Source organism: Pelophylax lessonae (genome assembly GCF_965119305.1).
Source record: "Pelophylax lessonae genome assembly, chromosome: 12".
Lineage (NCBI taxonomy): Eukaryota > Metazoa > Chordata > Amphibia > Anura > Ranidae > Pelophylax > Pelophylax lessonae.
In genome coordinates, this window is record NC_138779.1 from 214,824,879 (window position 1) to 214,884,878 (window position 60,000).

Here is a 60,000-nt window from a genome sequence, read left to right on the forward strand (position 1 = left end):
ACATTTCTTCTTGTGCACCGTAAGCATGCCGAAGCTGAAAATCCAATTAATTTCCTGTTTTAGGGTGGCAACACTCACTCACTGCACTGTATCCATGGAGGGGCAGTATTGTCACCCTAGGGCAGGAAGTGTGTTAAGATTGCAGAATGCCTCCCTCTTTCCTCATCTCCATAGCACAGGAGGTGATGGTCTGCAAGGTTGATAACCCTACTTGCAATAATTCTGAAGGCAATTGGTGTGTGAAGATATGCCACTTAGCGCCCTCGCTGGCCACTGAGGGTAGGACTCCCGCCAGATATAAAATGCGCACATTAATGAATTTCTGTATTCATTAATACATCACTAAACCTATTTTTGTTATTGCACGCAGTTTAAGTACCTGAATTTGACTCTTGCAGGCCCTGTACGGCAGAGCTCAGGCTCCTAGATAGAGTGGCTACATTCCTACATAAACTGGTTCCAAGACAGGGTGGCTAGGTTGCTACATACGCTGGGGCCAAGACAGGGTGGCTACCTTCCTACATACAGTGGGGCCAAGACAAGGTGGCTACGTTCCTACATACAGTGGGGCCAAGACAAGGTGGCTACGTTCCTACATACAGTGGGGCCAGGGCAGGGTGGCTACCTTCCTACATACAGTGGGGCCAAGGCAAGGTGGCGACGTTCCTACATACAGTGTGGTCAAGGCAGGGTGGCTATGTTCCTACAGTGGGGCCAAGGCAGGGTGGCTATGCTCCTACATATACTAGGATCAAGGCAGGGTGGCTACATTCCTACATACAGAGGGGCCAAGGCAAGGTGGCTACGCTTCTACATACAGTAAGACCAAGGCAGGGTGGCTACATTCCTACATCCAGTAGGACCAAAGCTTGCGGCTATGTTTTTACATACTGTAGGACTAAGCAGGGTGGCTATGTTCCTACATACAGTGGGACTAAGGCAGGGTGGCTATGTTTCTGTATACAGTGGACAAAGGCAGGGTGGCTACGTTCCTACATACAGTGGAGTCAAGGCAAAGTGCCTACATTCATACATACATTGAGGCAAGGTGGCTACATTCCAATATAAAGTGGGGCCAAGGCAGTGTGGCTACATACAAAGGGACCAAGGCAAGGTGGCTACATTCCTACATACGGTGGGACCAGGGCAGGGTGGCTACATTCCTACATACAGTGGTGCCCAGGCAGGGTGGCTATGTTCCTACATACACTGGGACCAAGACAGGGTGGCTATATTTTTACATACAGTGGGATCAAGGCAGGGTGGCTATATTTCTACATACAGTGGGATCTAGGCAGGGTGGCTACATTCCTATATACAGTGGGACCAAGACCGGGTGGCTACCTTTACCACTTACAGTGGGAACAAGGCAGAGTGACTATGTTTCTACATACAGTGGGACCAAGGCAGGTTGGGTATGTTCCTACATACAATGGGACCAAGGCAGGGTGGCTGTGTTTCTACATAAGTGGGACTAAGCATGGTGGCTATGTTCCTACATACAGTGGGGCAAAGGCAGGGTGGCTACATTCCTACATACAGTGGGAACAAGGCAGGGTGGCTACAATCCTACATACAGTGGAGCTAAGGCAAGGTACCTACATTCCTGCATACAGTGGGGCAAAGGCAGGGTGGCTACATTTCTACATAGAGTGGAAACAAGGCAGGGTGGCTATGTTCCTAAATACAGTGGAACCAAGGCAGGGTTGCTACACTCCTACATACAGTGGAGTCAAGGCAAGGTGCCCATGTTCCTACATACAGTGGGACCAAGGCAGGGTGGCTACATTCCTACATACAGTGGGATCAAGGCAGAGCAGCTACGTTCTTACATACAGTGGGACCAAGGCAGGGTGGCTACATTCCTCCATACAGTGGGACTAAGGCAGGGTGGCTACGTTTCTACCTACAGTGGGACCAAGGCAAGGTGCCTACATTCCTACATATAGTGGGAACAAGGCAGGATGGCTATGTTCCTACATACAGTGAAGCCAAGACAAGGTGTCTACATTCCAATTTACAGTGGGGCCAAGGCAGGATGGCTAAATTCCTACATACAGTGGGCACAAGGTAGGGTCGCTTTGTTCCTACATACAGTGGGACCAAGGCAGGGTGGCTACTGTAACGCTCCTGCGTTTTCTGAAACAAGATGGATTTGCAGCTGCAGAAAAACTCCACTCAGTAGTCATGTAGAGATACGTTGAAATACCAATTCCAACTCCCAAGACTCATCACTGTGGTCTGTCTGATTCAGCATACAAATATACACACTCAATAAGATGTTCCTGGAGTGATAGATGTATATAGCAGTATAGTGGTGATGAGTTGAAGAGACAGGTATGAACAGTGACAAATAGGTGAACAGCACTTGAGAGAAATGTTAATGAGAGTATAGATGGTAACAGGTAGGATGCAGATAGGTTAGCAATCATGTATGGTAGTAGGTGGTAGGACAGCAGATGACATACAGGAGAGACTAACCCAGTGCAAGGATAGATGTTAGTAGGCTCAAGAGCTAGCAATCTAAAACAACAGTGCAGATGATAGTTACAGTCCTTAATATGCAGAGCTAGATAGTGTAAGCTTAGTAGGAAGGTTATGGAGGATTCCCCTGCGGGGTACTTATCACTAATAGCAAGCAGTAGTAGAGAGGTTCGGTATGAGCGAGTGATCCGGTAGCGGGATACAGGGATCAGCAGCGAGGTTCCGACAGCGAGGTACGCTTGTAAGCATATGAGCGTCAAGGCAGGAGGAAGAGTGAAGGGTGAAGGCAGCATGCCGGGAGTGATCGGGTGGCGAGACACAGGATCAGATATGGAACAAGTTCAGGTAGCGAGATACAGGAGCGAGTAACATCTGGTATGCCGACTTCAGACAGGGACGATCCAACCATGACGGTTGAACGAACATGTGAGTGAGAACGCCGGCGGTTGAAATAGCCGCTCTGCGGCGCTCAGTGATGACAGCATCGGTCTTAAAGGTGTATGCGCACCTACCAGAAGAGAATGGTGGGACGCATACACTGAATAGGAAAGTGGAATAAGGGTACCAGAGGTACCAGAACATTACAGCTACACTCCTACATACAGTGGAGCCAAAGCAAGACGCCTATGTTCATACATACAGTGGGACCAAGGCAGGATGGCTACGCCCCCTGCATACAGTGGGAGTAAGGCAGGGTGGCTAAATTCCTGCATACAGTGGGACCAAGGCAGGATGGCTATGTTCCTACATACAGGTCGGATCAAGACAGGATGGCTACGCCCCTACATACAGTGTGAGTATAGCAGGGTGGCTAAATTCCTACATACAGTGGAACCAAGGCAGGGTGGCTACATTCTTACATACAGTGGGACCAAGCCAGGGTGGCTACGTTCCTACATACAGTGGGACCAAGGCAGGGTGGCTACACTACTACATACAGTGGGATCAAGGCAAGGTGCCAACATTCCTACATACAGTGGGGCAAGGGCAGGGTGGCTACATCCCTACATACAGTGGGAACAAGGCAGAGTGGCTGCATTCTTACATACAGTGGGACTAAGGCAGGGTGGCTACATTTCTACATACAGAGGGGCTAGGACAGAGTGGCTACGTTTCTACATACAGTGGAACCATGGCAAGGTGGCAATGTTCCGACCTACAAACAGTGGGAGTGGCCATGTTCCTACATACAGTGGGACCATGGAGAATAAGCACAGCCACCATCTAACACAAAGTCAGATCACAGCAGGAGAAAAAAAAAGGAATTTGGAGATTTGGAGGCAGCTGAGAGCCATAGAAGGGACTTTTTTTGAGTTGGGAAAACATCCTTGATTAGGTTTTTTTTTTTCTAACCAGAGTTTAGTGCCACTTTAATTCAAATCTTCTAACTAATTAAGTCCCCATTCACACTGATGCAGTGCAGGATTTGCAGCAATTTCTGTGCATTTCCCACACTGCATCACAATCACACTGAGTTTCTGAGAACCACAGCAGGTGTCAATGTTAAGTTAACGACACCCCAAAAACAGTTCGCAAAACGCAGTGCAATTGGCTGAATGTGTGATTGTTCACACCCATGCGATTTGATACCAGTGCAAAAAAAAAGAAGCTACCTGCACCTTACCTGCGGGTTCGGTGCAATTTGCAAAATGAGTGCCTCAAATGAATGCACTGCAAAGAATCGCATGTGATTTGAACAGGAATGTAGTGCGAATCCTGTCTGGGTTACATGCGGTTTTCCGCACCGCAATAGTGTGAACCGGCGCTAAAGCAGGAAGGTGCCATACCATACAAGATAGATTACACTGATCAATAAGCAATATTTATACCATTGCTTTTGTTTGTGACCAAAACTAAAAGACATATGAATTTTGATGTTAGTAAGAAAAATAAAGTTGCGCTAAATAAATCGATACAATCATAAAAATGTGAAATTCAATAAAATATTATAGAAAAAAAAGTCCATAACTCATCGATGGGAAACACCAGTGAAGTGAAAAAATATCTTCAAAGGTAATCCTCCCGCAAATATGTGATATTCATCACCCAAAGTGAGGTTCCTTCCACCAAATTAATATGGTCTCTTACCATAACAAGGAAACCTGTAAAGGTCAGCAACACCTGTGGTGTAACCCCACCAGAGCCTTTAAAGGGTTGAGGAGACTCAGATAGTGATCCTAAGGTTTATGTCCGCACGTCCATCTCCGCACTTTTACAGATGTCATTCCCCGTAAAGAAATTATAATAATCGCCATAGTGTAAAACCTCTTCTCTGGAGGCGTGGGTTCGTATCCCACTTCTGACACCAAACTGTTAGCTCAATCTTGTCAGGAGGCAATTACAAGATGATCCACGGCCCCTCAGTCCCAACTCCCCCTGTATAGTGAATTCTCCGTCTGCTGGCCAGGAGATGCGATGACACATAGCAACTTAAGCATAGCATAGACACATCTGATTTTATTTCAAGTTTCGCTCACATTTAAAGGAAGTTTGAGCGGCAAAAACTGCTTTAAATCGGTTACAATTCATGAGTCAACTTAACAATAGAACATATCTCCACACAAAACAATACATGAAAAGGCCCTTGTGTTCCCTATACATCTCTGTCAATGTGAGGTGTCTTGTGTCTGAAATTGTGTTTTGTGGGAGAGCCGATCCGTCTGTGTTCAGCTGTCTTGATGTGTTAATGTAAGCAATTGTCAATTGTGTTCAGGTGTTGTCTGTCGTCTACATGCAAAAATTCCAACTGCCACGTCCAGGGTGTATGAATGAGGTGTGTTTAATATAATTGCAAGTGGGCACATTCCATTGTAGAGTGGGCACGAGCTGAAATGTATTATGAAATATAATATTTCAGTAAGGCGCATTGATACACTCTTTCAATATTGCAGAGAATATAAAAATTGCACTTACAGCAGATGTAGAAAGATGCGCATTTAAAATAGTGATAGATGCCGGCCGGCACTTCAAACACACCCGTCCTTCCAGGACACTGTGCGTGGTGATGTCAGCACGGTCCCGATCATTACCACTGTACACGGTGATGTCAGCACGGTCCCGATTATTACCACTGTACGCGGTGACATCAGCATGGTCCCGATTATTACCACTGTACGCGGTGACGTCAGCACGGTCCCGATCATTACCACTGTGCACGGTGATGTCAGCACGGTCCCGATTACTACCACTGCACGCAGTGACGTCAGCACGGTCCCGATTATTACCACTGTACGCAGTGACGTCAGCACGGTCCCAATTATTAACACTGTACGCGGTGACGTCAGCACGGTCCCGATTATTAACAGTGTACGCGGTGACGTGACCGCATACATTGTGTCCCAGAAGGACAGGTGTGTTTGAAGTGCCGGCCGGCATCTATCACTATTTCAAATGCGCATCTTTCTACATCTGCTGTAAGTGCAATTTTTATATTCTCTACAATAAACATTGAGGCTTTACACTATGGCGATTATTATCATTTCTTTATGGGGAATGACATCTCTATAAGTCCGGAGATGGACGCGTGGACATTGACCTCAGGATCACTATCCGTGTCTCCTCAGCCCATTACAGGCCCTGGTGGGGTTACACCACAGGTGTTGCTGACCTTTTCAGGTCTCCTTGATATGATAAAAGGCCATCTTAACACCATTAAGACTGCTGGCCGCAGAATTACTGGCGCAGGCTGCCTCTCCTGCGCGAACCGACGTAGCCCTACGTCCAGTGCTTTAAGTGGGCCGGTATGCACTGGTACTCAGTACCGCCACTTCCAAATATGGCTCTTGAGCATACCGCCACCTCTCCGTGCACCTTAGCGTACCAGTACGCTCATTTTGGACATCTGCTCCCTCAATTGCCCCCCCCCCCCCCAAGAATATTTCCCACTCCAGAGCCAGACCAGTCACCACCAGTGAGTCCCCCTGCTCCGGAGTCCTAGCCCAGGCCAGGGGGGATGCTCTGTGGGGACCCTGATGTGGGGTGGGGGGGGCAAAACAATTTATAGGCTATAATAGAGTACCAGCACCTCTTTTGGGCCACTTAAAGCACTGCCTATGTCGATTGCTTGCATGGTGATCGAGGGTGAGCAAGCGCTGCCGGAGGCGCGCTCCCGTCCCCACTAGGCAGCAGGGATGCCGATGCATGGGTCAGGTGGCTCCGATTGCCGCCGGGCACCCGCAAACGCTCCCCGTTGAGAGAGAAGGACTCTCAGCTGTTGTAAACACAGCCGACCGTTCTTCTCTCTGGAATGATCACAGAGCGCCTGTGATCCTTCTATATAGGATCACATGTCTCTATGGTCATTTCACAAGCCCATCCCCTTACAGTTAGAAAACACCCCCTAGGCTCACACGTAACCCTTTGATCACCCCCAGGTTAACCCCTTTCCTGCCAGTGTCATTATTACAGTAACAGTGCATATTTTTAGCACTGATTACTGTAGTAATGTCACTGGTCCCCTCAAAAGTGTCAAAATGTCAGTTAGGGGTCTGATCTGTCTGCCGCAATGACGCAGTCCCACTAAAAATGGCAGATCGCCGTCATTACTAGTAAAAAAAATAAATAAAAATGACATAAATCTTTCCCGTAGTTAGTAGACGCGATAACTTTTGCATAAACCAATCAAAAAAAACGCTTATTGCAATTTTTTATTTTTTTTTACCAACATGTAGCAGAATACAAATTGGCCTAAAAAGATGAAAATTTTTGATTTAATTTTTTATTTTTTTTGGGGGGGGGGGGGGTGTTATAAAACAAAATGTGAAAAATATTGTTTTTTTTTTGTTTTTTTTGTTTTTTAGAAATGTTGCTATTTTTTTTTTTGCTTATAGCGCAAAAAGTAAAATCGCACAGGTGATCAAATACCACCAAAAGAAAGCTCTGCTTGTGGGGAAAAAAATACATCAATTTTTTTTTTTTTGGTACAGTGTTGCACGATCGTGCAAATTTCCGTTAAAGTACAGCAGTGACGAATCGCAAAAAAATGGCCTGGTTATTAAATACACTAGCCAAAAAAATAATTTGAACTCATTTTCAAAAAACGAAAAATCTGCCGTGAGAGCAGACGATCGTGCCATCATGTAATGACTGAATTTCACACGATAAATCGTTCAATTGACGTTTTTCGTTCAGTTTGTCCCATACGCCGGGTGCAAACAGTTCGGCCGAGAGACACACTAACCTTTCAATTTATCGTTCGTTCGGCAGAATTTTACAAACTTTTCCTTCGATTTTTCGGCTCTGAAAAGTTTAGAAAGAATTTCTATTTGTTCCCATTAACTTGACGAAAAACGACCAATCGGACCAAATGACATATTTTCTAACGATTTTTCGGCTAGTGTATGGCCAGCATAAGGGGGCAGAAGTGGTTAATTGTTGTGGAAGAAACTTCACTTTGGGTGATGATTATCACATATTTGCGGGAGGATTACGTTTGAAGATATTTTTTCACTTCACTGGTGTTTCCTATCGATGAGTTTTGAACTTTTTTTTCACTATAATATATTTTATTGAATTTCACATTTTTATGAGTGTATCCATTTATTTAGCGCAACTTTGTTTTTCACTTTATTTGTGTTGTCACACGTATTGTTGCAGCTTATTTCTGTAAGTTCAGTTCATTTTTCCATTTTATGAATGTTGATATGCATGCAGGATGTACAAGTCTAACAACAAACCACCTGACCTTCCCTGTAGGTGATGTATGATGCGTGATGTATGGTTTCCTTCCCCTACGAAACCCACGTTACAAAGTAACTTTCCGACAAAAGAGATTGAAAACAAAGATGTAGAGATGTGTCAAATCTTTCCATACCTCCATCACCCTGCTACAGAACCCGGATCCTCAGCCCAGACCTCTAAAATAAAGTAGAAGACTTGTTAAGAAAACCAAAAATAGTCATTTCTATTCATAGAGCCGCAGGGGCGTAACTACAGGGGTTGCAGGGGTTGCAGTTGCAACCTGGCCACATGCTCCAGGAGGCCTGTGCGGCTCCCCTGTACACCTGGATAGGAGGGGCAGTGGGGGCATCATGTAGAGAAATCACTGTCCTCCTTTTTCCTCCTGTAGCTGCAGGAGGAAAATGAAGGGGATCGGTTCCTCTGAATGTTGCCCCCGCCACTCCTCCTATCCAGTTCACTTGTGTTCTGCTGTCTCTGGGCCCCTGTGGGCTCCCCTGGTCCCCCCCCCACTGTGCTGCCCCCCCCCCCCCACTGTGCTCCCTCCCCTCTCCTGCCGGCTGCTGCAGGGGATGTGTCACAATAGAGAACCAGGAAGGGGTCGGTAAATATGTAATTTACCAGCTCCTTCCTTTTCTGAATGGACAGAGTCATAGTCAGTGACAGTCTAAAAAAATAAAATAAAATGATAAGAAAAATAATACAATTAAAATACCAAAAAATAAAAACTACTGACACCAGTGGGTGAACTTCCAGGATTTCAAAGGTCAGACTTGCGACCGGGCCCTGGCATTCCATCACTGTGGGGAGGCCCCAAGATGGCAGGAAGGGGGCCCACTGCAGAACTTGTGAAAGGGTCCCGTGGCGGGACCGTAATAAAGGGCCCCGCAATGAGAGTAAAGGGCCCCAGGATCAGTGGGAAGAGCCCCAGGCTTGAAGGGAAAGGCCCCGGCGTGGGGTCCGCGGAGGTTCTTCATGGTTTCTTGCACCGGGGCCCTGAAGGTTCTAGTTACGCCTCTGTAGCACTGCTGAATGATGCATGACCTCATTGGGACTCTATATGATCTCCTAAAGCTGAGCTCAGGGGACATGAAAAAAATACCCTGGCAGCGGGGTTCCCCACCCCCTATCCAACGCTGCATGGGTTCAAGAGGAACCAAAGACAAAAATGTAAAAAATTGCAAGCAGACTCTATGTTGCAGAAGAGACCACAAAAACGCACTCCAGATCCGTTCCGGATGCATTTTTTGTATTTTGAGTTTTTGATTCATTTTCAGATGCTTTTTATTCAATTATTTGCCAACCCACTTTTTGTTCACAAGTTTAAATTAGTATTTTTTGCTAGAAAATTACGTAGAACCCCCAAACATTATACATTTTTTTTTTTTTTAGCAGAGACCCTAGGGTAGGATGGCCAGACATCCCCGGATTGAGGACACTGTCCCCGGTCCAAGTCTGTCCCCGCTTTTGTCCCCGGATTCAGGGCTGGAATAATGTAGACAGGTCATCCCATGCTGGTGGAGAAACAGCCTGGTGGCTTGGATGCAGACGCCCCCTGCTGGACGCTCTCACTGCCGCTCCTGCTGCTGTTCAGTGGAGGAGAGGCAGAGCCAAAAATGTACTGTGTGGAGATCTGAGAATGGGAGATGAGTAGATGGGGCGGGGTGGGGTCTGTTTGTGCATAGGTGAGGGTAGTGGGGAAGCAGGGGTCAGAGCTGCATGGAGAGATGGAGAGTTTAGCTGTTGTGGGGGAAGGGCTAAGAGGTGGCTGCAGAGATAATCTGTAAGAGAAGGGTGCAGAGGTGAGCTTTGGATGTGGGGGCAGAAGTGTCCTCTGTGCATAGCAAACCTCTGAACCCTGTACTCTATGTCTAACACCCTCCTGTATACCCTCCTGTATATTATGTAGTCCAGTGCCCAGTGCTCTGTGTATTATGCAGTCCTGTGCCCAGCGCTCTGTGTATTATGTAGTCCTGTGCCCAGCGCTCTTTGTATTATGTAGTCCTGTGCCTAGTGCTCTATGTATTATGTAGGCCTGTGCCCAGCGCTCTGTATATTATGTAGTCCAGTGCCCAGTGCTCTGTGTATTATGCAGTCCTGTGCCCAGCGCTCTGTGTATTATGTAGTCCTGTGCCCAGCGCTCTTTGTGTTATGTAGTCCTGTGCCCAGCGCTCTTTGTATTATGTAGTCCTGTGCCCAGCGCTCTATGTATTATGTAGGCCTGTGCCCAGCGCTCTGTATATTATGTAGTCCTGTGCCCAGCGCTCTATGTATTATGTAGGCCTGTGCCCAGCGCTCTGTGTATTATGTAGTCCTGTGTCCAGCACTCTGTGTATTATGCAGTCCTGTGTCCAGCGCTCTGTGTATTATGTAGTCCTGTGCCCAGCGCTCTTTGTGTTATGTAGTCCTGTGCCCAGCGCTCTTTGTATTATGTAGTCCTGTGCCCAGCGCTCTATGTATTATGTAGGCCTGTGCCCAGCGCTCTGTATATTATGTAGTCCTGTGCCCAGCGCTCTATGTATTATGTAGGCCTGTGCCCAGTGCTCTGTGTATTATGTAGTCCTGTGTCCAGCGCTCTGTGTATTATGCAGTCCTGTGTCCAGCGCTCTGTGTATTATGCAGTCCTGTGTCCAGCGCTCTGTGTATTATGCAGTCCTGTACCCAGCGCTCTGTGTATTATGTAGTCCAGTGCCCAGTGCTGTGAATTAAGCAGTCCTGTGCCAGCACTCTGTGTATTATGCAGTCCTGTGCCCAGCGATCTGTCCTGACCTCAACCTGGTAGAACTCCTTTGGGATGAATTAAAGCGGAGACTGCAAGCCAGGTCAGGCAGGCCAGTCAAGTTCCTCCATCTCGCTCATCCATGTCTTTATAACCCTTGCTGGTGCGCAGTTGTGCTTTGTGCTCTGGGGGGGGTTTATTCTAGGAGGGGAGATTGGGGGGTAATTTGTGGTGGGAGGGGGGATTTGGAGTGGGGGGAGAGGATGTGAACTTGGTGGGGGGGATTTTAGGGTTATGGAATGTTGGGCTGGGAGGGGTATTTTTTTTTTTGGGAGGGAGACTTTTGTGCTGGGGGGATTTGGGCGATTGGGGGCCAAAGATCTGTGCTGGGTGGGTGGGATTTCAGCAAGGGGTGGAGTTGTACTAGGAGGAGGAATTTATGCTTAGAGGGTTACCATACAGATTGGTGGGGGGGTTGCTGACATATAATGCTCATACATTTTGGCGGGGGGGGGGGCTCAGTTTGGCGTTTTCACCATGGGCTTCCGGATGATCTTGCCCTGGCACTGCAGCCCTGTACCATTTTTCAGTATTTTAAAGGCCAGGAAAAATATTTTCTGTCTATTTCAAGGCCGGCACACCGCATATCTAGTCCTTATCTGGCTGATTGTTGGGTAGACTTGTAATTTATTTATTTATTTATTCTTATTTTGTCTTATTTATTTATTTATTTTTATCACCTCTACAGAACCACTAGAAATCAGTCTCAAGGAAACTGACCTTATCTGTACAACAAAAGTTCAAACCAAAAATGTGTCTCTTGTCTGGGAACTTGAGAATGGCACGTTGGGAGACAGTGATCCTGGCTGGCTCGCCAATTCTGACAATTCATATTGGATCAGTAATACCTTTCCCAACAGCACATCCCTGTGTCAACCTCCTCAGAACATGACCTTCACTTGCCTGCTCCAATACAAGGGAAAAACTATAGCGAAGAAAAGGATGGATGTCACCTGTCCAGGTATACTGACCTATTTCATCTTTACCTTCATGTTGTCAATGAAAATTAATGTCTGAATTAATGCATGGCATTGATATTTTAAAATGTGTGTACACAAACTCCTATTTCCTTATGGTCTGTTAACCTGTTCCCACCAATTTAACATATACACTATATTACTAAAAGTATTGGGACACCTGCCTTTACACACGCATGAACTTTAATGGGATCCCAGTCTTAGTCCGTAGGGTTCAATATTGAGTTGGCCCACCCTTTGCAGCTATAATAGCTTCAACTCTTCTGGGAAGGCTGTCCACAAGGTTTAGGAGTGTGTCTATGGGAATGTTTGACCATTCTTCCAGAAGCTCATTTACAACTGTGTTGCATTCCTCCAGCAAATGTTTTATAAATAGACCCCTTAGAGATGGTTCACACTACTCCGACCAAGTTGCCTGATGAGTTGCGCTCCATGCTGTGCACTGGAACCGTTCTAATCAGAGCGACTCAAGTCTCAAGAAAAAGGTTCCTGCACTACTTTTGGGCGAAGTCGGAGCGACTTGCATTGACTTCTGTTATGAGAAGTCGTTTGCAAGCCGCGATGAAGTCGTGCTGCACGGGCGACTTCAAAGTCGCCCAAAGACTTTGAGTCGTGGTAGTGTGAACCGGCTCTTAGTGTCTATGTTGTAGAGATGGAAGAGTGGGAAGGTTTGAGTAGTTTAGCAAAAGATAATGGGGTAGGGCTGACACCACTTAATGCACAATAATGTTGTTGGGTGGGGGGGGGGGGTGAACTTAATGATGTAGAGAGCAGAACTGTATCAGCACCACCCCTCAAAGGGTAGCTCTTCAAGGTCCTGCACTCACAGTATCTCCTCACCAGCACCATTCATCCTGGAGGACTGAGGATCTCCTGAAGCGGAGATAATTTTTCATCTTGTGTTTGCTTTAAAAAATTGTCTTCATCCTTGGGTAGGTTAGGGAAGGAATGAATCCTCTATTAGGTTAAACTGCCATCTTTTGCTGTATTGGGGAAATTTCAATTCACTTCCTGTTCTGATGGCATGACAGGAAGTCCGGGAAAATCTTCTTACAGTGAGTAAAAATCTTGCACTTGTCAGTCGCCCTCAAGAACAGATAGGACATCCACTTCTGTTGCGGTGACAACAACATTATTCTCTGTGCCATTAACAGTTGTCACGCAGGTCATATAAGGAGGGTGGGCCTTTTCACAGAGGTCACCAACAAAAATAATAAACTGACAGGGGTCCAAACTAGGGATCGACCGATATAGTTTTTTTTAATGCCGATACCGATATTTTGGTCATCGGATGTTGGTATCGGCCGATATCTGCCGATATTTTCGGACATGTAAAAAACATTTTATTTTTCTAAAGGTACTCCTTGTGGAGGGATCTGGGGGTCTAAAAGACCCCAAACCCCTCCTCATCACCGAAAAGCATTCAAAACGCCAAGTTTGACTGTTTTGAATGCTGTCAGTTTTTTTAATTCAGTTCCCGAGTACCCGGAAGTGATGTCATGACATCACTTCCGGGCTTTTTACATGGAGACCCGGGTCTTCTCTTGGGCGGCAGTGGCGGTGGAGGTAGAATGCCGCAGGGGGGGGGGGGGACATCTAAGAAAAATTTGACTATTAGGCGTAGGCGGATCCATGTTGCTCAGCGGGGATCGATCCGCAATCCCCGCTGAGCCGACGGATGACAGCTCCGTCTCCGCTTGCAGAGCGGAGAGGGAGGTGTCTCAGCCCCCGCTGCCCTCTATGGGGGATCGGATGAGAGCGGACCGCTTGTCCGCTCTCATCAGATCCGATCCGATCCGATTACTGAACGGATGGAAAAATAGGGTTTCCATCCGTCCAGATTTCACGCACAGGATCGTATGCGGATGGCAGCGGGTGTCAGTGGAGGTGTCTCCGCTGACACCCGCTGCCCCATAGAGCTGCATGGAGGATCCGATCAGATCCGCCTAAAAAACTGACAGGCGGATCTGATCGGATCGCTCGTGTGAAAGAGCCCTTATACTTTTATAATATCTAATTTACTCTTTACTCTTTAATCTAATTACTATTATACATTTGCCATCTGCTGGTGGAACCTGGTATTGCAACTCTTCAACCTAAACGTAATGCTATAAAAAAAAAAATATATATGATCCCCCACAGGGAAGACTTTAGCCATCTGAGCAATGAAAAAGGCACACTTTAATTTTATCTTTTATTATCATGATTTAATGTTTTCTAAAAAAAAAAAAAAATGCATGAATGATAGATAGACAAATAATATATTTACAAGTGTCTTACAGAAGTACCTTTTGCGAGCGCTAGATGGCGGTTGCTGAACACTTACTTCCAGACATTACATTGTGCATGTAGGGCAGCCTTTTTCAACCAGTGTGCCCAGGCACCCTGGGGTGCCTTGATGTTTCTTCAGGGATGCCTTGGCAAAATGGCTAAAAATTGCCCAAAAATGTTTTTTTTTTTAAAAGTTTTAATTGTGCAAAGTTACAACCTTCTAACTGCCGGCGTCCTAACAACCATTGGCATAATCAGTTGATAAGGAAGATCCCATTCACCTGCCTAGCATCCTTGTTTGACTCTCCCCTGCCCCTCACATTAGCTGAATGTTAGAGGAAAAACTGAGGGAGAAGAGAAACATTGGAATACTAGTCAGTACCAGTTTAGAAAAGTGTATTTGATTTGGAAGAACAAAACCCCTCTAAGGTTGGGTGTCCTTCTTGGACTTGTGGATGTTGCTGCATTATGTAAGACTACTAGAATAGTTTTTACATTTTATAATGGGGCGCATCAAGACTGTCCATCATTTTTAAAGGGTGCCTTGACTGGAAAAAGATTGAGAAACACTGTAGGACATAAAATACAATATTTGTTACAAATTTTCATTTTCTTTATTTGTGTGTGGCATTTCATTATTAACCATCCATTTTACACATTTTAGGTGAAACCTATGGCATGAACCATACAGGTAAGGCAAAGCTGTTCTATACTATAAGTTCAGTCTATGTACATTTATTGAAATGATCCACCTATAAATAATAAATATTGCCTTTGGGTGGATTGGACTTTTAACCATTTTTAATTATTTATTTATATTATTATTTTTTACCCAGGTCTGCGGGAAGCCCATCAGCCTGTACTTCTATATAGTCTTATCCTGGGAAGTTCCCTTCTTGTACTCCTCCTCGTCCTTCTTATGGTTTGGATTAGGAACAAATGGATCTACAGGACAAACCCAGACAGCTCACTTTATACAAACATTTCTGATTTAAAAGGGACGTATTGCTTGTAGAGGACATACTAGGATAAACGCGCACAGGGGCAGACTGGCAACTTTCAGCTCAGGGGGCAAGTACAAACCAGAGGCCCATGGTGCAGCGACTCGGCCCCCCTCCCACTCTCCCTCTTCCCATCCTCTTTCTGACCCCCAATCCAGGCTGAAGCCCTGCTCCAGGTACTCTCTAATTACCCCCAGGCTGAATCCGGGTTCCCAACCTGGCCAGGGGGGAGGGCAGTGGGGGGGGGGGGGCTGGGACAGCTCAGTTGGGTCTGGCCAAGGGAGGAGAGTCTCCAGTGGGGCATGGAACTGGCCTCTGCTCAGGCACAGTTTACACCATCCATGCTGGGGGGGGGGGGGGGGTAGGTAGGCACTCTGTCCTTGTCTTCAACCCGCACTCAGTAGGTCAGTGGCAGGGACTTTCTACTTCTCTTCACCAGGAATCCTTTAGGTATGCCTGTGGCAGAAGTGGTGCAGCCTTTTTACAAGACATCAGAGCTGCCCTGGGGGTAATTGCCCCCTGGCCCAGTCCTCCCCTAAACGCACAAGAAAAAAATTACACAATCACTGAGACGCCTACCAAAGAGGATTTAAGGATTTATAAATACTGTGAATAATGGCTACATTTTATAAACTCTCTGTGTATACTGTATCTGTATGTAAAATGGCAGGAAGTGTATAAGAAGTCAATGTGTCATTGTGAAATTGATCACTGAACAAAGAAAAGGACTTGTACATTTCAGCCGACCTTTGTGTCATGTTTTATTTTTCTAAGTGCTCAAAAAGGATTAAAGATGAAATCTGATTTGTTGGGATATTGCAGTTTGTTTCACGTTTCCGTCATTTTGTTCTTTGTACTGAAAATGTAAATTATGATTAATTGGTGGAGAAATCCTATTAAATATAGGAAGTGATAAAAAAAAAAACTGAGCAATTGTAGTGTTGATGAAGGAAGGATATAAAAAAGAGGAAGGAAAGAAGAAAGGAATGACAAAGGAAGAAATAAAAAGAAAGGGACAAAGAAGGAAGAATAGAGAAAGGAAGGAAAGAAAAGGGATTGAAAGGGAGGAAGGAAGGAAGGATAGAAGGAATGAAGGAATGAAGGAAGGAAGGGAGGAAGGAAGGAAGGAATTAAGGATCGAAGGAAGGAAGGAATGAAGGAAGGGAGGAAGGAAGGAATGAAGGATAGAAGGAATGAAGAAAGGGAGGAAGGAAGGAAGGAAGGAAGGACATATTGAATCCTCATAGTAGGGGATTTTTTAAGGCAATCCAAACACATTTTTATAAAAATAGAAATTTTATTCATGAAATATATCTTAGAAAAAGACAAACAACAATCAAAGAATAAAAACACGGAATGTATACTGGTAAAGTATTGACATGAGAGTTTAAAACACTCTTGGACATACATCTCAAGGATAAAAACATTCGGGGTATGAGAAATGATTCACACCTACACAGGTTGAACTGGATGGACTATTGTCTTTATTCAACATCAACTACTATGTAACTATTTAACTATGAGTAATTCAAAGAAATGGCGTTCCCGAGCTCGGCTGAAAAACAGCTGGGGGAAAAAAGGAAGGAAGGAAAAAAAGAAGAAAAAAGAAGAAAGGTAAGTAGAAGGTATCATGGACCAGTTTTATGTAGTGTGTAGAAAGAAGGGACGAAAAAAAAAAAAAAAAGCAGGAAGGAGGGAAGAAAAGAAGAGAGGAAAATAGAAGGAAGGCAAATAGAAATGGGAAAGGAAGGAAGGAAGGCAAAAAAAAAATGAGAAACAAGGAAAAGAAGGGAGAAAGGAAAGAAGGAAGGAAGGAAATAGGGGAAAAAAGAAGAAAGGTAAGAAAGAAGCTATCATAGACCAGTTTTATGTAGTGTTTTGAAAGAAGGGACAAAAAAAAACAGAAAAGAAAAGAAGAGTGGGAAATGAAAGGAAGGAAGGCAAATAGAAATGGACATATTGAATCCTCATAGTAGGGGATTTTTAAGGTAATCAAAACACATTTATATAAAAATAGCAATTTTATTCATGAAATATATCTTAGAAAAAGACAAACAACAATCAAAGAATAAAAAACATGCAACGTATACTCGTAAAGTATTGACGTGAGTAATTCAAATATTTTTGTTGCAAATGAACTTAAGTGGCAGAATGGCGTTCCCGAGCTCGGCTTAAAAACAGCTAGAGTGTCACAGCAGGGGAAAAAAAGAAGAAAGGTAAGAAAAAAGGTATCATAGACCAGTTTTATGTAGTGTGTAGAAAGAAGGGACAAAAAAAAAAAAAAAGCAGGAAGGAAGAAAAGAAGAGAGGAAAATAGAAGGAGGGCAAAGAGAAACAAGGAAATGAAGGGAGAAAGGAAAGAAGGAAGGAAGGAAATAGGGGGGAAAAGAAGAAAGGTAAGAAAGAAGGTATCATAGACCAGTTTTATGTAGTGTGTAGAAAGAAGGGACAAAAAAAAAAAAGCAGGAAATAAGAAAAGAAGAGAGGAAAATAGAAGGAAGGCAAATAGAAATGGGAAAGAAGGAAGGAAGGCAAAAAAAAAAAAGAGAAACAAGGAAAAGAAGGGAGAAAGGAAAAAAGAAGAAAGGTAAAAAAAGAAGCTATCATAGACCAGTTTTATGTAGTGTGTAGAAAGAAGGGACAAAAAAAAAAAACAGGAAAGAAGAGGAAGGAAGGAAGAAAGAGCGGAAAATGTAAGGAAGGAAGGCAAATAGAAATGGGAAAGAAGGAAAGGAAGGAAGGAATGAATGCAAAAAATAAAAATGAGAAACAAGAAAAATAAAGAAGGAAGGAATGAATGAAGGAAAGAGGAATAAAGGGGGGGGAAGAAAGGTAAGAAAGAAGGTATCATAGACCAGTTTTATGTAGTGTGTAGAAAGAAGGGACAAAAAAAGACAGGAAAGAAGAGGAAGGAAGAAAAGAAGAGAAGAAAATTAAAGGAAGGAAGGCAAACAGAAATGGGGAAAAAAGGAAAGGAAGGAAGAAAGGAATGGGAAACAAGGAAAGGGAGGGAAAAAAGGAAGGAAGGAAGGAAGTAAGGCAAATAGAAATGGGAAGAAAGGAAGGAAGGAAGGAAGGAAGGAAATAGGGAAAAAAAGAAGAAAGGTAAGAAAGAAGATATCATAGACCAGTTTTTAAGCAATGTATATAAAGAAGGGATAAAATAGCAGGAAAGAAGTGGACAGCAGGAAGGAATAGAGGAAGGGAGGAAGAAAGGGAAGAAGGAAGGAAGGAAAGAAAGAAGGATAAAAGGAACGAAAGAAGGAAGGATGGAGGTCAAATAAAAATGGGAAAATAGGAAAGGAAGGAAGACGGAGGAACAGAAAGAATAAAGGAAGGATGGAAAAAAGAGAGAAGAAGTAAGGGAGAAAGGGAAGAAAAAAGGCACAGGAAGGAAGAAGGGAAAAGAGAAGAAAGGGAAGAAGAAAGATATCAGAGACCGGTTTTACAATTTTAGAAAAATGTTGTGAGTATGGAAGGAGAGAATTTATGAAGGAAGATAGGAAAGAAGGAAGGAGTAAGAGCAAAAGAGAAGGGAACTGAAGAATGAAGGAAGCAAAAAAGTGAGGGTATGGAAGCAAGGAAGGAAATATAAAGAGATAGGAAATACAAGAGAAGGAGGGAGAAGTGAAGGAAAGAAGGCACAGAGAGGAGAAATGGAAAGGGAAAGAAAAGCGAGGGGAGGGAAAGGAAGGGACAAGGAAGCAAAGAGAGAAAAAATGGGACATTTATATAACCAAAAAAAAAAAAAACAGTCTGGGCATTATTAACTGTTTATTTTCCCTTAAGATTTTCTGTTCAAAATGAATAAAGCTTCACCCTATTTACAGTCCTCACTACACTTTATTAAATCAACTCTATTTGGGATCAAATTATCTGGAGCGCATACACATTCAAACACCAATATAACCCTTCCTGACATTATCTGTCCCTCCTCTCCACCTCCTCCAATTCGAGAATGTCTTGTATTCTTAGAAAAAAAAAAAGGCTTTCTCTGAATAGTGGAGGTGCTGGGAGATCGACCCCCTGTTCTCAGTAAACAGATGGCGAGTCACTCCAGCAGAACCCAGAAGAGACCACTGCTGACTGTTAGTAGCACAGATCACTACAGTGAATTTCTGCATCCCAAGCACCCCTCCGGATGTGAGATATGAAGAATTAAATATAACCAATGTAAGTTTAAAAAATAGAAAGTTCCCACAGGTCAGTTTTAACACACCAAAAGGAACCAAATAACTGAAGTTTATTATTAGGGTCTAAATACACTTTAAATAAAATTCTATCCCAGCAATGTGCCCACTGCAATGCATTTCCCTGGTTAAAATTTTGATGGACTCGTCTTTTTATTTTTTGGACTTTAGCAAGATATGTCACAGGGTTGGTGCGGGACAATATGATATCCTCCACATATATTCGATCTCATATTCTTTGTTTTTTCATATGCTGTCCCGGATACATCAAGGTTATTCCTAGTGGCTTTTGCAAGATTCTCCATAATTAGGTCAAAGACCAGAGGATGGGAGCTCTACTACTTGGTGCCATTGTTTATATTACAAGGTGTGGATGAATGGCCTGTATATGCTCTAGCACTAGGAAGAATATATAAGGCTTGAAGATTATATCAGTGGAAGCCTGTGAGGTCAAATATGAAAAGAACCTCTCGCAGATATCTGTGAGAGATCCTTCTCAGATTGGCCTCACAGGCTTTCCACCCATTGTAGTAAGGTCAACCAGTTTCCATCCATTGTGGTAAGGTCAACCAGTTTCCATCCATTGCATTGCGGTAAGGTCCACCAGTTTCCACCCATTACAGTAAGGTCCATCACTTTCCATCTATTGCTGTATGGTCAACTTGTTTCTACCTATTGCAGTAAAGTCCACCAGTTTCCACCCATTGCGGTAAGGTCAACCAGTTTCCACCCATTGCAGTAAGGTCCACCACTTTCCATCCATTGTGGTAGGGTCAACCAATTTCCATCCATTGCAATAAGGTCCACCACTTTCCACCCATTGCAGTAAAGTCCACCACTTTCCATCCATTGTGGTAAGGTCAACCAATTTCCATCCATTGCAATAAGGTCCACCACTTTCCACCATTGCAGTAAGGTCCACCACTTTCCATCTATTGCTGTATAGTTAACTAGTTTCTACCCATTGCAGTAAAGTCCACCAGTTTCCACCCATTGCGGTAAGGTCAACCAGTTTCCACCCATTGCAGTAAGGTCTACCACTTTCCATCCATTGTGGTAAGGTCAACCAATTTCCATCCATTGCAATAAGGTCCACCACTTTCCACCCATTGCAGTAAAGTCCACCACTTTCCATCCATTGTGGTAAGGTTAACCAATTTCCATCCATTGCAATAAGGTCCACCACTTCTCCATCCATTGCAATAAGGTCCACCACTTCTCCACCCATTGCAGTAAAATCCACCAGTTATCTCCCATTGCAGTAAGGTCCACCACTTTCCACCTTTCGCAGTAAGGTCTACCACTTTCCATCTATTGCTGTATGGTCAACTAGTTTCTACCCATTTCTGATTGGCTGGGAGGAGAATCAGTGTGATAATAGAGAATATTCATTCGCTATTGTCACACAACTGGGTGGGCTCAGGGGGCAGTGCCTCAAAAAAAAAAAAAAAAACCCCATTGGAATCCATGTGTCCGGCGCCCTGCATGTACTGTAGATGAGGGGGCCTGACGTACATTAGGGGGCCGGGGTAAGGGTTACAATACTTTTAATGCTTTTATTCCTGTTCCCAGGATGGGGAAATTTGCCCTATCTATTTGTACTGGTGACCAATGTGACTAAAAGTGAAAGAGATAGGTAATCACTTTCAGTCTTGGTGACAATGGTCATCGGTACAAATAGATAGGGCAAATTTCCCCATCCTGAGAACAGGAATAAAAGCATTAAAGGTATTGTAACCCTTACTCACCACATTCAAAACAAGAAAAAAAGTTATGACTATACATACACTTTAAAGCGACTCCTGCCCCCCTAAATGTGAACATCAAAAAAAAATGGGTGGCGGTAAAAGTCAAAGTTAAAGCTGAACTCTAAACACAAAAAAAAAAAAAATCATTAGAAGATATTCCTTTATTACCAAGTATATACAGTATATCCATTTTCCGTGCACAACATGTCTTTACAAAGCCAGATATAAGCTTGTAAATGTAGCAGTGATATCATCACTGTGCTGTACATTACATCTGCAGAGAGCAGATCTGTGGGAGGGACTCACGGGTTCCACCCACAACAGGCAGAAAACTACAGGAGAGGGCAGAGACAAGAACAGTCACCCTGAACAGAGAGAGAGCAGAGCTGTGGGAGGGGCCAAGCAGGCTCCACCCACTATAGAAAACAACAGGAGGGGGCAGAGACAAGACCAGTCACCCTGCACAATGAGAGAGAGCAGAGCTGTGGGAGGGGCCAGAAGGCTCCACCCACTAAAGAAAACTACAGGAGGGGTAGGAGACAAGACCAGTCACCCTGTACAATGAGAGAGAGAGCAGAACTGTGGGAGGGGCCCAGCAGGCTCCACCCACTAAAGAAAATGACAAGAGGGAGCAGAGACAAGACCAGTGCACAACGAGAGGGAGCAAAGCCATGGGAGGGGCCCAGCAGGCTCCACCCACTAAAGATAATGACAGGAAGGGGCAGAGACAAGACCAGTCTTCCTGCACAAAGAGAGGGAGCAGAGCCATGGGAGGGGCCCAGCAGGCTCCACCCACTAAAGAAAATGACAGGAGGGAGCGGAGACAAGACCAGTCATCCTGCACAAAGAGAGGGAGCAGAGCTGTGGGAGGGGCCCAGCAGGCTCCACTCACTAAGGAAAATGGCAGGAAGGGGCGGAGACAAGACAAGTCCTCCTGCACAAAGGGAGAGAGCAGAGCTGTGGGAGGGACCCATCAGACCCCACCCACTAAAGAAAATGACAGATGGGGCGGAGACAAAACCATTCATCCTGCACAGGGAGAGACAGCAGAGCTGTAGGAGGGGCCCAGCAGGCTCCACCCACTAAAGAAAACTACAGGAGGGGGCAGAGGCAAGACCAGTCACCCTGCACAAGGAGAGAGAGCAATGCTGTGGGAGGGGCCCAGGAGACCCCACCCACTAAAGAAAATGACAGATGGGGCGGAGACAAGACCATTCATCCTGCACAGGGAGAGACAGCAGAGCTGTAGGAGGGGCCCAGCAGGCTCCACCCACTAAAGAAAACTACAGGAGGGGGAAGAGGCAAGACCAGTCACCCTGCACAAGGAGAGAGAGCAATGCTGTGGGAGGGGCCCAGGAGACCCTACCCACTAAAGAAAATGACAGGAGGGGGAGGAGACAAGACCGGTCACTCTGCACAAAGAGAGAGAGCAGCAGTGAGAGGTCTTTATTACAGGAAGTCTCACACTGGATTACTGCACAGATCTGGAAGAAATACACAAAGATCACACATGACCAATGGATGTGGACAATATTTACTTATTCCCGAGTTCATTTTAAGCTTTAACCACTTCGATACCGGGCACTTTCACCCCCTTCCTACCCAGGCCATTTTTTAGCTTTCAGCACTCTCACACTTTGAATGACAATTGCGCGGTCATCCAACACTGTACAAAAGTTACATTTTTATTACTATTTTCACTCAAACTGATTTTTCTTTTGGTGGTTTTTAATCACAGCTGGGTTTTTTTTTTTTTTTTTTCTAAAGAAAACGAAAAAAGACTAAATTTAAAAAAAACAAAAAATGCAGTTACGTCGTTTCGCGGGACAGAACCGACCTGCCGCAGCATATGTACTGCTTGTGGTCACCAAGTGGTTAAAAATGACCTTTCCTTTTCAATCTGCAGCTCTGTAATTTTCTGTACAATGCAATATGGCCATCTGGGGGCGCTCTGTACACAGATGGTATACAGACCGTGCCCAGGTATGGCATTTCCTGCTTGTGTGATTGGCTCACTGATTTTTCCCAAAAGTCTGCACTAAGATACATTTAGATTTTGGGCATCCCTTGCAACACAAATGTCATTTTTTGATTAGATACTCCTAAAGGAAAATCACGTCTAATGCGACACAGACCCTGACACTTTCCACATTAGAGCCCAGCAGATGCAGCAGCTGATTGATCATTTTAAAATCACTCCCACTCACATTTACTGTGCACATGGACACAGAGAAACAAACAGCTATTTCTTCAGAATAACAAAAGTTAGGAATGTGCAACAAAGTTTGTTACAATCTCTGCAATGTACAGAGATCACCCAGAGGGGAGGGATTTTTGTTTAGTTTTTTTTTTTTTTCTCAACAAAAGTGGAGTGACTCTTTAAGGGGACTTTTTGGGCAAAATTTGGGGGTAAAGTGACTTTTTGTTATCAGCTGAATTGGCAAAATAAGTTCTGATTGGTGAGATAGTGGAAGAAAACGATCGCTCTCTTCGCTATTCTTAGAACTCGGTTACACCGCCTACTAACTAGTACTAAAGTCACACTGACTTCCTCTGCTGTTCTGCAGAAGCGAAAAAACTTTTATATTTCTCCACAGCAAAATACTACTTGTAAGACTGCTCTGACCTACCCAGGTAAGACAATGTTTTAATATACCTCCTCTCCATCCCTGGAATGTTTTTCTTTTTCAATGATTTTTATTGAAAGTTTTCAGCATACAAACGTGTAGTAAGAAAAAATGCAATAGTTGAAAATTGTACATAACAGTATAACAACCTCAGTGGTCAGATAGTACGGTCCGAAATAGACAATCATAAGGATACAGTAGAAAACTTGTTATTTCCAAGGAGGGAGACCTTGCAAAGTGAGGGCTCAAGGGCTCCCACACAAGTGGATATATAGAGACGTCCCTCCGCAATGCGTCAGAACTCTAGTAACAAACAATATCAGCTATCGCTAATTGGCAAACATACCGGTTACTGCTAGATAGCTGGGCTGAAACCGACCTAGAAGAGTAAGCCACAGCTGGTGACCACTGAGAAAACCTCAGCTAAATAAAAAAAAAAAAGTTGCTGAAAAACTAATATAACGGATAGAGAGAATGGAGAAGAAAGAGAGAGACGGAAAGAAGAGGTAAGAGAAAGAAGAAGAAGTGGACCCAACCCCGCTCACCGGACCCCCGACCCAAGCGGACCGCTCACTCGTTCCCAGTAAGATAATTAATCCAGGGTTCCCACACTTTGTCGAATATGTGCATCTTATCATCTAGTTGAGCCGACAGCCTCTCGTTCAGCATTATCCAGGATCCCTGGAATGTTTTTAATGTATACATTGTTGCTTTGCTGTAGAAGAAGAATCACATTGTTCAAATTGGGGTCTGTTTATCACCCATGATTTCGAGATTTCAAGAGTTATCAACCAAGATTCACTCAATATTTCATTACAGCACATGTGAATCTTGGGTAAACACGATAATAAATAGAACCCTAAAAAAAAGAAAAAAAAAGAGGGTGCAAATAGGCTGCACCGGACATTTGAAATGCAATTGGTTAAGCAGAAAGATAGGGAAAGTTTTTTTAGTTTTTGCAGCCCATATATCACCCTATATAGAAGGATATAGAAGGAGAGAAATTACATAAACACTGTGATTTATCATACATAAACACTGTGATTTATCTAATTTATCATAATATATATATATATATATATATATATATATATATATATATATACATATTTCTTTTTCTTTCTTTTTTTCCATTTTACATAATATTTTATATATATATACACTGCTAAAAAAAAACTAAAGCAACACTTTAAAAACACACCAGATCTCAATGGGGAAGAATATTGTGCTGGATATCTATACTGGTATGGACTGGGTAATGTGTTAGGATCTATACTGGTATTGACTGGGTAAAGTGTTAGGATCTATACTGGTATGGACTGGGTAAAGTGTTAGGATCTATACTCTTAGGGACTGGGTAATGTGTTAGAATCTATACTGGTATGGACTGGGCAAAGTTTTAGGATCTATACTGATATGGACTGGGTAATGTGTTAGGATCTATACTGGTAGGGACTGGGTAATGTGTTAGGATCTATACTGGTATGGACTGGGTAATGTGTTTGGATCTATACTGGTATGGACTGGGCAATGTTTTAGGATCTATATTGATATGGATTTGGGAACGTGTTAGGATCTATACTGGTATGGACTGGATAAAGTGTTAGGATCTATACAGGTATGGACTGGGTAATATGCAGGGCCGGATTAAGAGCATCATGGGCTTGGTGCTGAGGATTTTGAAGGGCCTTAAGGGCCGTGCCTTGGCACGCACCCAGAGGAGGAAGGGTGCAGCCATGCATGCCTAATTCCACATGGGATGCTGTCTCTGAAGCCCATAAACACATCCATGCATCGGCAACTGTCCCTCCTTGTCCGGCCTTCGTGCTGTGTGGGGAGGTTCTGAGGGAGCTGCCTGGGGAAACGAGCATAGAAGCCAGACTTCGGTGTTTACAAGTGACAGAAGAGCGGTAACAGTGAATATGGCCAACCTGGGGCCTATATAAAGGTAGGGGCCTGGAGCTGCAGCTCCAATAGCCCCTACGTTAATCTGGCCCTGGTAATATGTTAGGATCTATACTGGTATGGACTGGGTAATGTGTTAGGATCTATACTGTTATGGAATGGGTAATGTTTTAGGATCTATACTGATATGGACGGGCCAGACGAAGCTACGCTACCTTATAGCGAAACGCATTGACGTCATCAACGGCTGTGTCTTTTCTCAGAGAGCTTCCGATGGAAAGCGAACCTTGAGCGAGGTCCCAGCAATGGCTTTTAAGCAAGGAATCCATCAAGGCCAATGAGACAAGCATTTCCCCAAGGAGTCCCGGCAATTGATTCTGCACTAAGGAAATCGTCATCTTTATAAAGAAGAGGAAGAAGGGATGAGCAGTCTAATGCCCCGTACACACGTTCCGATAATCGTACGATAAAACTCGCTTTCGAACCTGATCGCACGGTAATCTGCAATTAGTATACAGCTTTCAACAGCCGATCACGGCAGTTCTTCCAACAAAATCCGAAGGGACAAACAGGAAAACTTCTGTCGTACGATAGCCCCGCGAACGACAATCGTTTCATCAGTACACTATGCGTCCGCTAAAAATCGATCGACAAAGACCGCGCATGATCAGAAACACTAAAATAGCACGGAAAAAGCCTGGCTGCCATTGTTTTGTTTTGCATCATCTGATATGTAGCTAAGCAACCAGGAAGCTTTTCCCGAATCGTACGACAAACATCATACGGTTTGTACGCATTGTTGAATTTGATGTTAGTATCATGCAACAAAATGCGAACGATAAGTCGTCCGATTATCTGAATGTGTGTACGGGGCATAACAGTGACTGTAAGGTAATAGAGCGCCGTGCAAGCAGATGAACTATTGGTTCCTACTCCTGAAATTGTCATTAATGACTTTTATATACTGCACTGTAAGGCATCTCTAAATCTCCATCTGTTTTTACCTGCTTTCCCTGTCTGCAATTCAAGTTTAGCAACACTGTTGCATCAACATATTTATAGTGCAGATACAGCACCCCTTGCCGTGATACATTGTTTCAAAGTGACCAATACCAGGGATATCCCAGAACAACTACTGGAGACTGCTTCTAATCCCCTACACAGTGTTCTGCCTTATCCCTATTAATCTTCGTGAAAACGTACTAAAACTTGGCAACAATTGATTACATGCATTTTACTCGGTTCCCAGCTGTTTAGTATTTACAATTAACATTTGCTATTTTGTAACACTTATATAAACAAACTAACTTATAACAGCGCTCAACACAAATAATAAATAATGATAGTGACTATTGAGTGTATCATATAAAGTGCAGCTGCTGTGCATCCAAACCAATTGTTGGAGAAATGTGTGAAATTTGATTAAAACAGCGCTAGCAACAAATATTATAACAACAAATGGTAAAATCAATATATAAATCAATATATAAAAAAATCAATATATAAAAAATTATATATAAAACAATAAATGCTTTATATCATATATAGGTGTCCTTTTATGAATGGGTGAATTTTTTTCTCCGTTGGCTTCTCTACAGTTCTCCGGGGAAAATGATCACATCTGGCACCCATTTTATGAATTGGAGAACTTCAGTTCGCCCAGGGTGATCAGAGGAGAACAGTTTTCTCAGAGATCTCTGTAGAAGTCAATGGGGCGTCTGTAATCTCGTGAGACAAAGCGAGATTACCGTAGTATGAAAATCCCTGGCGCGCTTTAACAAGCAGAGATAAATTATCACTGCTGAGTACATGAGGTAAATAAATAATAGTCCCTTTACATAAATATATATATATATATATACACTGAATCAGAGGCGTAACTAGAACCTTCAGGGCCCCGATGCAAGAAACCATGAAGGGCCCCCCAGACCCCTGGCCGGGGCCCTTCCCTTCAAGCCCGGGGCTCTTCCCACTAATCCTGGGGCTCTTTAATCTCAGTGCATGGCCTTTTATTATGGTCCCGCATCAGGATCCTTTCACAAGTTCTGCAGTGGGCCCCCTTCCTGCAATCTTGGGGCCTCCCCACAGTGGTGAAATGCCAGGGCCCGGTCGCAAGTGTGACCTTTGAGATCCTAGAAGTTCACCCACTGGTTTGCTACCGGGCCCCCTGGAGCATGGGGCCCGGTAGCGATTGCAACCCCTGCAACCCCTGTAGTTACGCCCCTGCACTGAATACACACACACATACATTGTGTATATATATATATACACATTAAATATATATCTACATGTATGTGTGTATATATATATACATGTATATATATACATAAATATGGCAGGGGGACATGATTACTGTGTTGGGGAGTCTGAACGAGGAAGAATTAAGTCCATAATCTTCCTTTTTCCCCCTCAGTTCTCCCCCGATTCTGTCTTCACTCCCCACTTCACAAGCTCCAGGCTGGTGAACCCGGGAGTGTGAATTCTGACCCAGATCGCCAGTGAAGTGTGGGGATCGCAGCTTCATAGCCTGGCCATTTCTGTGTCAGTCAATGACAGATTCCCGTGTGAAGAGATGATCAGCGGAGAACATGTTCTCCCCCGATCATTTCTGTTTCATAAACTGAGAATGATCGGAAATGAGCTGTGATCAGCAGGATCACTGCTCATCTCCGTTTCATAAAAGGACACCTATGTCTCTTAATAAATTTAATGAAAAAAGTGCTCAAGTGCAAATCCTTATTTCTTCAGTGCAAGTGGGTATAGGTGCTCAAGTGCATATCCATCTAGGTGTGTTAGGTGTTCACATGAGTGACCCTCCAGGTCCCCTACTCACCACAATATGGATGGCTCAGCGTGTTTGAGTATAATGATGGGACTGCGACGTCCGTGCTCCGATGTTTCATCCAAATTGGGATCGCTCCGTTGGGATAAAGATAACATTTCCCCGATATATGTGGATGAAAGAAAGGGGCCAATAGTGTAGTATGTTCAACAAATATATTTATTCCCCCACAATTTTGGTTATACTCACAAGAGCAAGCAAATAAGAAAGCGATATGACAAAACAGGAAACGCCGCTGTTGGCGTGCGTTCCACCGAGACCAGGAAGCCGGACCGGAAGTGACGCTCCGTGGCTCCACACCGGAAATACGTCTTAACAAATATATTTATTCCCCCACAATTTTGGTTATACTCACAAGAGCAAGCAAATAAGAAAGCGATATGACAAAACAGGAAACGCCGCTGTTGGCGTGCGTTCCACCGAGACCAGGAAGCCCGACCGGAAGTGACGCTACTTGGCTCCATGCCGGAAATAAGTCTTTCCGGCGTGGAGCCACGTAGCGTCACTTCCGGTCGGGCTTCCTGGTCTCGGTGGAACGCACGCCAACAGCGGCGTTTCCTGTTTTGTCATATCACTTTCTTATTTGCTTGCTCTTGTGAGTATAACCAAAATTGTGGGGGAATAAATATATTTGTTGAACATACTAAACTATTGGCCCCTTTCTTTCATCCACATATATCGGGGAAACATTATCTTTATCCCAACGGAGCGATCCCAATTTGGATGAAACATCGGAGCACGGACGTCGCAGTCCCATCATTATACTCAAACACGCTGAGCCATCCATATTGTGGTGAGTAGGGGACCTGGAGGGTCACTCATGTGAACACCTAACACACCTGGATGGATATGCACTTGAGCACCTATACCCACTTGCACTGAAGAAATAAGGATTTGCACTTGAGCACTTTTTTCATTAAATTTATTAAGAGACTATATATGATATAAAGCATTTATTGTTTTATATATAATTTTTTATATATTGATTTTTTTATATATTGATTTATATATCGATTTTACCATTTGTTGTTATAATATTTGTTGCTAGCGCTGTTTTAATCAAATTTCACACATTTTGTAACACTTACATACGGCATACCGACAGATCCTTGTGGAACAGTTTGCTTTGGAGACACATTGTGTAATCCTACAGATGTAACTTTATTAGCAATAATAGTAATCATTTTTTCTTGCAGGGCCGGTGCTAGACTATTCTGCATCCTAGGCAAGACCAGCTACTTGCACCCCCCCATAAATAAATAAAAAATAAAAAAACTTCAAAATGTCCCTATTTTCTTATATTCGCAGCACTTGCATCAATGCATTCTCCATACTCCCCCTATACTTGCATTACTCATAGTGTCACAGAGGGGGGGAGAGCAGTGTGTCCGGGTGGGGGGAGAACAGTGTGTCAGGGAGGGGGAGCAGTGTGTCAGGGTGGGGGGGGATAGAAAAGTATGTCAGGGTTGGGGGGGGGGAGCAGTGTGTCAGGGTGGGGGGGGGGGAGCAGTGTGTCAGGGAGGGGGGAGCAGTGTGTCAGGGAGGGGGGGAGAGTAGTGTGTCAGGTTGGGGGGGGAGAGCAGTGTGTCAGGGGATGTGTAAGGGTCTATACTGGTATGGATTGGGTAATGTGTTAGGATCTATACTGGTATGGACTGGGTAATGTGTTAGGATCTATACTGGTATGGATTGGGTAATGTGTTAGGATCTACAGTATACTGCTATGGACTGGGTAATGTGTTAGGATCTATACTGGTATGGATTGGGTAATGTGCTAGGATCTATGCTGGTATGTGTAATGATATCCTGCACTGGATATACGAAAAGCTGCCGTAAGCAGCCATGTTGTTCACTCAGTATAAGTCAGCCATGACAGGCAGAACAGTTATACACGCAGTGATATTCCCCCTCCCCACCTCAGTTAACTCATGGAATGCATAGGGTTTACACTTCAAAAGAACCATTATCTCAACTCAGAGACCTAAAAACACTAATTGAGTTCTGACAGGATGTCTGTTTCTTCCAAAACATTCTTCCAGAACATCGTAAATAGGGATGAGCTTAGAGTTTTAGTCGAAGGTAAGTTCGACTCGAACATTGGCTGTTCGCTCGTTCGGGCTTCTTTGCGGGAACTTCGAGTTCCCGCATTATCATGGACTCTGACCTCTGAATTCCAATAAATAAATCACTGGCTGGCTGGCTGGCGGAATCAAGCTCACAGCCCTCTCATTGCAAGCCTGGTGTTCTACCACCTACACCACCATTAAGCCTGCTTAAGCTGAACACACTCTCCCTAACATTTATCTCATCCACTGTGTGTAGGGTGAGATAGGAGTTAGTTAGGTAGGGAAAGTGTGTTCAGCCCAAGCATACTTGATGGTGGTGTAGCTGGTAGAATACCAGGCCTGCAACTACAACGGTTATGTGTTTGAATTCCTTGGCAAGCAGGCGATTTATAAGTGGAATTTTATGATTAATAATACATTGCTAGCAGGGAGAGAGATTTTTGCTTATTACAGTTTGTTAAAATCAGATAGTGCAGTGTATACCACAAAGTTATATATATATATATATATATATATATATATATATATATATATATATATATATATATATATATATATATATGTTTATATATATATATGTCAGTTTATGTCAGTATTGCTGAAAAAAACGGTGTGGGGTCCCCCCAGTCCATACAAGGCCCCTCGGGTCTGGAATGGATTTTAAGGGGAACCCCTGGGCGGTTGGCAAGTGGTTAAATAGAGAAAAACTGAATATTGTAAGCACCCCTGTCAGTGGTAAATGGTTTGTCTCATTCTTGTAAACTGATATACCTGGAAGAGAGCTTGTTCTTTTAATTAACAGACTTACTGGCTGGATCACAAGATTAAGATAGATTAAGAAAACCTAAAAAAGAAAACAAATGCAGCCATCACATCTAAGAATTGGTAAGCTGCAATATAAGAGATGCTTGCTTTTGGATTTAAAACCGCTTTAAGCCTCAAATAAAAAGGAAACAATTTTTTTCAAAAGGCAAAAATAATAATGTACAGGAAGCTCTGAGGTTCCCCACAAAATCTAAGACTAAAGAGTACAAAAGACTTACAATGGCTGCCAATTAACTGCAAGACAATGCAGCGATACAGTGAATAAAAATGTAAAAAAATTGGCGCAACTGTGCTAAAAAGTATGTGTCCTAAAATAATACGTGACTCCCCAATTATACATATATAAAGTACATGAAAAATGTAAATATAAAATACAAAAAGTGCACAGTGCTTAATAATTAGTGAGTTCAATATATATATATACATAAAAAAAACTTCTATGCATGTGATCATATCAGATGGTCAAAACATGCATATTTTAAAGGTTGTGCAAAATTGTGCTTCACTAAAAATAAATATAAATATAAATAGATCTACCGATCTGTTGGGTGCTTATGTAAAACCACAATAAATGAACTTCAATTCATAAAAAAAAAAAAAAAAAAACAAACTTAAACTTATAAATATAAAATCAATTGATAGTGATTCATTAAAGTCCCAAGACAAAGTCCAATAAAGTGCACATTACCTCTGAAGAGTCGGCACAATCACCTCTGAAGAGTCAGCACAATTTGCACCTTATTTTGGAAAAACCAGCACAGTTTGCACTTTTTTGCACAATCTTTTTGGTTGCACTTTATTGGGACTTTTATGAATCACTATCAATTGAGTTTATATTTATAATAGGTTTTTTTTTAATTTTATTTTTTTTTTTTTATGAATTGATGTTCACTTATTGTGGTTTTACATTTATTTATATTTATATTTATTTATAGTGAATCACAATTTTGCACAACCTTTAAAATATGCATGTTTTGACCATCTGATATGATCACATGCATAGAAGTTTTTTTTTATATACAGTAAAACCTTGGTTTGAGAGTAACTTGGTTTAAAGCGGAGTTCCGGGCACAAAAAAGATTTTTTTTTTTTGTGCCCCTCCGCTAGGTATGCCGCACCTGAAAAGGAATTGGATAGTTATTTTTTTTTTTGTTTACTCACCTTTTTATTGACGATCGTAAATACTCACCTATGACAGCTTCCTGATCCAGCGCCGAGGCTCACCCCGTCACATCCTGCCTCGCGATGATTCCTGGGAGCTAAACGTCATAGCTCCCAGGAATCAATGCGCCGCACCGGCCCCACTCGTCATTTCCGGGCGACGCCGCATTCCCCTGCTAAACAGCTTCTGGGCATGCCCAGAAGCTGTTTAGGAATGTGGCGCCGCGCCAGAAGTGACGAGAGGGGCCGGTGCAGTGCATCCTGGGACACGAAGACGCGGAAGAAGACAGAGAAGAGGACCGCGCCGGCTTCAGCTGCCCACAACCGAGATGGAAACGCTGTGGAAGAAAATTTCTAAGTAAGTATTTCTTCTAAAAGGTAAGTGCGAACCGGGACAGATCAGAGGCTAGCCATTGTGGAATGTACTAGCCCTGACTGTCCCGGGGGTATGTTCAACAAAAAAACGTTTCTCTGCCCGGAACTCCGCTTTAAGAGCACTTTGCAAGACAAGCAACATTTTCAAATAAATTTTGACTTGATATACAAGCGATGTCTTGATATACAAGTAGCTTCAAGTCACAGCTGAGTATAAAAGAGAAGAGAGGCGCCTCTAAAGTGTAGCAATATGGTTCCATTTAATGAAGGTACAACATTTAGCAACTCACATGGTTGATGATTGGAGCAGGCACATCTAAGGATGCAGGCATCAGGGGTAAAGCTGTCCACATAGACCGTCCTCCGCACCGTCATCTACGTCATCCTTTCCATGCTGCCCCTCGCTTTCAGATCGCTTTACTGCAGGATGGTCTTCCCGGTCAGGATTACAGACTAGCAGGGGGCGGTGCAGAAGATGGTCTATGTGGACAGCTTTACCCCAGATGCCGGCATACTTAGATGTGCCTCTTTTATACATCAATCATGTGAGTTGCTAAATGTTGTACCTTCATTAAATGGAACCACATTGCTACACTTAGAGGCGCCTCTCTTCTCTTTGATACCCTGTAGCTCCTGCTGGATTTTGCTTCTAATCCCCTTGTGGAAGCGGCTATTTGTGGATGGACATTTTATGGTTACACAAGCTATCGCAATGCTATAATCTTTTTATATGGACTATATACTGAAGGACTTATGAATAAATGGTTGTGGAACGAATCCTCTGAGTTTCCATTATTTCCTATGGGGAAATTCGCTTTGATATGAGTGCTTTGGATTACAAGCATGCTTCCGGAACGAATTATGCTCGCAATAGAAGGTTTTACTGTATATTGAAATCACAAATTATTTAGCACTGTGCACTTTTTGCATTTTATATTTGCATTTTTCATGTACTTTATATATGTATAATTGGTGAGTCACGTATTATTTTAGGACACATACTTTTAGCACAGTTGCGCCAATTTTTTTTACATTTTTATTCAATGTATCGCTGCATTGTCTTGCAGTCAATTGACAGCAATTATAAGTCTTTTGTACTCTTTAGATAGTGTTAGATTTCCCTGGCGCTTGATCCACACCCTTCTACTATGTATTAATATCCATATATAAAGTACATGAAAAATGCAAATATAAAATGCAAAAAGTGCACAGTGCTAAATAATTAGTGACTTCAATATATATTAAAAAAAACTTCTATGCATGTGATCATATCAGGTGGTCAAAACATGCATATTTTAAAGGATGTGCAAAATTATGCTTCACTATAAATAAATATAAATATAAGTACTGATTTGTTAGGTGCTAATTTGTGTAAAACCACAATAAATGAACATTATTTCATTAAAAAAACAAACAAAAAAAAACGTATTTTTATAAATATAAAATCAATTGATAGTGATCCATAAAAGTCCCAAGACAAAGTCCAATAAAGTGCACATTACCTCTGAAGAGTCAGCACAATCACCTCTGAAGAGTCAGCACAATTGGAACCTTATTGTGGAAAAACCAGCACAGTTTGCACTTTTTGCACAATCTTTTTGGTTGAACTTTATTGGACTTTGTCCCGGGACTTTTATGAATCACTATCAATTGATTTTATATTTATAAAGAGTAAGTTTTTTTTTTTTTTATGAATTGAAGTTCATTTATTGTGGTTTTACACAAATTATTTAGCACCCAACAGATCTATTTTTATTTATATTTATTTATAGTGAAGCACAATTTTGCACAACCTTTCAAATATGCATGTTTTGACCACCTGATATGATCACATGCATAGTTTTTTTATATATATATATTGAAGTCAAATTATTTAGCACTGTGCGCTTTTTGCATTTTATATTTGCATTTTTCATGTACTTTATACCGTATATGTATAATTGGTGATGCACGTATTATTTTAGGACACATACTTTTTAGCACAGTTGCACTGATTTTTTTATATTTTTATTCACGGTATTGCTGTATTGTCTTTCAGTCAATTGACAGCAATTATAAGTCTTTTGTACTCTTTAGATAGTCTTAGATTTCCCTGGTGCTTGATCCACACCATTCTACTATGTATTATCCACTTCAGCCCCGGAAGGATTTGCCCCCTTCCTGACCAGGCCCTATTTTGCGATTCGGCACTGCGTTACTTTAACGGACAATTGCACGGTTGTGCGATGCTGTACCTAAATGAAATTTACGTCCTTTTTCCCCACAAATAGTTTTGGTGGTATTTTATCACCTGTGCGATTTTTATTTTTTGCGCTATAAACAAAAAAAGAGCGACAATTTTGAAGAAAAACAATATTTTTCACTTTCTGCTATATGACATTCTCATAAAAAAAATGTAAAAATCTAAATTTTTTTTACTTTTTAGGCCAATTTGTTTTCTGCTACATATTTTTGGTAAAAAAAAAAAAAAAAAATTGCAACAAGCATATTTTGATTGGTTTGCGCAAAAGTTATCGCGTCTACTAACTACAGGAAAGATTTATGTCATTTTTATTGTTTTTTTTTTTTTTTACTAGTAATGGCGGCAATCTGCGATTTTTAGCGGGACTGCCACATTGCGGCGGGCAGATTGGACCCCTAACTGACATTTTTGACACTTTTGGGGGGACCAGTGACATTACTACAGTAATCAGTGCTAGAAATATGCACTGTTACTGTACTAATGACACTGGCAGGGAAGGGTTCAATCCTGTGGGTGATCAAGGGGTTAAATGTAAGCCTAGGGGAGTGATTCTAACTGTGGGGGGGATGAGCTTCTGAAATGACCATAGAGACCAGTGATCCTATATAGAAGGATCACAGGCGCTCTGTGATCATTCCAGGGAGAAGAACGGTCGGCTGTGTTTACAACAGCCGACCGTTCTTCTCTCTCAGCAGGGAGCGATCGCGGGTGTCAGGTGGCAATCGGAGCCGCCTGACCTGTGCATTGGCTTCCCTGCTGATGAGCGGGGGCGGGAGCACGCCGCCAGCGGCGCGCGCGCGCCCCCTAGCCTCGTGAGCGAGCCTGATGTACAGCTATGGCGATTTGCCTGTGAGCGGTTGCCTGCCGCTGTATAACTGCGGCGGGAGGTCGGGAACAGGTTAAAATTTTCAAGTGCGCTTTCCTGCGCAGCAAAGTTTTCTGCACATCAAGTGAATTTCTATGCTCTAAACCCCATTCATTTCCATAACATGGAGCAATCCGATATGAAGGGATGACTCTGATATAGTGATGGCGAACCCACCCCAGATGTTTTGGAACTACATTTCCCATAATGCTCCACTACACAGCATGAGCAACATAGGAAATGTAGTTCAAAAACATCTGGGGTGCCAAGGTTTGCCATCACTGTATAGGGGGACTTGAGTATAGGGGTGTCTCTGATGTAAGCAGGGGACACTAATGTGATGGGCGGGGCTCTGAAGTGATGGGCGGGGCTCTGAAGTGATGGGCGGACTCGTGTATTGGAGCCTCTGATGTGAAGAGGGACTCTGGCAGTAGTGTCCATCTTCCCAGGCTCAGGTTTCCCATTGATGAGTGACATTTACATTTTAGGCTGGGGGGGTTCCAGATTTTAGATATATTTAAATGCAGAGATATCCGGTCACATGACTCTGCTCACAGAAACCAAAAAAGATACAATGATATATAATGAATACAGAGTTGCAGTAATTGTGTCTTTTCTCTCTGCCTGGAGACCACCCTGACCTTGTATGGAACACAATGTGTCCTCCTCTGTGGTCACCTGAATACGACTCTTACTATCGTTTCTCTCTTCCTCCACAGAGATCCTTCTAGAGAAGAAGAGACCACAGGAAGAGGGTTCTGCTCATGGCCGCTCTGCTTCTACTTCTAGCATTCTGTAAGTATCAACCGCGACGCGGGTTCCGCGCAGTGACGTCCCAGCCTATATTTCAAAGCCCAAACTTCATGTTGCTGCTCACTTCCCCCCTTTTTCCCATTCCCTTCCTGTTTATCCCCCCCACCACATTAGCTAATCCCTTTGTTTATTTGTTTGTTTGTTTGTTTTTGTTTTATCGGTGAAATAATTGCATATCTATTGAAAAATGACGACAATTAAAATGTTCCAATGCATAACGAAATCAATTTCTTAATTAACCAGTTCTGGACCGGAAGGATTTTCCCCCCCTTAATGACCAGGCCATTTTTTGCGATTCGGCACTGCATTAATTTAACGGACAATTGCGCGGTCGTGCGACGCTGTACCCAAATAAAATTGATGTCCTTTTTTTCCCACAAATAGAGCTTTCTTTTGGTGGTATTTGATCACCTCTGCGATTTTTAGAGTACATGCAATCTGCATGGCTGAATTCGCATCGCACAGATATTGCATGTGATTTGCACAGCAGTGCGGCGCGAATCACATGCAAGGTCTGAAATCGCATATGTGTGAACCGGGCACCTTAAAGCTTGGCCTATGGAGATTTTTGGCTACCATACATTTTTTTCATAATATCAGGGGCTCTTGCAATTTTAACCACCTCCCGCCCCCTGTATAGACAAATAACGGGGGGCAGTGCGGCGATCGGTGGTGCGCTCTGTCGCTGGGACACGGCACATCACCGATCTCGGTAAAGAGCCGATGTCGAGGCTCCTTACCCATGTAATCAGCTTTGTTCAATCACAGCTGATCACCAGTAAGCAAGGAAATTCCAGTTATTGGCATTCCTTTCCTCACACTGATAGTGCATGAGGAGAGGAGAGCCAATCAGTGGCATTTCCTCACAGGGGAGATCTGCACAGATAATCAATGCCCTAAATAATAACAATCAGTGTCTGTCAGTGCTGTCTTCCAGTGCCGCCAATCAGTGCCCATCAGTGTCACCTATCAGTGCTTACAAGTGATGCCTATCAGTGCCATCTATCAGTGCCCATCAGTACTGCCTTTCAGTGCCTCATCATTGCTGCATATTAGTGCCACCTATCAATGCCCATCAGTGCTGAATATTAGTGCCTCATCATCAGTGTCACCTCATCAGTGCCCTTCAGTGCCACCTCATCAATGCCCAGCAGTTCAGCCTCATCAGTGCCCATCATTGCAGTCTATCAGTGCCCACCGGTGCAGCCTCATCAGTGCCCATCATTGCAGCCTCATCAGCGCCCATCATTGCAGCCTCATCAGTGCCCACCAGTGCAGCCTCATCAGTGCCCACCAGTGCAGCCTCATCAGTGCCCATCATTGCAGCCTCTTCAGCGCACATCAGTGCAGGAGAAGAATTACTTATTTACAAAATTTTATAACAGAAACGAAGAAAAACTTCTCTTTTTTTTTTTCAAAATTGTCGGTCCTAACCCACCCAAAAAAAGCTCTATCTGAGTCAAAAAATGCAAAAAATTGTGTTTGGGTACAGTTTTGCATGACCGTGCAGTTGTCATTCAAAGTGCGACAGCACTGAAAGCTGAAAATTAGCCTGGGCAGGAAGGGGGTGAAAGTGCCTATTGGGCAAGTAGTTAAGACTTGCTTGGACATGTTTGGTATCTATTTACCCGACACAACTCCATCTTTTATATTTTCCCCAAAAAAATAAGTATTGTGTGTAATCGCAGTAAAATAAATTTCTATTTTTTCCTGAAATTTTGCATTTGATAACAGTTGTGCAAATATCATAAAAAATTACAACTCATATCTTTCTCTTCTACAGAGCCTCTGCTTTCAGAAAATATACACTATATTACCAAAAGTATTGGGACGCCTGCTTTTAAACACTCATGAACTTTAATGGCATCATAGTCTAGTCCATAGGGTTCAATATTGAGTTGGCCCACCCTTTGCAGCTATAATAGCTTCAACTCTTCTGGGAAGGCTGTCCACAAGGTTTAGGAGTGTCTATGGGAATGTCTGACCATTCTTCCAGACGGGCATTTGTAAGGTCAGGCACTGATGTTGGAGAGAAGGCCTGGCTCACAGTCTGCGCTCTTATTCATCCGAAAGAAGTTATATTGGGTTGAGTTCAGGACTCTGTGCAGACCATTCAAGGTTCTCCACCCCAAACTCACTCATCCATGTATTTATGGACCTTGCTCTGTCCACTAGTCCAAATCATTTGGTGGAGGGGGGATTATGGTGTGGGGTTGTTTTTAGGGGTTGGGCTTGGCCCCTTAGTTCCAGTGAAGGAAACTCCTAAAGCATCAGCATACCAAGACATGTTGGACAATTTCATGCTTCTAACTTTGTGGGAACAGTTTGGGGAGGGTCCCTTCCTGTTCCAACATGACTGCGCACCAGTGCACAAAGCAAGGTCCATAAAGACATGGATGAGCGAGTTTGGGGTGTAGGAACTTGACTGGCCTGCACAGAGTTCTGACCTCAACCCAATAGAACACCTTTGGAATGAAACAGAGCCAGGCCTTCTCATCCAACATGGGTTCTTGACCTCACAAGTGCACTTCTGGAAGAATGGTCAAACATTCCCATAGACACACTCCTAAACCTTGTGGACAGCCTTCCCAGAAGAGTTGAAGCTGTTATAGCTGCAAAGGATGGGCCAACTCAATATTGAGTCCTATGGACTAAGACTGGGGTGCCATTAAAGTTCATGTGCGTGGAAAGGCAGGCGTCCCAATACTTTTGACAATATAGTGTATAATGTTCTGGGATTTTTAGGTCATTTTTGGCCACAAATGCAGATTTGTACACGTGTGCAAAAAAATGAAACAATTGCTGTAGGACAGAAGTGGTGAATGAATTTGGGGATTGCAGCTGATCTTTTTACTTTTTTCCAGCTTTTAATAGGATTGGAGTTTTTTATTTTTAATACTCATTTGTTTTTCTACCATTGCAGGCAGCAGAAGCTGCGCCGTAACCCTACCCCAGCCTGCAGCTATAGCGGCCGAGGTTGGCTCCTCTGTAAATTTAAGTTGCGAATTTAGGCCAGGAGAGGAGCAGGTGGGTGAGAAGAACCTGTACTGGTACATGCCGGGGCCCCGTGAAGACAGCGAATGGTTTGTGTTTCCCCATGTCGACCCTGGAATTCCCACCAACATCAAACAAAGCTTTGTATGGCGAGCCAACCAGAACAACAACACGGATATGTCGCTGACCATTGCTAATGTCAGGCTGCTATATACAGGAACATACATATGTCACATGTCAGTGCGTGTTAACTCCAAGAAAATAGCCGTATCCGGGACCGGTACCTACCTACTTGTACACAGTGAGCAAATGCATTACCATGCCATGTATAGACTATATTGTAAACTGCAGACGGTTAAGGCCCGGTAACATTGTTAGACCCCCCCAGCCTAAGCTGGGACCTTGGTGTCTTTAGGTTGACTTCCTTCCCTGGCTTCTGCAACAGGGGTCTCCTCCAGCAGGCTGGAGTCTGGAACACTGACCTACACCCACATGATGCAAGCTGATCCAGCTCCACAGGCTTCAGACTATTTATGTGCTCTTCCCCACCTTCTGGGCCTGCCTCCCCAAGAATTGGCCAAAGTCCTATAAATATATAAGCTGCAGCCTCTGCCCTCCCTCCCACTATGTTCAGGAAATCTTCAGGTTGACTTCCTTCCCCAGCTTCTGCCCACGAGCGCAAGGCCTCTCAACAGGGGTCTCCTCCAGCAGGCTGGAGTCTCCCACATGATGCAAGCTGCTCCTGCTGCACTGGCTTCAGACTATTTATGGGCTCTTCCCCACCTACTGGGCCCGCCTCCCCAGGAATTGGCAAAAGTCCTATAAATATTCAAGCTGCAGCCTCTGCCCTCCCTCCCACTATGCTCAAGAAATCTTCAGGTTGACTTCCTTCTCCAGCTTCTGCCCTGGATGGCAGGGCCTCTCAACAGGGGTCTCCTCCAACAGGCTGGGGTCTGGAACACTTAACTACACCCACATGATGCAAGCTGATCCTGCCCCATAGGCTTCAGACTATTTATGTGCTCTTCCCCACCTCCTGGGCCTGCCTCCCCAGGGATTGGCCAAAGTCCTATAAATATTCAAGCTGCAGCCTCTGCCCTCCCTCCCACTATGTTCAAGAAATCATCAGGTTGACTTACTTCCCTAACTTCTGCCCACGGGGGCAGGGCCTCTCAATAGGGGTCTCCTCCAGCAGGCTGGAGTCTGGAACACTAAATTACACCCACATGATGCAAGCTGCTCCTGCTGCACTGGCTTCAGACTATTTATGTGCTCTTCCCCACCTCCTGGGCCCGCCTCCCCAGGAATTGGCCAAAGTCCTATAAATATTCAAGCTGCAGCCTCTGCCCTCCCTCCCACTATGTTCAAGAAATGTTCAGGTTGACTTCCTTTCCCAGCTTCTGCCCACCAGTGCAAGGCCTCTCAACAGGGGTCTTCTCCAGCAGGCTGGAGTCTGGAACACTGAACTACACCCACATGATGCAACCAGGACTGCTGCACTGCCTTCAGACTATTTATGGGCTCTTCCCACCTTCTGGCTTAGCCTCCCCAGGGATTGGCAAAAGTCCTATAAATAATCAAACTTCAACCTCTGCCCTCCCTCCAACTATGTTCAAGAAATCTCTAGAAGACAGGTGGAAGAAGCAGAGCAGCAGCCTATAAAATCCCGAGCAGACATACTTAATAGAGCCCTGCTCCTCTGAATACAGAGCAACCAAAACTAGATTTACCTAGCAACCTATGTAGGAGCACGCTACATGTAGATAAAGAGATAGATAGATAGATAGATAGATAGATAGATAGATAGATAGATAGATAGATAGATAGATAGATAGATAGATAGATAGATAGATAGATAGATAGATAGATAGATAGATAGATAGATAGATAGATAGATAGATAGATAGATAGATAGACAGACAGACAGACAGACAGACAGACAGACAGACAGACAGACAGACAGACAGACAGACAGACAGATAGACAGATAGACAGATAGACAGATAGACAGATAGACAGATAGACAGATAGACAGATAGATAGATAGATAGATAGATAGATAGATAGATAGATAGATAGATAGATAGATAGATAGATAGATAGATAATTAGAAAGACAGATCGATTGATCCTGATTATTTTAATTTCCTTTTCCTTTTTTTTATTCCTAATGAAGAATCTCTGGATACATCCATCAATGTCACCACCTCCAGTATCCTCTGTAGAAGTGAAGTAGAAGAAGTGAAGAATGTATCTCTGATCTGGGACTATGAGGGGGGACGGATGGGGAATTTCACTCACCAATCACTGGACAGTTCCTATGAGATCAGCACTGAGTTCCAGATTGGGAACACCAAGTGCCGGCAGCGGGAGAATGCGACCGCCGTCTGTTTACTCCAATACATGGGCAACACCCTGACTAGCCAGAGCATAGAGTTCCCTTGTCCAGGTAAGCCTGGGTCCCATGTGAGTGCTTCGGGATTCCTCCCTTTATATGGCTTTGTGTTATTTAGATACATATATATACACCACTCAAAAATATAAAGGGAACACTTTTTAATCAGAGTATAGCATCAAGTCAATTAAACTCCTGGGATATTGACCTGGTCAGTTAAGTAGCAGAGGGGGTTGTTAATTAGTTTCAGCTGCTTTGGTGTTAATAAAATTAACAACAGGTGTCCTAGATGGGCAACAATGAGACAACCACCAAAACAGAAAGTTTTACAGGTGGAGGCCACTGACATTTTATTTTCCCTACTCATCTTTTCTCACTGTTTTGCACTAGTTTTGCATTTGGCTGGGGTCAGTGTCACTACTGGTAGCATGAGGCAATACCTGGACCCTATAGAGGTTGCACAGGCAGTCCAACTCCTCCAGGGTGGCACATCAATACCTGCAATTGCTAAAAGGTTTGCTGTGTCTCCCAGCACAGTCTCAAGAGCATGGAGGAGATTCCAGGAGACAGACAGTTACTCTAGGAGAGCTGGACAGGGTCAAAGAAGATCCTTAACCCATCAGCAGGACCGGTATCTGCTCCTTTGTGCAAGGAGGAACAGGATGAGCACTGCCAGAGCCCTACAAAATGACCTCCAGCAGGCCACTGGTGTGAACGTCTCTTACCAAACAATCAGAAACAGACTTCATGAGGGTGGACTGGGGGCCCGACATCCTCTAGTGGGCCCTGTGCTCACTGCCCGACACCATGGAGATCGATTGGCATTTGCCATTGAACTCCAGAATTGGCAGGTCCACCACTGGCACCCTGTGCTTTTCACAGATGAGAGGAGGGTCACCCTGAGCACATGTGACAGACGTGAAAGGGTTTGGAGAAGCCATGGAGAATGTTATGCTGCCTCAGCATACTCAGTTTGATGGTGGGTCAGTGATGGTCTGGGGAGGCAAATCCATAGAGGGATGGACAGATCTCTACAGGCCAGACAATGGCACCCTGACTGCCATTAGGTATTGGGATGAAATCCTTGGACCCATTGTCAGACCCTACACTGGTGCAGTGGGTCCTGGGTTCCTCCTGATGCATGACAATGCCCGGCCTCATGTGGCAAAAGTATGCAGCCAGTTCCTGGAGGATGAAGGAATTGATACCATTGAAAGGTCCCCATGCTCGCCTGACCTAAATCCAATAGAACATCTGTGGGACATTATGTTTCGGTCCATCCAACGCCGCCAGGTTGCACCTCAGTCTGTTCAGGAGCTCAGTGATACCCTGGTCCAGATCTGGGAGGAAATACCCCAGGACACCATCTGTCATCTCATTCGGAGCATACCCCGACATTGTCAGGCATGCATACAAGCACGTGGGGGCCATACACACTACTGAGGACCATTCTGAGTTGCTGCAATTAAATTGCAGCAAAATGGACTCACCTGCTGCATCATTTTTTTACTTTGATTTTCGGGTGTCTTTGAATGCAGCCCTCTGTAGGGTGATAATTATTGCTGGGGGGGGGGAATTGATTTGAGGAGGAGGGGATCTAGGCATTTAAAGAGTATTTTACGGACACAAAAAGGGTTTTGTTTTATTTAACCCCTCCCACTATTACCGCAATTCAGCCACATCCACTGTTTACTACAACACGCTATACCAGCTGTGTTAGTACTCTCTTTAGGGTGCAATTTTTGAGCCCTTATTCTATAAAATCTAAATTCCATCAACAGCAGCAATCAGACTCGGAGAATTGGGGCACTTGGGGGTCAATCAGGTATCACACGGGTCACAAGGAACACGCTGATAGGAGGAGAATGCAGAGAGATTACCTGATCAGGCTGCTGCTGCTCCATTGCTGTCCAATCCCAGGCCAGGGAAGGAAGTGACCTAGCTGTGATGCTTTTTTCAGTAGTGAAAAGTCGCGTCCCCGGAGACGAAACATTTTTGCGGCTCATAGTATGGCAGCAATAGACAATTTTGGGTTCAATCTGTAATAATAATATCTTTTTCAGAATCGTATGCAGGTCACAAGAAGAAGTCACCGCCTGTCCTCCTCTATGTCATGCTCTTAGCAAGCTCACTGCTAATACTGCTAATCATCATCCTGGTGTTCTGGGTGAGGAGGAGGCGCCGGAGCAGAGAAGATTCAGACGTTTTGTACACCAACATGGAAAACAAAAAGTGACATCATGAAACTTCAACACAAATCTTTTCACCCAGCGAAACTGCATGTACATTCGTTCTATGTGAGCTAACCCGCTATAGTGAGGATGGGGCAAAATCAAATGTTCTTAAGCCTTTTTTTTCTCTTCTAGCCGAATGCTCTTCAGATATTTGGAGCAGTGATACAGATAGGTTCATTTATAAAGGACGTAGAGTGAAATTACCATATCATGGCCACTAGATGGAGATGTGGATCCTGGAAAATGAATACAGCTTAATAAGAAGAGATACAATGTAACAATTCCAGAGAAAGCTGGAGAGAATTGGTAAATAAATGTAACTATTGCTATTGTAGGATCCCTGTTTATTTACTAATTCCCTCCAGCATTCTCTAGTTACTTGCCTACTAGCCCCTTCCTGCCCAGGCCAACTCTCAGCTTTCAGCGCTGTCACACTTTGAATGGCAATTGCGCGGTCATGGAACACTGTACCTAAATTACATTTTTATCATCAGCTTTCTTTTGGGGGTATTTAATCATCACTGGGGTTTTTACTTTTTGTTGAACAAACAAAAAAAGAACAAAAATTTTTTTTTAAAAAAAAACTTTTGCAAACAGGTTATTTTTCTCCTTCATTGATGTGCGCTGATGAGGAGGCACTGATGGGCCCTGATAGGCACTGATAGGCTGCACTGATGGGCACTGATAGGCTGCACTGATGGGCACTTATAAGGCGGCACTGATGGGCACTGATAAGGTGGCACTGATAGGTGGCACTGAATGGCACTGGTAGGTGGAACTGAAGGGCACTAATAGGTGGCACTCATGGGCACTGATAGGTGGCACTTATGGGTGGCAATGATGGGCAATGATAGGCACTGGTAGATGACACTGGTAGGCAGCACTGATTATGGGGCACTGATTGGCAATGATAGGTGGCACTGGTGGGCATTGATAGGTGGCAATGGTGGGCACTAATAGGTGGCACTGGTTGGCACTTATAGGTGGCACTGGTGGGCACTGATAGGTGGCACTGGCCGGTGGCACTGACCTGCAATGGTAGGTGGCACTGGTGGGCATTGGTGGGCACTGGTAGATGACACTGATAGGCAGCACTGATGATGGGGCACTGATTGGCAATGATAGGTGGCACTGATGGGCACTGATAGGTGGCACTGGTGGGCACTGGCAGGTGGCACTGACCTGCACTGGTAGGTGGCGCTGGTCAGCACTGGTGGGCACTGGTAGTTGCCACTGGGGCACAGATGTTCCTCTCCTCTTCTGGACTGATGTCCCTCTGACAGCATGAGGAGCAAAAAAAGATAATGTCCGGCTGCTGTTTACATCACATGATCAGCTGTCATTGGCTGACAGCTGATCACGTGGTAAGGGGCCGGGATCATAGACTCGCTGATCACAGGGTGAGCTGCACATGCTCTGCAGGGAGTGCGCAGGCAGCTCATGCACGGGAGGACATACATGGACGCCCTCCCGGCAATTAAGGTCCGTGCTGTAGCTGTCGTTCGGCTATAGCACAGAAGGGAAGTGACTGGAGCTGTTACATTGTTTATAACACAGAGGAGCCTGAGTCTGTAGACCTCAGAGAGCAATATACAGTGCACCTGGAAAGCATTCACAGCGCTTCACTTTTTCCACATTTTGTTATTATACAGCCTTATTCCAAAATGGATTAAATTCATTATTTTCCTCAAAATTCTACAAACAATCCCCCATAATGACAACGTGAAAGAAGTTTGTTTGAAATCTTTGCAAATTTAATAAAAATAAAAAATGAAAATCCCATGTACATAAGTAGTCACAGCTCAGGTGCATCGTGTTTTCACTGATCATCCTTGAGATGTTTCTACAAATTGATTGGAGTCCACCTGTGGTAAATTCAGGTGATTGGCCATGAGTTGGAAAGGCACACACCTGTCTATATAAGGTCCCACAGTTAGCTGTGTATGTCAGAGCACAAACCAAGCCATAAAGTCTGTAGACCTTCGAGACAGGATTGTATGGAGGCACAGATCGGGGGAAGGGTACAGAAACATTTCTACAGCATTTAAGGTCCCAATGAGCACAGTGGCCTCCATCATCTGTAAATGGAAGAAGTTTGGAACCACCAGGACTCTCACTAGAGTGGGCCGCCTGGCCAAACTGAGCGATCGGGGGAGAAGGACCTTAGTCAGGGAGGTGACCAAGAACCCGATGGTCACACTGACAGAGCTCCAGCATTTCTCTGTGGAGAGAGGAGAACCTTGCAGAAGAGCAACCATCTCTGCAGCACTCCACCAATCAGACCTGTATGTTAGAGTGGCCAGATGGAAGCCACTCCTCAGTAAAAGGCACATGACAGCCCGTCTGGAGTTTGCCAAAAGGCACCTGAAGGACTCTCAGACCATGAGAAACAAAATTCTCTGCTCTGATGAAACAAAGATTGAACTCTTTGGCCTCAATGGCAAGCGTCATATCTGGATGTCATGTCCTTTTGACATGTTTCGCCCTATTTAGCTTCTTCAAAGGAAAGCATGACGGATTCACAGATTTTTTGCCTTATTAGTAAATCCATCACGCTTTCCTTTGAAGAAGTTAAATAGGGCGAAACATGTCGGAATTATAAGCTTGGTGTCAATCCAATGTAATATATACTCGAATAATGATACCAAATGGTTGTGCAAATGTTTTTAGCTCAATTATGTCTAAATAAATATTATTGATTTTAGCAATAAAAAAATACTTTTTGTATCAATTGTTTGTGCACCTAAAAAGTCCCAAATCTCTGTTCCTTCTTTAACCACTTCTGAACCAAGTTAAAATCAGCTATTTTTGCTAGAAAATTACTTAGAACTCACAAACATTATATATATATATTATATATATTTTTTTTAAGCAGAGACCCTAGAGAATAAAATGGAGATCATTGCAATATTTTTTATCACACCGTATTTGTGCAGCGGTCTTACAAACGCAATTTTTTGGGAAAAAATAAAAATGTTTAATTAAAAAATAAGAAAACAGTAAAGTTAACCCAATTTTTATCTATAATGTGAAATTTAATGTTACGCCAAGCAAATAGATACCAAACATGTCATGCTTCAAAATTGCGCAAGCTCGTGGAATGGCGACAAACATTGGTACTTAAAAATCCCCATAGGCGACATTTTAAAAATGTCTACAGGTTACCAGTTTACAGTTACAGAGGAGTTCCAGGGCTAGAATTATTTCTCTCGCTCTAACGATCGTGGCGATACCTCACATGTGTGGTTTGAACACCGTGTACAAATGTGGGCGCGATTTGCGTATGCATTCGCTTCTGCGCGTGATCTAACGGGGACGGAGCGCTTTAATTTTTTTTTTCCTATTTATTTTATCTTTTTTATTTTTACACAGTTTTTTTTTTAAATAAAACTTTTTGATCACTTTTATTCCTATTACAAGGAATGTAAACATCCCTTGTAATAGAAATAGGCATGACAGGTCCTCTTTAATGTGAGATCTGGGGTCAAAAAGACCTCACACCTCACATCCACACTAAAAAAGAAATAAAAAAGAAATTTTTTTCATGATGAAAAAAATGGGCTCTTTAAATCCTTTGGGAGGAAGTGACGTATGACGTCGCTCCGGTCCTCCAAGGCCATAGAGTGGAGTGGGGGCCATCTTGCCCTCACTCGACTTCCTGCCTGAGAGGAGAGCGGATCGGATTGCTTTCCCCGCCAGGTCTGGTAAGCAGGGAAAACGACCGGGAAGCTGTGGGAGGGGGGAGCACCTTTCCCGCCACCCATAAGGGTGATCCCATGGCAAATCCGCCGCTGGGACTACCCTTATGTTAAAGCGGACTACCCGCAGTTTAAAAAAATATCGGGGTTATGGCAGCTATCTGTTATCTGCTACATAGTTGCCAACATTTGAAAAAAATTTCCAGGGACACTTTGCAGCACAGCTATCAATTACTTACCACACCCACTTCCCTGAAGCCCGCCCACTCCGCATAATTAATATCATCAGATTATAGGGTCTACTCAATATAGAGAGAATTACAGGAAATTAAAAAGGGAATTTCAAACTTAAGGCCAAAGTAGCAGAGTTGGAATAATTCTCCCATTCAGCTGCACTACTTCTGCGTAACATTTATGGGCAGCCCGATTAACGGGCGCTTCCTGGGACAATGTAAATTACCCGGGACAGGCTCCTTTTTGCCAGGACTGTCCCGGCGAAAACGGGACAGTTGGCAAGTATGCTGCTATCTGCTGCTAAAGTACGTAAAACTGCAGCGGGCGGTCCGTAAGTGGTTAAATATATTTTGGGGGGTTTAAATCTTCTGGCCAAATGTGTATTTAAACATGTCTGCAAAAAAAAAAAAAAAATGGCTTTGGCAGCAAAAGGGCTAAAACCTGATGAACTGTAGTTCAGATTTGATTGTTTTTGTCCTGCATAAATTGAAAATAAAATTAAATTTCTGATACAAAGTGTGACAGAGTTTTTTTTTTTTCTTTTTAATTAAATAAAAGGATTATTTACATTGTTTGCGTTTTTTTAATGTATCACTACAAAAACAATCCAAAGAAATAAAAGAAAATGCAAGAAAAATTAAATGTAAATATTTAAAAAATAAAACGTCACAGGGGAAAAGAGGAGGAAGGATCCAAAGCTCATCACTGGACAGTATAAACAAGGACACCTCCCACTCTACTTGCCCGTAGCCAATCACATATTGGTATTTAAATGTTACTAAACTCAGGAGACTGCATTCGCTTTATCTGGTCTCCCCAGGAGCCTGCAGTCACTATATCTGGTCTCCCCAGGAGCCTGCAGTCACTATATCTGGTCTCCCACAGTACACAGAACATGGAAATGCAATAATTTTAGTAAATATAAACTGCTAAATACCTTTTCTCATCAGCAGTATATAGCAGTCTTGTGACTTCTATCAGTGGGCACCGACTATTGACTACTGAAGTTGTCCATCATCTGGGTCTTCTCGGGGTCTATTTTTCAGTGCCTAGGTTTCTTCCTGGTAACATGGGCACCGAATATTGACTACTGAAGTTGTCCATCATCTGGGTCATCTTAGAGTCAATCTTTCAATGCCCAAGTCCCGTTCTGGTAACATATGCACTACCTATTGGCTATAAAAATTGTCAATCACCTAGGTCTTCTAAGGGTCCTTTTTGGCTATGGAAGTTGTCCATCATCTGGGTCTTCTTAGGGTCCTTTCTGCACTGCCTATGTCTCTTCCTGATAATTCTTGATAACATGGGCACTGCCTATTGGCTTTAGAAGTTGTCCGTCATCTGGGTCTTCTCAGGGTCCATTTGTCAGTGCCTATATCTTTTCCTGGTAACATGCACACTGCCTATTGACTACTGAAGTTGTCCATCATCTGGGTCTTCTCCGGGTAATTTTTTGCCCTACCTATGTCTCTTCCTGGTAGCAAGGGCACTGCCTGTTGGCTATGGAAGTTGTCCATCCTCTGGGTCTTCTCGGGGTCTATTTTTCAGTGCCTAGGTTTCTTCCTGGTAACATGGGCCCCGACTATTGACTACTGAAGTTGTCCATCATCTGGGTCATCTTAGAGTCAATCCTTCAATGCCCAAGTCCCGTTCTGGTAACATATACACTACCTATTGGCTATAAAAATTGTCCATCACCTAGGTCTTCTAAGGGTCCTCTGGGTCATCTCAGAGTCCATCTTTCAATGCCTATGTTCCATCCTGGTAACATGTGCACTGCCTATTGGCTATAAAATTTGTCCATCACCTGGGACTTCTAAGGGTCCTTTTTGCAGTGCCCATGCTTCTTCCTGGTAACATGGGCACTGCCTATTGGCTACTGAATTTATCCATCATCTGAGTCTTCTTGGGGACCTTTAGTCTTTAAGGACCGGTGCCATGACATCATGGATGGGCACTAATGAGAACAGTTAGGACAGCAGAGGAAACCATCAAGGAAATCGTTTAACATTGAAAATTACACAAATACATCTAAGAATCCAAAGCTCAGTCCCACCAGAAATTCGTTTGGCTTCTGATGATAATAGTAATATTTATGAAAATTGTGATGAAGCTTTAGGCAGGAGTATAATATTAGCAACACATTTGAATGTACTGTATGTTCCTCCCCAGAACAATAGTACATAGTAATATCATTAGGGTTGAGCGAACACCTAGATGTCCGTGTTCGACGGGTTCGGCCGAACTTTAAAAAAAAGTCCGGGTCCGTGTCCCGGACTTTTACCGAACTTTTCCCGGACACCGAACCCCATTGAAGTCAATGGGGACCCGAACTTTAAGGCACTAAAATGGCTCTAAAACACCAAAGGAAAGGGCTAGAGTGCTGCAAATGGCAGCAAAACGTAATTAAGAGCATGGCAAGTGCTCTGCAAACAAATGTGGATAGGGAAATAACTTAAAACAACAAAAAAAAAACAGAAAAATAAAACAATGTTCTTCTTCATCTCTGAAGGACGAGGCCCATATGGAGTAGGAGGGAGGTTGAGGTGGTGGTGGATGTGGCGGTGACATAGGCGTGCGCACAGGGTGTGCTGGGTGTGCCTGGGCACACCCTAATCACCTAGGGCACATAGCATTGCCAGTGAGGAGATGGGAAAGATCTCCCTGGGACCTGCTCTGCTCTATTTCTCCTTGCCTACAGGTACATGGCCCCGATACATTACTCTCCCTGCTGGCAAACACATGCATGTGTATTTCAACTTTGGGGTGCACACCTTAATGCAATAGGCTGCGCACACCTATGGGCGGTGTAGGTGGAAGCGGCGGTGGAGGAGGACCAGGGCCGGATTAACAGCATCATGGGCTTGGTGCTGAGGATTTTGAAGGGCCTTAAGGGCCGTGCCTTGCCATGCACCCAGAGGAGGAAGGGTGCAGCCATGCATGCCTAATTCAACATGGGATGCTGTCTCTGAAGCCCATAAACACATCCATGCATCGCCAACTGTCCCTCCTTGTCCGGCCTTCACGCTGTGTGGGGAGGTTCTGAGGGTGCTGCCTGGGGAAGCGAGCATAGAAGCCAGACTTCTGTGTTTACAAGTGACAGAAGAGCGGTAACAGTGAATATGGCCAACCCGGGGCCTATATAAAAGGTAGGGGCCTGGAGCTGCAGCTCCAATAGCCCCTACATTAATCTGGCCCTGAGGAGGAGGACGAGGTAGCCAACACTGCTTCTTTTCAAAAATTTTAAATGAGGGTACACCCCAAAAGAGTGAGAAAGAGCAAAAATGGAACAATGGGTGGGTAAGGTCGGTATCCATTGCTATTCTGCATAAGGTACGGAAAAGTCCCGTGGGATCCATGCCTGGTTAATTTTAATGAACGTGAGCTTGTCCACATTGTCTCTGGACAGGCGGCTGCGCTTGTCTGTTATAACGCCCCCAGCCGTGCTAAATACCCGTTCAGATAATACACTGGCTGCAGGGCACGCCAGCACCTCCAAGGCGTAAAGGGCAAGCTCAAGCCATGTGCCCAATTTGGAGACCCAGAAGTTGAAGGGGGCAGACCCGTCATTCACTACATGTAGGCGTGTGCACACATACTGCTCCACCATGTTGGTAAAATGCTGCCTCCTGCTAAGACGTTCCATCTGAGCTGCTGGTGCTGCTGTTTGTTGTGGCGTGCTGACAAAGCTTTTCCACATTTCGGCCATGCTAACCCTGCCTTCTGAGGTGCTGGCGGTGCCCTGGTTGCGTTGGCGACCTCCTCCTCCTCCTCCTCTGCCTTGTGCTTCCACTGTGGCCCCGCTGTCAGATGGGAATGCCAGCAGCATGGCGTCTACCAGCGTGCGCTTGTACTCGCGCATCTTGCGATCGCGCTCCAGTGAGTGAATTAAGGACGGTACGTTGTCCTTGTAACGGGGATCCAGCAGCGTGGCCACCCAGTAATCAGCACAAGTTAGAATGTGGGCAACTCGGCGGTCGTTGTGGAGACACTGCAGCATGTAATCGCTCATGTGTGCCAGGCTGCCCAGAGGCAACGAAAGGCTGTCCTCTGTGGGAGGTGTATCGTCCGTGTCCTCTGTATCCCCCCAGCCACGCACCAGTGATGGCCATGAGCTGGCCTGGGTGCCACCCTGCTGTGAACATGGTTCTATCTCCTCCTCCAGCTCCTCCTCCTCCTCATCCTCCTCATCCTCCAGAACTGTGCCCCTGCTGGACAATTGCGTCCCTGGCGTTTGCGTGTGCAGGAACCCACCCTCGGAGCCCCTTGCGAATGACTGCCCTGAAAGCCTTGGAAATGTTACCTCTTCATCCTCCTCCTCATCCTGTGCCACATCCTCTTCCATCATCGCCCGAATTGTTTTTTCAAGGAGGCATAGAAGTGGGATAGTTAAGCTGAGAACGGCGTCATTGCCACTGGCCATGTTGGTGGAGTACTCAAAACAGCGCAACAAGGCACACAGGTCTCGCATGGAGGCCCAGTTAAATTAAATAGCGGAATAGAAAATATGATCCAAAAAAAGTGTATGTATATCACACGTACACAACCACACTGGGCCCCAATTACTATTGTTTGTACCCCTAAAAGGCTAGATGAGGAGTAGGGGGAGTATGGAACAGGCAGCACCCTCAAACCTTCAGAAGTATGAGATGAACCCCAACAACTTGGAAAGGTGGATCTCTCTCACACGTACCGACACAGACTATCCCGCAATTCAATTGATCCTCAAAGGTTTTTATTGAATAGCGGAATAGGAAATATGATCAAAAAAAGTGTATGTATCTCGCACGTACACAACCACACTAGGCCCCAATTACTATTGTTTGTACCCCTAAAAGGCTAGATGAGGAGTAGGGGGAGTATGGAACAGGCAGCACCCTCAAACCTTCAGAAGTATGAGATGAACCCCAACAACTTGGAAAGGTGGATCTCTCTCACACGTACCAACACAGACTATCCCCCAATTTAACTGATCCCCAAAGGTTTTTGATTAAATAGCGGAATAGAAAATATGATCCAAAAAAAGTGTATGTATATCACACGTACACAACCACACTAGGCCCCAATTACTATTGTTTGTACCCCTAAAAGGCTAGATGAGGAGTAGGGGGAGTATGGAACAGGCAGCACCCTCAAACCTTCAGAAGTATGAGATGAACCCCAACAACTTGGAAAGGTGGATCTCTCTCACACGTACCGACACAGACTATCCCGCAATTCAATTGATCCTCAAAGGTTTTTATTGAATAGCGGAATAGGAAATATGATCAAAAAAAGTGTATGTATCTCGCACGTACACAACCACACTAGGCCCCAATTACTATTGTTTGTACCCCTAAAAGGCTAGATGAGGAGTAGGGGGGGTATGGAACAGGCAGCACCCTCAAACCTTCAGAAGTATGAGATGAACCCCAACAACTTGGAAAGGTGGATCTCTCTCACACGTACCGACACAGACTATCCCCCAATTTAACTGATCCCCAAAGGTTTTTGATTAAATAGCGGAATAGAAAATATGATCCCAAAAAAGTGTATGTATATCACACGTACACAACCACACTGGGCCCCAATTACTATTGTTTGTACCCCTAAAAGGCTAGATGAGGAGTAGGGGGAGTATGGAACAGGCAGCACCCTCAAACCTTCAGAAGTATGAGATGAACCCCAACAACTTGGAAAGGTGGATCTCTCTCACACGTACCAACACAGACTATCCCCCAATTTAACTGATCCCCAAAGGTTTTTGATTAAATAGCGGAATAGAAAATATGATCCAAAAAAAGTGTATGTATATCACACGTACACAACCACACTGGGCCCCAATTACTATTGTTTGTACCCCTAAAAGGCTAGATGAGGAGTAGGGGGAGTATGGAACAGGCAGCACCCTCAAACCTTCAGAAGTATGAGATGAACCCCAACAACTTGGAAAGGTGGATCTCTCTCACACGTACCGACACAGACTATCCCGCAATTCAATTGATCCTCAAAGGTTTTTATTGAATAGCGGAATAGGAAATATGATCAAAAAAAGTGTATGTATCTCGCACGTACACAACCACACTAGGCCCCAATTACTATTGTTTGTACCCCTAAAAGGCTAGATGAGGAGTAGGGGGGGTATGGAACAGGCAGCACCCTCAAACCTTCAGAAGTATGAGATGAACCCCAACAACTTGGAAAGGTGGATCTCTCTCACACGTACCGACACAGACTATCCCCCAATTTAACTGATCCCCAAAGGTTTTTGATTAAATAGCGGAATAGAAAATATGATCCCAAAAAAAGTGTATGTATATCACACGTACACAACCACACTGGGCCCCAATTACTATTGTTTGTACCCCTAAAAGGCTAGATGAGGAGTAGGGGGAGTATGGAACAGGCAGCACCCTCAAACCTTCAGAAGTATGAGATGAACCCCAACAACTTGGAAAGGTGGATCTCTCTCACACGTACCAACACAGACTATCCCCCAATTTAACTGATCCCCAAAGGTTTTTGATTAAATAGCGGAATAGAAAATATGATCCAAAAAAAGTGTATGTATATCACACGTACACAACCACACTAGGCCCCAATTACTATTGTTTGTACCCCTAAAAGGCTAGATGAGGAGTAGGGGGAGTATGGAACAGGCAGCACCCTCAAACCTTCAGAAGTATGAGATGAACCCCAACAACTTGGAAAGGTGGATCTCTCTCACACGTACCGACACAGACTATCCCGCAATTCAATTGATCCTCAAAGGTTTTTATTGAATAGCGGAATAGGAAATATGATCAAAAAAAGTGTATGTATCTCGCACGTACACAACCACACTAGGCCCCAATTACTATTGTTTGTACCCCTAAAAGGCTAGATGAGGAGTAGGGGGGGTATGGAACAGGCAGCACCCTCAAACCTTCAGAAGTATGAGATGAACCCCAACAACTTGGAAAGGTGGATCTCTCTCACACGTACCGACACAGACTATCCCCCAATTTAACTGATCCCCAAAGGTTTTTGATTAAATAGCGGAATAGAAAATATGATCCCAAAAAAGTGTATGTATATCACACGTACACAACCACACTGGGCCCCAATTACTATTGTTTGTACCCCTAAAAGGCTAGATGAGGAGTAGGGGGAGTATGGAACAGGCAGCACCCTCAAACCTTCAGAAGTATGAGATGAACCCCAACAACTTGGAAAGGTGGATCTCTCTCACACGTACCAACACAGACTATCCCCCAATTTAACTGATCCCCAAAGGTTTTTGATTAAATAGCGGAATAGAAAATATGATCCAAAAAAAGTGTATGTATATCACACGTACACAACCACACTAGGCCCCAATTACTATTGTTTGTACCCCTAAAAGGCTAGATGAGGAGTAGGGGGAGTATGGAACAGGCAGCACCCTCAAACCTTCAGAAGTATGAGATGAACCCCAACAACTTGGAAAGGTGGATCTCTCTCACACGTACCGACACAGACTATCCCGCAATTCAATTGATCCTCAAAGGTTTTTATTGAATAGCGGAATAGGAAATATGATCAAAAAAAGTGTATGTATCTCGCACGTACACAACCACACTAGGCCCCAATTACTATTGTTTGTACCCCTAAAAGGCTAGATGAGGAGTAGGGGGGGTATGGAACAGGCAGCACCCTCAAACCTTCAGAAGTATGAGATGAACCCCAACAACTTGGAAAGGTGGATCTCTCTCACACGTACCGACACAGACTATCCCCCAATTTAACTGATCCCCAAAGGTTTTTGATTAAATAGCGGAATAGAAAATATGATCCCAAAAAAGTGTATGTATATCACACGTACACAACCACACTGGGCCCCAATTACTATTGTTTGTACCCCTAAAAGGCTAGATGAGGAGTAGGGGGAGTATGGAACAGGCAGCACCCTCAAACCTTCAGAAGTATGAGATGAACCCCAACAACTTGGAAAGGTGGATCTCTCTCACACGTACCAACACAGACTATCCCCCAATTTAACTGATCCCCAAAGGTTTTTGATTAAATAGCGGAATAGAAAATATGATCCAAAAAAAGTGTATGTATATCACACGTACACAACCACACTAGGCCCCAATTACTATTGTTTGTACCCCTAAAAGGCTAGATGAGGAGTAGGGGGAGTATGGAACAGGCAGCACCCTCAAACCTTCAGAAGTATGAGATGAACCCCAACAACTTGGAAAGGTGGATCTCTCTCACACGTACCGACACAGACTATCCCGCAATTCAATTGATCCTCAAAGGTTTTTATTGAATAGCGGAATAGGAAATATGATCAAAAAAAGTGTATGTATCTCGCACGTACACAACCACACTAGGCCCCAATTACTATTGTTTGTACCCCTAAAAGGCTAGATGAGGAGTAGGGGGGGTATGGAACAGGCAGCACCCTCAAACCTTCAGAAGTATGAGATGAACCTCAACAACTTGGAAAGGTGGATCTCTCTCACACGTACCGACACAGACTATCCCCCAATTTAACTGATCCCCAAAGGTTTTTGATTAAATAGCGGAATAGAAAATATGATCCCAAAAAAGTGTATGTATATCACACGTACACAACCACACTGGGCCCCAATTACTATTGTTTGTACCCCTAAAAGGCTAGATGAGGAGTAGGGGGAGTATGGAACAGGCAGCACCCTCAAACCTTCAGAAGTATGAGATGAACCCCAACAACTTGGAAAGGTGGATCTCTCTCACACGTACCAACACAGACTATCCCCCAATTTAACTGATCCCCAAAGGTTTTTGATTAAATAGCGGAATAGAAAATATGATCCAAAAAAAGTGTATGTATATCACACGTACACAACCACACTAGGCCTCAATTACTATTGTTTGTACCCCTAAAAGGCTAGGAGTAGGGGGAGTATGGAACAGGCAGCACCCTCAAACCTTCAGAAGTATGAGATGAACCCCAACAACTTGGAAAGGTGGATCTCTCTCACACGTACCAACACAGACTATCCCCCAATTTAACTGATCCCCAAAGGTTTTTGATTAAATAGCGGAATAGAAAATATGATCCCAAAAAAGTGTATGTATATCACACGTACACAACCACACTAGGCCCCAATTACTATTGTTTGTACCCCTAAAAGGCTAGGAGTAGGGGGAGTATGGAACAGGCAGCACCCTCAAACCTTCAGAAGTATGAGATGAACCCCAACAACTTGGAAAGGTGGATCTCTCTCACACGTACCAACACAGACTATCCCCCAATTTAACTGATCCCCAAAGGTTTTTGATTAAATAGCGGAATAGAAAATATGATCCCAAAAAAGTGTATGTATATCACACGTACACAACCACACTAGGCCCCAATTACTATTGTTTGTACCCCTAAAAGGCTAGGAGTAGGGGGAGTATGGAACAGGCAGCACCCTCAAACCTTCAGAAGTATGAGATGAACCCCAACAACTTGGAAAGGTGGATCTCTCTCACACGTACCAACACAGACTATCCCCCAATTTAACTGATCCCCAAAGGTTTTTGATTAAATAGCGGAATAGAAAATATGATCCCAAAAAAGTGTATGTATATCACACGTACACAACCACACTAGGCCCCAATTACTATTGTTTGTACCCCTAAAAGGCTAGATGAGGAGTAGGGGGAGTATGGAACAGGCAGCACCCTCAGACCTTCAGAAGTATGAGATTGTGTTCACTGTACCCCACAAAGATTGAGTTCACTGCACCCCACAATGATTGTGTTCACTGCACCCCACAAAGATTGTGTTCACTGCACCTCACAAAGATTGTGTTCACTGTACCCCCCAAAGATTGTGTTCACTGCACCCCACAAAGATTCTGTTCACTGTACCCCACAAAGATTGTGTTCACTGCACCCCAAAAAGATTGTGTTCACTGCACCCCAAAAAGGATGTTGTTCACTGCACCCCAAAAAGGATGTTGTTCACTCCACCCCAAAAAGATTGTGTTCACTGCACCCCACAAAGATTGTGTTCACTGCACCCCAAAAAGATTGTGTTCACTGCACCCCAAAAATGATTTTGTTCACTGCACCCCAAAAAGGATTTTGTTCACTGCACCCCAAAAAGGATGTTGTTCACTCCACCCCAAAAAGATTGTGTTCACTGCACCCCACAAAGGATTTTGTTCACTGCACCCCAAAAAGATTGTGTTCACTGCACCCCAAAAAGGATGTTGTTCACTGCACCCCAAAAAGGATTTTGTTCACTGCACCCCAAAAAGATTGTGTTCACTGCACCCCACAAAGGATTTTGTTCACTGCACCCCACAAAGATTGTGTTCACTGCACACCAAAAAGGATTGTGTTCACTGCACCCCAAAAAGATTTTGTTCACTGCACCCCAAAAAGATTGTGTTCACTGCAGCCCAAAAAGATTGTGTTCACTGCAGCCCAAAAAGATTGTGTTCACTGCAGCCCAAAAAGATTGTGTTCACTGCAGCCCAAAAAGATTGTGTTCACTGCAGCTCACACACAGAAAAATGGATGTGGATCACTGACACCTGCCTATCTCCAATCCCACACCACACAGCAATATCGATTGTAGTTTGTAGAACACAGTTTCCCTAAAATTCAGCAGACTCTGTCCCTAACAGGATTGAGAAGAGATCGTAGATCAGGATTGAGTGCAGATTCACCCCACCCCCCACACAGCAATATCGATTGTAGTTTGTAGAAGACACTGACCCTATAATTCAGCAGACTCTATCCCTAAAATGCCTACAACTCGCCCTGCCTAAACACTCCGACCTGTCCCTCAATTCTATCCGGACACAAATGGTTTTTTCCTGCCTATCTTTCCCTAATCAGCAGCCAGCACGTTGATGTGTGCTCTGTCCCTGAATCTAAGCAGCATAATGACGCCGCTGCGGCTGCCTCGAACTTATAAAGACTTGGTCACATGCTTCAGACGGCCAATCACAGCTACTGAGACATTTGCAGGCATGGCTGGGATGGCTTAAGGCACACCAGTTAAACGATTGTTGATTGGCTGTTGAAAGCCCGCCATGAAAAGAGCGCCAAAGCATGCAAAACCCGGAAATAAAACGACCGAACACGGATTTTTACCCGAACATACAGTAAAGTGTCCGTGTCCGTGTTCGGGTACAAAAAATCCAATTATTCGGTACGAACACGAATAATACAGTCCGTGTTCGCTCAACACTAAATATCATCTAATTATAGTATAATAGCAGAGAAAACTAGTTCTGGCCACATAGCCTGACCAATGCTGCAAGTCAAGAAGAGCATCTAGTAGGGCGATGCCTGATACTGGTTTCCAGTAAATGATTCAGGCTAATTCTTCTAGTCTATTCAATATTTACAATACAATAATGGTGTGCAAAGTGCTAAATCAAGAAGACTTCAGATATATAAAGTCCTATCTGTACAAGATGAAAGCTAGCTGATTTAATCTTGGCTTAGTTCTCACCACAAAGTGACCCCAGACGACCAATATGATCGGTTTGGGGGCTTATGATGATTTCGAAGAGTTGAAATGTTGCAAAGTGAAAAAAGCCATGACCTCTTACTTACCCAATCACCTGCTTCTGGTCATTTTTACACTATTGGTTGTCAGTGT

At 43.9% G+C, this 60,000-nt stretch overlaps 2 protein-coding genes across 2 annotated transcripts in view; both read left to right on the forward strand.

Annotated features, from left to right (window-relative positions):
- Nucleotides 1-15,212, forward strand: part of LOC309569027 (uncharacterized protein) — a gene marked incomplete at its 5' end in the record, with an annotated part of 66,422 nt that extends 51,210 nt beyond the window's left edge. The window contains 3 exons of the mRNA XM_082274788.1: nucleotides 1-19; nucleotides 11,628-11,900; nucleotides 15,024-15,212. The exon at nucleotides 1-19 is cut by the window's left edge and continues 347 nt beyond it. Coding sequence (XP_082130914.1) covers nucleotides 1-19; nucleotides 11,628-11,900; nucleotides 15,024-15,202 — 471 coding nt within the window. The 3' untranslated portion in view covers nucleotides 15,203-15,212. The remainder of the gene's footprint in view (nucleotides 20-11,627; nucleotides 11,901-15,023) is intronic.
- Nucleotides 15,213-23,742: 8,530 nt separating this feature from the next.
- Nucleotides 23,743-44,535, forward strand: LOC309568035 (uncharacterized protein). The gene is made up of 5 exons (XM_082273613.1): nucleotides 23,743-23,760; nucleotides 36,756-36,829; nucleotides 39,771-40,142; nucleotides 42,017-42,289; nucleotides 44,299-44,535. Exons 2-5 carry the CDS (start codon nucleotides 36,799-36,801, stop codon nucleotides 44,469-44,471), a joined length of 849 nt encoding a protein of 282 aa, XP_082129739.1. The 5' UTR covers nucleotides 23,743-23,760; nucleotides 36,756-36,798; the 3' UTR covers nucleotides 44,472-44,535.
- Nucleotides 44,536-60,000: the final 15,465 nt, after the last annotated feature.

Bases quoted from the DNA above. Each gene is read 5' to 3' on its own strand.
- LOC309568035 (XM_082273613.1), top strand. From the start codon at position 36,799: ATGGCCGCTCTGCTTCTACTTCTAGCATTCT. The intron at 36,830-39,770 runs GTAAGTATCAAC...CTACCATTGCAG, and splicing joins GCTTCTACTTCTAGCATTCT to GCAGCAGAAGCTGCGCCGTA. The intron at 40,143-42,016 runs GTGAGCAAATGC...TTCCTAATGAAG, and splicing joins TACCTACCTACTTGTACACA to AATCTCTGGATACATCCATC.